The following is a 72089-nucleotide window of genomic DNA, read 5'->3' as shown; positions in this document are numbered from 1 at the left end:
CCCTATCGGTTCCAGGTGTGCAGCAGGATGATTCGACATTTGTATACGTCGCAAAGTGATCACGTCTGTCCCCACACAGAGTTACATTTTTTTCTTACCATAGGAGCTATTAAGATCCACTCTAGAGAAACGATTTGATAGGCCAGTGAAGCCTGACTCAGTAAGATGTGAGCTTTTGCTATGAGTTGTAGGAAAAGGGTATGGAAAGCACAGGGGCAGGAGCTAACAGGGAGCAGAGGAGGCCAGAGGTGGCAAGAGACAACCAGAACCAGAGACCCGCTGCCTGCCCCAGAGCCTGTCGCAGAGCCTGTCGCGGGGCGGGAGGATGGGGAGGGAAGGGGCCAAGAGGAGAGAGGGCAGGATTCCACGGGAAGGCCCAATGTTCATTTCTGCTCAGCTGCTGAACCCAGAAGGCAGGCCGGTGAGGTTTTGTCTCTTCATCCTGCAAGCAAGGAGCTGAAGGAGACTCGTTCTACCTGCCAGTTAGGGCCCCTGCTTAGTCCTCGTGGCTTCCTGGGCCAGGATGCGCAGCTGATCTGACCCCCCCACCTGCCCCCGCCAGCGATACCACCTCCCACGGGTATCTTGTGACCGTGACTTCTGCACACCTGAGCGCCCTAATGCACAAAGTGCAGGCCCTGATGCAGCCTGGTCTGCAGCCTGCTGTCTGCCCCTCGGTGGCTCACACAGGCAGGGCTCGGGGTCCACATCTTGTCCAGTGTGTCCGGTAGCAAAGAGCAGATGGTGCCTGAGATAAGCCCGAAGCGCAGGGGCATTTTCTCAGGTCTTTACCCTGAGAGCCTGGACGTAAGTGTCCTAGAGTGTCCCCAGCCTAAGAGAGCCGCACAGGAAGGCGACTCTAGACACCAGCTGCGGAAACACCAGGGACAGCAGCAAGACGCCAGCGGATCCACAGGGGCTCAACCCCAAATTGGGATTCAGGCTCCCTGTCACCTCTTCTCTCCTCCCTGGAGGGGAGGGAAGGGAGTGAGCAGACACTTGCTGTTGTCTCCTACGGGTGCGTCCAGTCTCCACGTTAGCCCTGTGAGCCAAAGCCAAGCTCCATTTCATCCTTTCTCCCAGGATGGGGGCCCGTGTGCCCCAGTGGGAAGACCTCAGGGCAGCAGACATGAGCTCCAAGTGTAATCTGGCCACTCACCACTGTGTCTCTCCAAAATCTCCTCAAATCTGTAAATTTGGAGTGAAAAAGCAAACCGTGCAAGGTTGTCTGGAGGATTAAGAGAAGCATTTGTCCCCCCAGCTATGGCTTCTGCTGGGGCCACGTCCTTCACAGTCAGCCGGCAAAGCAGCTCCTCACCCGGATTCCTGCTCAAGCTGCTGGACTCCGGGAATGCTTGCTTCTTCCCAGGCCCACAGTCCCCAAGGGGGAGCAGCTTCCTGCCTTTCCTCATCTTTGTTGCCTTAAATCTCTTCTTATGCATTCATTTAAGTCCTTTCAAATGAGTCCCATAGGGTCAGTTCTGTGTCCCAGTGAGATCCTGGCTGATAACCCGGGATTCAGCAGCACCAACGTGGGGGGTGAAGGACGACAGGGAAGTGCCTCCTCGAGCACTTCCCTGGGTGTGTTCTGAGCAAGCAGGGATGGTGCCTCCCAGGATCTGTGGGATCATGCCTTGTCCTGAGCATGGCCTCCTCACCACTCTGCTCGCTTCTGTCCTGCCTCACCTGTGGCCTGTTTTCAACACAGCGCAGTGGCAGAGTGATCCTGAGAAAACACAGACCCCGTGTCTCCTTGGCTCAGAGTCCCCCAACGCCTCCCACCTCACTCAGAAGAAAAGCTCAAGTCCTCAGTCCAGACCTTTGTTGATCTGTCCCCAGGCAGGGCAGCCGGCTGGCCTGGTCCTCCCCGCCCCGGCCCCCAGCTCCCTGCCCCAGACCCGCTGCCTCCTCACAAACACGCTCACCCGGCCAGCTTTGGTCTTTCCATTGCCTCTGCCCAAAGAACTGCGGTGAGCTCCAGGGATCTGTATTATCAGGTTCCCCAAAATTGCTTCATTCCACTCATGGATGCCCAACATGATCAGTCAGAAGAATAATAGTACTCATGTTTTAAGTTAGATGAAATTGTGTTCACCTCAATTCCTTCGGGAAAAAATCCCTTCATTAACCATTTTGAATACAGAATGAGAGCCCCAGGGGGTACTCAGGGAACACAAGGTTGTTATTCAATTGCTGGCCTAAAATGGGGTATTCTAAACTCAAAATTCCTGTGGGGGATGTAGGAAGAGTCAGAATAAACCCGTGAAGCCCTGTACTGTATGAAATAGTGAGGGGATCAAAACCAAACCAAATAGTACAAACCAAAAAAAAATCTCCGATAGTGGTAATAATGGCCCAGCCGTGAGGGAACGGACTATTACAAAATATTCAGTCCTGATTTTATTTCGCCTTGTTAATGTTCCTCTCGGCTCTTCCACTGACCCAGTCTCTGGCATCCAGTGTCTATTGTCATCTGTTGGCTGCATTGGGAATGACCGGGTTGGCTCAATCCCATCCAGAGACATTTCCAGCCCCGGAGATCATGAGCTATTCCAATGTCTCCCTCGACCTATTTCCCTGGTGTGTGTTCAGATGCCCAGCTCCCGGTGTGAGGAGGCTCTGGGTCTGGGTCAGGCTGTTTCCTGCCTCTCCACGGAGATGGAAGGAAGCCAGGTGTTGGTGGTGCCACCTGGACTCATCCTGGAGCCTTCCCCAACCCTCGACTGCGGCAAGGTCCACTTTCCCATAAGACGGAAACCAGGACCAGGCAATGTCTCTGGCGTCCTATCCACAACCCGGATCATGCAGAACAGGGGATCGGGTGAGATACTCATCTCGGTCTCTCCTTCTACCTTAATCCATGGCCTCCTCCATCTGGCAGGTGCTCAGACTTTCCAGAATGTGAAGGTGAAGAAGAGAGGAGACTAGAGCACATATCAACTAGACCGAGTTCAAAGGATTGCTTTCACCTTACCCACGGAGGAGGATGAGGTGAGATGAGGGCACAAAAAGCGCTCTTTGAAATTAAAGCAGGACGTGCTCCCTTTCAGCACCATTAACACCCATCTTGAGATTCAACTTCGTGCTCAGTTTTTTATCTGCAATCTCAACGATCCTTACGAACATCTTTCTGTAGAATAGTATCTCCTTTTAGCAGACGAGACATCAGAGGGATGCTTTATCCGCTAAGCCCTCAGGTAATATGGGACAGAACGGGGTCCACCCAGATCTAGTACACACCGCACAACCGTGGGTCCGCCTCCCTGAGAGCCTCCTGGAGCCTCCCCAAGACGGGCTTAGGCCTGAATTCCAGGCACATTTCCTTGCCCACTATCCCCTCTTGTGGCTCGATTAAGTAGGTCAAGTCGATGTTCAGAAAATGAGGCAGGTTGGGCCCTTGGGGGCTCAGAAGTTGAGGGTCTGCCTTCAGCTCAGGTCCTGACCCCGGGTCTGGGAACACTGGGCTCCCCGCAGGGAGCCTGCTCCTCCCTCTGCTTGTGCCTCTGCCTCTCTCTCTGGGTCTCTCACGAATAAATTAATACAATCTTTAAAAAAAAAGAAGAAGAAGAAGAAAAAAAATAAAAATAATAAAAAAGAAACAAAATGAGGCAGGTTATTGAGAAAGAGAGTTGGGGAAATTGGTTATAAATCCATTACCTTCACAGTACAAGTCACTTTCTTTCTCGGGGTCACACTTTTCTCCTATTTCAGTGTAGGGAGGTCTCCGATTCCCTTCTAGCTCTGATGTTTATATTCCTATGTTCATATGTTTGTATATAAGGTGCATATTGTTTTCTCAAGTAAAGCCCCCTCCAGCACCTTCATATTATAAGAAGTGTGTGTGTGTGTGTGTGTGTTTGGATTTAATTTAAGCGACTCCTCAGTGAGCATCTCCATGTTTCTCTTATATTGGTTTATTCAAGTATTTTATAATTCAAATAATGTCTTTTTTTTTGCCTTCATTTCTCAAAACTTGGGTGTTAAAAGCTGTCATGAATATTGTGTTTTTGTTCATTGTTCATATCTCTAGACAAATCTTTCAATTATTTTTTATTATTTGTATATTATGTGACTTGGTCACAAGAACCTTTTGTTCTTGTTAGACAACAACAAGTCGTCTAATAGTAGTATGGCATCCCTTGGTCTCCAATTTTGCATTCTTTGACCGATATTTGTTCCTCGTTACCCTTGCAAACACCACTGCACTAAGGGCCTCTGGAAGTGCACATGATTTTGTCGGCACACTGCTGACGTCCTGCAGCTGCTTACGACTCTGGGACAAGCCCTCCGGGAGGCATTCAATGCTCTGGGCATCCAGGACCTTGCCTCCCCCAGTCTGGTGTCTCACCTCTCACTGTGCGATGGAATCACAGCACATTGCTTCCTGCTCCAGGGCCCTGGCCTTTGCCTGCACTGATCTGTCCGCCTAGAATCCATACGGCCACAAGCACCTGCTTTTCTTAGAAAGTGCCACCTACACACCTACACGGCACCTGGAAAGGCCTCTCTCCTCCTTGCTTGACTGGCTGCTCCCAGCTGTGTGCGCCCACAGCGCTCTCCACAGTGTTTCAGGGCAAGGACAAGATCTGATGCGTCCTAGTCTCCCGCGCAGCGGGCACACGGCGGAACCCCACAAACACAGGCTGAGTAGGTAAGTGACTGAATGGCGGTTGGCGGTGCACAGTGACCCAGGAGAGCTGCAGCACCGTGGGGCCAACGTGAAGGATTCCGCTCACGCGCACCGTCACTGGCACTGAGGACGCCTTCAAGTCATATTTGCGGGAAGGATGTGGACTCGGGGGACAACGGCGTGACCGTCTGTCAAATGCCAAGCATCCAACCTGCGTGAAGCATGGAAGAGCTGTGACAAATCTGTTTTCCAGCACATCTTCACTCATGGAACAAAATGCCGTCATAGTAAGACAGTAGTGAAGCGACAGGGAAGATGATGTGAATTTGGAGCAAAAGCGAAGTACGACAAGGCAGCCGCTGTAGGCAGTGCTCACATGGCATCAGTGCGAGGCATCCTCTTGCGTTTCTTGGGCACAAAAGCAAATGAATAAATAAAAATCAAATGTGACAGCCCTTCATGGGCTCCTCAGCTCAGTATCCGTGTTCCACAGCCTAGAACACTTACCAGCTGAAGTCCCCGTAGGGGAAGCAAAAATTCCTGGTGGGAGGGGACCCCATTTTTTCTTGGTTGTCCTGGAGAAGGAAAACTTTACCATTTCTCTCCAGCTCCTTTTCTCATGTCTTTCCTCAAGAACAGCTTGGTTTCCTCTCCTCATTGTCTACGCTTCATGTCTAGGGTCCAGAGCAAAGGAATAGGAAAGCGATCTACCCAAATTACAATCTGAATTGGAGAGACGGGGTCTTTGTGACAGTAAGCAAATAATTTTTGTGTTTCTAAAAGCAACATAGGGAAACTGCATTATTTATCATATAAAAAAGCTTCATACACCTATTTAAGGAAGAATATTTAATTAGATTAAAATATGCTGGATTCAACGGAATACAGGAACTCCCATTTTTCAAAAGTTTACATTACGCCACTTCGCTCTTATGAAGGAACTACATGAGTGCCTGTTTTCACTAACCAAAAGAAGATCAAAGAGGGCTTTTGCTTTTCCAGAGGGTTTTGTAGCCCCCCCCACCCCCGTTTTCCTTGTACCACAGGCCAATCACCGAAAGAAGCAAGAAAGCGATGTATTGCATGACAGATCGCACCCTAGACATTTAGATTTTATACCAAGGATTCTTTTAAAACAAAACAGAAAAACCCAACCCACTATTTTTTCGGCCTGAAGCTTCAGAAGGAGACTGCTGAGAGTCCCCGTGATTGGCCCATGCTGACCTGGTCCGCTGTGCTGACCACAGCCTGGAACCCGAGCCCCTGGGGAGGGGGGGGGCGGTTCCTCAAACCACAGGGATCCCCACCAAGCTGTCACCCGCCTTGAGAAGCCCAAAGGCGAACGTGGTTCTGAGGAGACAAGCGTGTTGCCCCATTTTCATCCTGCTGCATTTTCTGATTTCACTAACTCTCACCCAGAGATGCTTCCTTCAGATTCTGTACAGCTTTGGAGATTTTTTAAGCAGCATTCCAACTTTCCTCAGCTCCAAATTTACAAAGTTTAGGGGAAAAAAGCGCAAAACAAACCATTTGGACAGTTATCCCATGAAGAGCTATGTTTCTGAACCCCGTAGGTAACCTCGACCTTTGACCCAGCACCGAAGTCATGGCTCAGAAGGAGCTGAAGGAGGGAGGGTGGACGGAGGAAAGGAAACCTGGACTTTGTCCTCAAGGATGCCAGTCAATCCCAGTCTTCCAGAAATGATAATGGCTGAGTTTACAATGACTTAACATGGAATTTGGGCACCTTTTAGTGCTGTCTGTGGGGTACGGGGTGCACTGCTTTGTCTTTCGGAGGGTGGGCTTTGAGGTTCCCTATTAGAGTTCTCTAGAGAGACAGACACCACAGGATGGGAGGGAGGGGGGGGGCGGGAAGGGCAGGGAGGGGGCGGGGGGGGGGGCAAGGAGGAGAGCAGAGGCGCTGGGGCTCTGGCTCCTGCCTTAGGGAGGCGCAGAGTCCGAGGGCTGGCGGCCTGCAGGCTGGGAACCGGGAAGCTCGTAGCCGACTCAGCCTGAATCCGGGGCCTGAGAATCGGGGCCTGAATCCGGGGCCGGAGATTTCACGTCAAGGAACTGAGAGTAGCTGAAGGACGAGTCTCAGGAACACACCCGAGCTTCAAGCTTCGAGCTTCATCTCCCGCAGGTACGGCCGCGCTTCCCTCCCCGTCCTCACCTCACACGAGGCACCGGGAGGGTCCTGGCCAACCAGGAGGCCCAGGCGGTTCTCGCCCGGTGGCTGGGAGGTGACCCTCCAGGGTGACGGCGGGGCAGGCAGCAGGGCACGGCTGAGGCTGGCTTGGAGACTTGCTTTTATTTTCAAAGGCAGAAGCCCAGGAAACTACCCCCCTCACGCCCTTGCAGGAAACACCAACGGCCCGTAGGCCTTTGCCTCTGCAGGAGCCACAGCGACAGAGGCTGCCGGTGGGGCAAGGCCTGTCCCCGGGCCACGGCCACCGGCCGGGTGCTGCCACCGTCCCTTGGCTCAAGACCTGCCCCAGGCCTCACTGGGGCCCAGGGCGGCTCGGGAGACGCACAAGCATGTCTAGCCCCGCAGATCACATCCCTCCCTCCAGGGGCCTCTTGCTTCCTCAAACAAAAAATAGGATCTTGAGTGGGTTCCTCCACTCCTCAGAGCCTTGCTCTCCGCGGAACAGGGAGAGGGAATCATGGGAGCCAAGCTCCCCACCCACAGGGTCGATGAGCCGGCGCCTGGCAAGCCCGGCCCGGCCCTTCCTGGCTGGTGATCATGGGTTTCCTCCTCCTCCTCTTTGTTGCTTTGCCTGCTTTGCCTTCAGTGAAGACAAGGCCACCCAGCAGAGCCTGGCTCCTTCCTTCTCGGGGGAGCCTCACCTCCTCCTGCCCACCTCCCACCACACTTATCCGACGCCCACCCAGGCGGCTTTCCCGTGCCTTTCCTGCTGGCCCAAAGGAAAAAAGAGGAGCCATGTGTGGTGGAAAATTTGCATCCAACTCTTTACAGATTAGCCGGTGCTGAGTGCTCCATCTGCTTTCTGAACTTGCATGTGCACACGTGCACACGTACCCGTGCACGGAACCACCACGTGAGCACGCAGGGGGAGCGCAGAACTAAGAGGCTCTTCACTCTTGCAACCATCACAGACTTGCCTGCTTTCTAAGCTTCCCAGCAGATGGCAGCAGTGTCTGCAAAGGCTGGAGGCTGAGTCCTCCATCCCCATCCGGGTGTTACCAGGCCTCACACAGGCCACCTGAGGCCCAGACACTGCAGGGAGGAGCAGTGGGACGGGTCTGCCCCAGGAATAGGCCACGTTTACATTAGAATTTTGATCAATGAAAGATTTTTCCCCCCAGAGAGTATTTCATTATCAATAGTGTTTAGAAAGCTTGCACTCAGACGACATAAGGCAGATGGCAGTTTTGTTATAATTTAAAAATTTCCTACACACAATGCTCCCTCGATTGTGCGCCTTTGGAGGGACCACACCCATCACCACCCCCACCCTCACCCCTTCTTGATTTGCCAATGAGTTAATAATTACCCCCAAATGCCATTCTTCCATGCAGAAATCGCAAAAGAAAAAGTAAAAAATGGTTTTCTCAAGCAGCCTATAAAATAAATTTAAATACAAAGTTGGAACTCAGAGAATTTCTTTATTTTTTTTAAGATTTTATTTATTTATTCATGAGAGACACACAGAGAGAGGCAGAGACACAGGCAGAGGGAGAAGCAGGCTCCATGCAGGGAGCTCAATGTGGGACTTGATCCCAGGACCCCAGGGTCACACCCTGGGCTGAAGGTGGCGCTAAACCACTCAGCCACCCAGGGATCCCCAAGAACTCAGAGAATTTCATTACCCACAGATTATCTCTTGAAAACTTTACTGAGAATTTCACTGGAAGAAAACTGTTGAGGTTCTGTGGGTTTTCCCGCCTTCCCACTGTAGAAGAAAGGAGGACTTTTCCCTCCTTCTAGGCTCAGAAATAGAGGCTGTAATGGGACCATATGGGGAACTTCATGTGGAGACTCATAATTTGGGGAAGAAGGTAGACGTGAGGCTAACACTTGAGAACCAAGAGAGGCTGAGGCTTGGTCTCGACTCTAGTGGCCACATCGTACTTGTCTATCACTGCATACCAAGTGCCACGACCTTATAGCTCTAAAGCAGCACCGCTTCATCATCTCACGCTCCTACAGGTCAGGACTGGGCACGGTTTAACTGGGTTCTTTGCTTCAGGGTCTCATAGGGCACAGGCAAGGGGTCGGCAGGTTTTGGTCTCAACCGAGGCTTGTCTGGGGAAGGATTCACTTTCCAGCGTCCATGATGATGACAGAATCCAATTCCTTGAGCTTTAGGACAAAGGGCCCCCCCCCCCCTTTCTTTTTGCTGGGTGTTGCCTCGAAGTGTTTGTAGGCTCTTTGTTAGAGTCTATTAAGTTCCTGACAGTGCCTGGCCACGTGGGGCTCCCCCACACGCTGCCTGCTGCCCCAAAACCAGCAAGGAAAAGAAAGAGACTGCAGTAAAACAGTGCTACAATCTCCTGCGGCGTGGCCATGTCGTCACGTGCACTTAGTCACGCACATCGTCACCTTGCTGTATTCTGTTTATTCACAGCAAGTCGGAGGTCTCACCTCTGCTCGAGGGGGAGCAGCCACAAAGGGCATGCAGGCCAGGAGGCAGGGAGCCTAGGAGTCAGAGAGTCTGTCTGCCACAGCGAAGCAGGGCAGGTTGCATTGAGGTGGCCTGTCGTCCCACGTGTAAGCCATGTGACAGAAACCCCACCTGACTGGTCTTAGACTTTGCTCCAGAAGGACATCAGGAGAAGCAAGGTGACCTTGAAGAGAATGGGGCTGGCGAGTTTCAATGGCCACTCAGGGGTGGGACATAGGAGGAGTCATGACTGGCTGAGTAAGTGCGTTAGAGTGCTGGGAGGGCCAAGCCAAAGACTCCCAGTGATGGAGCCCCTGTGCCCTCACCCCTTCCAACCTGACATCAGGGTGGGGAAGTGCCAACCAATGTTTTCTGCCCCTCAGCTCTCCTCACTCCCACCCCTGGCTCTGCAGGGAACAGAAATCCCCAGTAGCAAGCTGGGGAAGGACTGTCAGGGAGGAAAAGAGAGCACTCTCTCCTTTCCACAGTAAGCTTCCCTGTCTGAAGCAGACCCAAACTGAGAGAGGGAAGCTTTCATAGTAAATGACAGTTGGAATGTAATTCTTATGTAAAACAGAACATTTTAAATCCTCAAGGGGCTAGAGCTCTCTAGTCCCTGGAAGCAACATGTCTTAAATAAGAATCTGGGGATATCTAGTCTTACTGAGGATGCTTGGATAGGACAGTTGCAGGGAAAGAATGGGGTTGTTTTCTTTGAATTCTGTGAGTCCTGCTTATTCAAGTACAAGTTACAAAGACTGAAAAGTCAAAGAGAAAAAGTGCTATATAATTTTTGTGTTTTCCATAGTGCATACACTCATGCTTGAGAAATTGAGCTATTAAATTCCTTAACACCATGGGATGTTCCTTAGAGAAGAATTAGGATTTTTAAAGTGCACATCTTGGGGATCCCTGGGGGGCTCAGCGGTTTAGTGCCTGCCTTTGGCCCAGGGCGTGACCCCGGGGTCCCAGGATCGAGTCCCACGTCGGGAGCCTGCTTTTCCCTCCTCCTGTGTCTCTGACTCTCTCTCTCTCTCTGTGTCTATCATAAATAAATAAATAAATAAATAAATAAATAAATAAATAAATAATAAATCTTAAAAAAAATAAAAAATATAAATAAAGTGCACATCTTAGGAAAAGTGCTCTATGCCCAAATTCTATGATTAAAGAACCATGAGCATAAACCAGTTGTAATTTAGCTATTTTAACTAATCATTTTTTCTACTTAATAAATGTACTAAAAAACTAAATGTCATCACTGTACATTTTTATGTGGTATTATTTGTTACAATAAAAACAACCACAAATAAATGTGATTTTATATGAAAATCACTGCATATTAAACAAATAACAAATATCAGTAGCAATAAATCTTGTTGACTAATGCAAGAATTAGTGTGATTATAACTGGTTAAGTGGTGAAGGGATTTTGTCTGAATACCACTTACTTAAATTGAAAGTGACATTTCATATCAATAAGGTAGCTTTATGAAAATTTAACCAATATTAGGAATCTCAAATCACATGTGTATGGAACCAGAAGGTTCATAAAGATTTTATCAGATAAGATTTGACACGTGTCAAAGAGTAAAATAAACATCATCAGAGCTACCAAACAGAAAGAAAAAAAGGGAAGAAAGAAGAAAGAGAAAGAAAGAAGAAGAAAGAAAGAAAGAAAGAAAGAAAGAAAGAAAGAAAGAAAGAAAGAAAGAAACTAAGTTTATGTGTTTTTACCTGTGCCCAGTAAGGAAGCAACCTGGAAAGGAAGTTCATTAAGAAATCACTGAGTGGGGGATCCCTGGGTGGCGCAGCGGTTTGGCGTCTACCTTTGGCCCAGGGCGCGATCGTGGAGACCCGGGATCGAATCCCACGTCGGGCTCCCGGTGCATGGAGCCTGCTTCTCCCTCTGCCTGTGTCTCTGGCTCTGTCTCTGCCTGTGTCTCTGGCTCTGTCTCTCCTTCTATCTCTCAAGAATAAATAAATAAAATCTTTAAAAAAAAAAAGAAATCACTGAGTGAGGAAAGTCAAGATTTTCCAACTGTAAGAAGGACGTTTCATATTGGGAGGTGTTATGCTGAGTCAAGTCAGTCATAGAAAGACAATCATCATGGTTTCACTCACACATGGAATATAAGAAATAGCGAAAGGGACCTTAAAGGAAGGGGGGACCTTGAGTGGGGAACAATTAAAGAAGAAGACAAACCATGAGAGACACCTAACTCTGGGAAAAGAACAAAGGGCTGCAGAAGGGGAGGGGGTGGGGGTGACTGGGTGACGGGCACTGAAGAGGGCACTTGATGGGATGAGCATTGGGTGTTAGACTATAAGCTGGCAAATTGAATTTAAATATTTTTTTTAAAAGAAGGATGTTTCATGATGGTTATGTAAATTAAAGACTGAAAACTAGCACTCCGGCTGGGGAAAATGAGTTGTTCAGAACAAGTCCTGCCTTTCAAAGTTTATAATCATTTATCAGCTTCAGTTGGTTGAATCAGTTGTTAGGAGACACAATATTCAGTTTTGATTTATTTCCTAGAAATATTTACCTTTCACACTCAAAGTTAATTGCTAGCCAAAACTATAGGAAAAAAAAAACTGGTGAAGAAATTTTGGTCTTCAAAATGCCATTAAAATTTGATATAATATAGGTGTGGGTGTGTGTTTAAAAATGAAATATAAAATTCTTCCAAATGCATTTTAATGATATCTGCAACGTGATGGTAAAATGATTTCATACCCTTACACTGCTACCGTCTGGCTTAAGAAAATAGGAAGAGATCTTCTCAAGATGTGTCATTTCACAGTTTTTCAGGTATATCTTATACACCTTATATATTTTATATACCTTATATACCTTATATATTTTCAGCTATATCTTCAAATGAGTTCATAACCAGCTTATGTGAACTATGGACAGAATCCAGCTCACCAAGATGAATGCACACACTTCAACAGAAATGAGCTCACAATTCAACACTAATTGTAGTAAGATAATTTGCTTCTTCATTGTAGGGCCTCCCTATCTTTCTCACAAAATCATGGTGATTTCATTCAGGAATGGTGCCATATAAAGCTAAAAAACAGTATTTTCTAGCCCCTCTTGTGAATGGAAACGGCAATGCGACATGGTTCTGGCCAATGAGACTTAAGAAGAATTTTGCTGAAGATTCTTGGAAATGGGTCAATTTCCTGTTTAGGTGATAACCTTCCTCTGTGTTATCTTCCTTTTGCCTCCTGATGGGGGAGCACCCAACTTGCTACTACCATGCAGCTTCCATGAGGATGAAATTCTACATTGATTATGGATATCTGAGCAGAAAGAGGGAAAGGAGGAGCTCGAATGTCAAAGAATACAATGAACTATGCTCTCCTGAATAGTCTGCATCTCCTGTTTCTGGAGAAAAGAAATCTCAGTCATCTCTGTTCCAGATTATAGATCTGAGATATACTTCATGTAATAACTTCAGGGTCAGTCTGGGACAAGGAGGGTGGGAAATTGGAAAATCGCTAGACTTTCACCCTTGAAGCAAACTTAGCGCCGTGAATCATTTGCCATCTACAGCACCAGGACTCTGAGAAGGGCCGAGGAAATTCTAATCAATACACAGGAGCAGGAATATAGAGTAAATGTAGAAAAACTACACATAGAGAACAGAGATCAATCTAGACGTGAAATGCACTTTTCTGTAAAGGGGGTTGAAGAAGGTGTTGGGAAAAGAACACAGATTTTTCTGAATTCTAATATACGTCAGACTTATGCTGGGCACGTTATATAGACTTACATATATGACTTAACATATGACTAAGTCCTCACAAAAATTCTGAAAACATTTTTATCATCATTTTATATATGAGAAAATGGGTTTTCCCACAAATTCCTTCTCAGACTCAGAAGAGGTGTAAGAGAAAGCCCAGCAACCAACATCCTTCTTTGACAATTTGTTCAAAGCAGGTCACAGACCCAGAGGAAGGTCTGGACCATGAAAGTTCTCCTCAATGATGATGATGATGTTGGCCATGGGGATGAAGATGATGACAAAATGACAGACTGTGGCCCCTATGCACACCTGGACCCAGCTGCCACCAGGACTTGGATTCTAGTCCTACTTCTTCTGCTGACGTGATGAGTGATCTGTGTTAGACTCTTTCAGTACTGTCACCTCATTTGGAGAATAGACTATTGGACTAAAATTCTCTCCAAGCATTTTATGAGTTTCTTAAACACCCCCGGCTTAGATTTGCTCCTTTCTCAGGGAAGCATCTTCAGGAAATTGATAAAGTATGGAGCATATTATGCTGCCAGCTATTGCTATAGGCCATACTTCCCTGAGCCACCTGAGCAGAGGCTGTTCTCCAAGCAGTTTTAAAGGTGTGTTAAGGTGGCAACAATGTCTCCTCAACACGCTGTACTTCCCACCATGCGAGCTGTCATGCAGCCCAGATGGCTCTGCTTCAGACCCTCTTTCATTGCATCCTTCCCCAAATGTGCCTGGACTTCCCTGAGCACAGAGTCCTTAGGAAGATATGAGGCCAGAGAAGAAGAAGAGGCCAAGAGAAGAAAGAGCTACCCAAAGCAGTGACAGTTGGGCAGCAAGTCCACATAGGTTGCTTTCAGTTTGCCAAGAGCCTGGGAAATGGAAAAATAAATAAATTTTCCCAAATCCAAAATGAACATTATTGCTATCCCTAGTTACTGAGCGCCTGTTCTTTGTAAGCTCTTTGCTTCCTTGCTCTTTAGTTGTCCCAACAGCCAACAGTGGGAGCATTATTACTCATCCCTCTTAGTAGACAGAAAATTCGGGCTAAGCTTAACCAGTTGACTTGCCTAGAGGAATGGGGGAAATGAATTGCACCTGGGATCATGCAAGTCACTAGTCTCCACAAGCTCCTTATTCTTGTGCATTACTTGTATTCTGTGTCAGTTTCCAGACCTTGAAACTTAGAAAGAGGAAGCAGAGGTACTTCCCCCGCGTAGATGTAAGTGCAGCGAAGCTCATGTCTTGTGTGATCACAACTACTTCTCTGAGAAAGGGGCAGGAAGGCTCTGGGGGAAATGAATTCTAACGAGGATCATGTAAGTCACTGGTCTTCACAAGCTCTTTATTCTTGTGCATTACTTGCATTCTGTGCCAGCTTCCAGAACTTGAAATTTAGAAAGGGGAAGCCAAGATCAATTCATGCATGGATGTAAGCACAGCAGAGCTCATGTCTTGTGTAATCATGACTACTGACCTGAGAAAGGGGCGGGAAGTCTCAGAGGCTGGAGAGCAGAGGAGCAAGGTCATTCTGGCAGGAAGGGCCAGTAGGAAGTTCTGGCTGAGAGTTCCCCAACAGAGAGCTGGCCGACCCGCTACCACTCACAGGACTGGGCTGCAAAACAGGTAGGCGTCTTGGTTGGGAAGCTGAATTTTGGGGGGAGATGACTGTTCTTGGAATAGCCAGCCAGGAATCAGATTCTTATTCTATCTTTCTTCTGAGCACCTGCCTGGCCAATGAGGCAATTCCCTGCTCTGTTCATGGTGTACCCACTGTTAAAACAAGAGAACTGAGTGAAACAATCCTTAGGTTTCCTCTAAGATTTGAGGTGATGATTTTCTACAATTCTCTGCACAGAATGTGCTCTCAGAAAATACTGTGCGATTAGACTGGATCCTGCATTAGGACCCATTGTTCCATTCGACTTCTGTCATATAAAAAATTGCTGCATGCAGAGCAATTGTCCTCTAAGCTATGATTTGTCCCCAAAGTGGAGGTTTTAGAACTGTCTGGAAAAGTTGTGGGCCATCCTAAGTTTGCCTCTGCTTGATGGATGTGGAGGGACCAAGCATCCCTCTCAGACTGTGGAGTCTGGGCATGATGGCATCAGCCTGGAGTCTTCCAGTGGAACCATAAAGAACGCTGGCCCTGCAGGATTCCTTCTAAAAAGTAGCACTATGTATGTCGTAGCCTTAAACTGCATAAATCCACTTCTAAATGTTACTCTACGGAGAACTGAATAGTACATCCTCATCCTGGGCAACCATCCCCACAATTGAACTCCAGAACTTTTCCTTCCACAGACGACTGAAGCTCCACGCCCATTAAGCACTAACTCCACACTTTCCTCTCCTCCTGGTAGCCATCGTTCTTTCTGTCCTGATGAAATTTTGAGCTCTCCAGGTGCCTTCCAGAGTGCAAACATACAGTATTTGGCCTTTTGTGACTGGTTTTTGTGACTGGTCCAGAACTGTGATGCCTTCAGCTTTGTCTTCTTTTTTAAATATTACTTTGGCTATTTGGGGTCTTTTGTGGCTCCAAAAATATTAGAATCATTTGTTACAGGTAGCTCTGTGAAAAATGCTGTTAGAATTTTGATAGAGATTGGATTAAATGTGGAAATTGCTTTGGGTAACATAGACATTTTAATAGTATTTTTTTCTTCCAATCCATGAGCATGGGATGCATTTCCATTTTTTTGTGTGTGTTATCTTCAATGTCTTTCACTAGTGTGGTATAGTTTTCAGAGTACAGATTTTTTACTCCTTTTTTTGGTTAGGTTTATTCTTAGGTATCTTACAGGTTTTGGTGCAGTGGTAAAGGGGATCAATTCCTTGATTTCTCTTTCTGCTGTTTCATTATTAGTATATAGAAATCCAACAGATTTCTGTATGTTGATTTTGTATCCTGCTACTTTACTGAATTTGTGTATCAGTTCTAGGAAATTTTTGGCGGACTTTCAGACTTTTATATAGAGTATCGTGTCATCTGCAAATAGTAAAAGTTAGACTTCTTCCTTGTTGATTTGGATGCCTTTTATTTCTTTTTATTGTCTGATGGTTGTGGCAGAGACTTTCAGTCCTATGTTAAATAACAATGGTGATAGTGGACAGCCCTGTTGTGTTCCTAACCACAGAGGAAAATCTAAGCCTCACTTTCCTATCTATAGATTTCAAGTAAAAATAGCACCTTTTTTTGAGAGTCCCTGTGTAGACTAAACGAGATTCTACACAAAACTCTTACTTGAGTGCCAGACTCACAGTGGGAGCTGAGTAAATGTTAGCAATTATTGTCATTTTACTGTTTGATTTTGAAACTCAGAATCTCTCCAAACCTGACGCTTTTGTGCTAGAATGCTGATTGATGGCCTTTTGCCCCTGCTCTACTTCAAAGGATGCAGTGTCAACACTATTCCCCTCCTTGTTCATGTTACTGTAACTATTCTTATGTTCAGATTCTAAAATCCTCCCAATGAAAATGAACTCCTTAGACAAGGAAACTATATTTTTAATAAATTTTCAAATAAGGTACTTGATGCCCAGAGGGCATGAGAAATGACCAGGGCATGGATCTAGGAGTGGGGTACAGGTCACCAACGTTTTATTGAGTATTATGGAACACCTGATAAAGATCACATGGACACAGCAAAAGACACTCATCTAGACACAGCAAAAGACACTCATCTAAATCACCTCATTCAAATCCTCACAAGAGTCCTTCATGACAACATTATTATCCCTTTTTTATGCATAATGAAACTGAGGATAAATGAAGGGAAATAACATGCCTGTGGCCAACTAATACATATCTGAGCTGGAATTCCAATGAACTTTAGATATAACCAATATTTATTGAGAGTATATCATACCTCCCGCTCTATGTTGAACCCATTATATGCATCATCTCATCACTTCCTTACCATGAACTTATGAAGTGGCTAAAACAACTTGCTTACGGTGAGTTTAGTAATAGCTGGTGAGTATAGAATATGAGCACAGGACTGGACATATGTTCAGACGTGTAACTTGATGCTGAGGCATTGGACTTCTAGATCAATGTCCCATCTTCCTCACCAGTAATGAGATTGTGGATGCCAGGTCTAATCTTTATATGTTTATACTCCATCCAAGAGAGCTTGGACATTGAGGGGAAGGATCAGGGAACAGAACTGAGGCACCATCAGATTATCACAGACCTTTATACAAACTATGGCCTTCAAGAGGGAAAATGTTGTGCTGACAACAGATCTAAGGAGAATCCTAGTGGCTGGACTCTGCTGCTCACACCACAAAGGCTCAGCAACACTGTTGAGATGGTGAGCAGCAGATGATGGGCCCCTTGAGTCTACATTGGAACTCCCAATGTTAGGAAAGAAGAAGGAAAGATGAGATAATTACCGTGGTATTGAGACAACTCTCACAAGCTTCTGAGCCAGATGGATTTGGTCAGACAGTTTTGCAAATACCAGATAATAATAATTATATTTGCTACCATGTATTAAACACTTTCAATGTACCAGGCTAAGCACTTGTGTATTTCATATAATGAAAATCACTTGAACTTATAGTCCTGAGTTTCTAATGAAAAAATGGAGTTAATAACACCTAAGTTGTTATAAATATTGGAGCTACTATGGCCCTAGTGCCTGGAATTTAGCAGGATTTATTTATTTATTTATTTATTTATTTATTTATTTATTTATCTATAAAGAATTTATCCATTCATGAGAGACACAGAGAGAGAGAGAGAGGCAGGGACACAGGCAGAGGGAGAAGCAGGCTCCATGCAGGGAGCCCGACACAGGACTCCATCCTGGGTCTCCAGGATCACACTCGGGCTGAAAGCCGCGTTAAACCACTGAGCCACCCAGGCTGTCCTAGCAGGATTTAAATAAATGTTCATATAACAATTATTGAGCTAACATAGGCAAGGGGGTCATTCTTTGTGGGATGAGAGCAATACAAGAAAGAGATGTGAACTGGGATTAATCACCATCTTAATGGAAAGAAAACAAGACTATGATGGAAGACTGAGCAATATAGTTACAGCATAAAAGTACAATATTGGGACCTGTGGTACAGGGATGCACCGCAAGTGGAGCAGAGGTACACAGGTACACAAGGGAGGCTGGAAGCAGGGATTGTTGGAAGGACAGTGACATGGATACTCTCAAGGCTGCAAGGCAAGTTCTATGTGAATTGTTCACCTCTCCATTGTGGGACTCCTCAAAATGTTTACAGTTTTCTCCCAGTGACATGCTTTCTGCCCACAGTGAATGGACCCAAGCATGCTGGCCTTCCAATGTGTCCACTGCTTCCCACATTCACCTTTGTTCCTAAAGGACAGGTCACCCCTTAGACAATGGAGAAAACCTTAAATGGCTTCACATCTTCAAGTCGAACTTCGGGTCCTAACTGAGTTCACTGCCTCTTCCAGCATCGTCAGCACCATGCTATCACAGCTGAAGACCAAGGGAATCTGTGACTCTTCTACTCCAAATGGAATTATTGTCCTCAAAAGAGAGAAACCTAGACACGGCTATGAAAAAGAAGGTAATCCACAGAACAATCTGCGGAAAGAAGCTACAGTCCTTGGAGTAAGTGACTGTCATTATAAGGTGGACACTGGGGAAAATACTAGGAATGTCCTCAGACTACAGATCTGCAGTGGATCTGGGAAAGTTCTTTCTTTCTTTCTTTCTTTCTTTCTTTCTTTCTTTCTTTCTTCCTTCCTTCCTTCCTTCCTTCCTTCCTTCCTTCCTTTCTTTCTTTCTTTCTTCTTTCTTTCTTTCTTTCTTTCTTTCTTTCTTTCTTTCTTTCTTTCTTTCTTTCTTCTTTCTTTCTTTCTTTCTTTCTTTCTTTCTTTCTTTCTTTCTTTCTTTCTTTCCTTCTTTTTTTCCCTTCTATCTGACTCCAGCCTCTTTGGGACATGAAATGGGGCTTTAAGGGAAGACTCTACCCTCCTCAGGCTTTTCTGTAAACTAAAACCACTAGGTGTCCACTTAAATCTACACAAGGAAGTCTCCTGTAATTTGTTTTTAATATAATAGATTTTAGATATAACCACGTGATTTTACTCAATAGGATTAAATTAGATCTTTCTATTTTGAGCTCATTTCTTAACCATTTTGAGATGAGACAATCTGGACTAACTTCATTGAACATTTTCTCCTTCTTTGCCTAACTGCAATGCATCAAAGCATTCACAGTCATAATCCTTCATATCTAGGACTTTAATTCCCACATGGCTCTGACTATCCCCTTTTAAGACCTAACTCCTATTCCTTTCCAACTTTGGAAACCTGTCTAGTTGTGGTCTCTGGAATTCAGGGCCAGTGAACAGTATGATCCTCTTTATTTCCCAATTTGTTTCTCAAAGGTCTCTTTATTGGTTGTGCAGACAGAAACCCAGCTCCCAGGGGCACTTTGTCCACTGTGCCCCTCACTTCTGGGCAAGGAAGTGAAAGTAGTGTCTCCTTTGTTTCTCGTGGACACTTCCAAATCAATCTCCTCCTCTCAATCTCTAAAAGGTCCTACTTCAGAATCTCATGTCACCCAACTAAGTAATTCACTCCGATTTTTTTTTAAAAAATGTATTTGAAAAATTCTTGAGTACTGGAAAAATTATTACCTCAAGTAATTTAAACAGTCATGAACTTCAAAAGGTTCTGTTAGATAATTCTAATATTAGGAATAATTGAGAATTGATAGGAGAATTAAAATGTCAGAAGACCGTTTAATTTAAAAATCTAAAAATGATCCATGTTTTAGAAAACAGCATTAAATGATGTACTGGCAAATTTTGAAAAGTGATCATTCTTAGAAAAATCATTTGATGAATATGTTGCTTGAAAATAAAACCAATTAATGTTTCTCATCCTCCTGTCATTTACCAATACTCACTCCTTAATTTACTTCTTCCAACAGTAGGTTCCGTACAGACTTGCCCTGCTCCCTACAACCTAGCCTAGGTGTGGCCTAGAATCACAAACACATTTCACTGTGTGCTTCGGCAACCAATAAGGGATTCTGTGAATACACTCATTCATTCATACATTCAGCTGTCATTTTTGAGCACTTTCAGTGTGCCAGCTACTATTTTACACACTTGGGATAATAGGTCAATGATAAGGTTAAAAGAAAAAAAAAAGAAACAGAGCTCTATTCTCCAAGTCCTCTTGCTATACAGAGGAACTCTGGGTCATTGCCACTTTTATTACTCCCCTGAAACTCCCAATGCTTCTTCCTTCTCCATTAATTTCCTTGCTTCCTAAAATACTGAGAAAATTGAGGCAATCTGGAGAGAATGTCCACAAGCTGCTACACGTCTGCAATTACATCTGTGCCATATATTTTCCTTTTCCTCCCCATTACCAACAAGATGGCCATCTTCTAATTGAAGATTATAACCTTCCCTTTTGTGCAGTAGATCCCATTCCTTATTACTTGTTCCATTAACTCGCTATTCTCCCTGCACATTATTTTTATCAGTTCCATGAGCAGAGAATCTTATTGTGACTTCTCCCGTCTTGAGAACTAAAGAGTAGAAACAAATTATTATGACTTCACGTGCCCTTCAGCTACTGCCTCACTGGCTACTTGCCTTTCCAGCAACACTCCTTTAAGGGACAGGAAGTCAATGTTTCCAGTTTCTCTTGAATAATACTCTCTCTTGAATCACATCCAATGGCATTTGTCCCCTTTGCTCCACATTAGTAGCCCAATTTCTGAATCTCTGTTGTTTATGGTCTTGAACTAATAGAAGTGTTTAATGCAGCTGACTACTCTCTCCTACTTGAAACATTTTAATCACTTGGATTTGTGGACTCTACATCCTTCTGGTTGTCCCCCTTCTCTCCTGGCTGCTCCTCTTATACTCTTTTGTTTTTTCTATGTATTTCCCAGATCCTATATTTGGAGTGTTCGACAGCTTAGTCATTGATCCTATTTTGCTTCTGCTGCAATGGTGATCCCATCCAGTCATATAGTTTTAAATATTATCTTCCCTAATGACTTGGAGGGAAAAAAAAGACTATACCCCTTACCTGGCTCTCCTCTTATATATCCAACAGCCTATGTACATTTCCACTTGGTTGTCTTCTACATATTTCTCCCCTAATCTGCCCCAGACTGAAATCCTCATCTTTGTCCCCAAACCTACCCCTCATACAACATTTCCCAGCTCAGATCAATGTCAATTCCATCATTTCAGATGCTCAAACCAAAACCTTTGGACACAACCTTCATTCCTATGTTTTATAATCCACATTTAAAGTGTTAGCAAATCCTACATGTTTAATCTTCATTGTGCATCTAGAACCCAACTACTACTTACTATCTCCACTGTCAACATGTTCTTTCAAGTCAACACCATCTCACTTGTGAATTACTGCAACACCCTTTTTATTGGTCTCCCTGCTATGTTTCCTTATAATCTTATCATCTATTCTCAATGCAGCAGTAGAATGATCTCTTAAAAATACAAATTGCATCATGTAATCTCTTTGCTCAAAATTATCCACTTTGCTTCCTTTTTCACTCAGAATGAAAGGTAACATGGAATGCCTGGGTGGCTCAGCGGTTTGGTGCCTGCCTTCAGCCCAGGGCGTGACCCCGGGGTCCCGGGATGGAGTCCCACATCAGGCTCCCTGCAGGAAACCTAATTCTCCCTCTGCCTGTGTCTCTGCCTCTCTCTCTCTTTCTGTGCCTCTCATAAATAAATAAATAAAATCTTAAAAAAAAAATGAATGAAAGGCAACATTGGTAAAATAGCCTACAAAGCCTTACAATGGTTTGTACCACACCCTCAGTACTTCTCGGATCACATTTCCTACTACTTTGCTCTTAACTCATTCCATACTTTCCAAGGAACATATCTTTAAAGGACATAATAATGACTAGTGGCAGTGACTTTCACTTGCTTCATTTCCCTGGTGCTAGCCCACAATAGCTATTTAATAAGTATCAGTTGTATGAATGGCTGAATTCTCTTGGCTTTAGGTTATTTCTCCCATGTTTCTATCATCTTTGAATTGCATGTGCATTAAACAGCAGATTTGAGTGTGGGTTCTAGATCAAAGCAACAGGGCTAAATCCTAGATTTTCCACTTATTATTTATGTGGGTTTGTACAAACTATTTTAACTCTTGGTGCCCCATATTTCTTATCCATAAAAGATGAGTTGAATAATCAGAGTTTAGAAAGTGTTCAACAAATATAGAGTATTATTATTATCACTGGTGATCATGAAAATAGTAATTATTATTAAAATCCAATTATGATGAACATAAGATGAACTATGGCACTAGAGACTTTCTACTCTATTTTATTTCAACTGAAATTGAGTCCTTTTATTAACTCTCTTGATAAGTTTGCTTTCTACATCCATCCAACTGGGCTACTGTCCAGAAAAATTTTCCTCCATTTGCTTTTCCTAGAACAACAAAAACAAAAAATTGTTCACTATATTTTTCAAAATAAAGTCAAAATGCACATATCATCGCTCCCTGACTTCTTAGTTTAATAATCCTATCAGAAAAGGAGCGGTTAGTTATTCATGACTTTCTCTTAAAGAATGCCTTCTGGCTCCTTCTAACACATTTTATTTTCCTTTTAATTTGATTTAATTAATTTATTTTTTATTAGAGATAGATTGATTACAAAAAAGTGTAGCAGGGGAAGCAGGAGAGGGAGAGAGAGAATCTAAGCAGGCTCCACACCCAGCATGGGGCTTGATCTTACAACTTTGAGATCATGACCTGAGTTGAAATCAAGAGTCAGATGCTTAACTGACTGAGCCACGCAGGCACCCGTTTTTTTTCCTTTTTAATATGATAAATTATAACATATTTTATACTCTATAAACACAATGTACATTCAAACAATCACTTTCATCTGTTCAAAGAATGTTCCTAGAATTTTCTTTCTTGTCTCTTGTAGATTATCCAGATCCTGTGTTGCCTGTTGATTTCAAGTTTGGGGGCCATTTTGGTTTCTGGTCCCTACTCTTCCCACGTCAAGCCAACAATTTCCACCATTTTGATGTCTGGGTACCCATTTGTAGGAGCTCTATGTGTGAGTAGAGTGGGTTCTCCAAGAAAGAACATGCTTTTTAACACTAAGTAGGTGCTAAATGACTCCCAAGAGGTAGGGAGAGAGGAGAAGGCAGCCAAGCCTCTGACTTTCCCTCTGTCATTAAGTTCCTATGTCACAGTTCTTCAACTCAAGAAGAGCACCAGAGGGGCCTAATCCCTCCTCCTGTGTCACCATCCCAGGGAGTGGCTGGTTGGGGCAGGCGGCAAGAGGGTAATACAGAGGGCATACTAGTACAGCATTTCTTCCCTGGCCTCACAGCCTACCACTGGAAAAATGGAAGAGTTTTCACTTTTTTTCTGCCTTTGATAAGGCCATTGGATTTCCTCCAGTTTAAGAACAATCAAGTAGAGAGTGAAAAGGTCATTTTTAAAATAGAATGAGCACCACTGGTAGATGCCATAGGTTTGCAGAGAATTAAACTGGCAATGGTATAACTCGTGGGAAGCAAGGACACTAATGTGTTTAGAGGAATCTTGAGAACTTAGAAAACTTTTTGCTGCTTTTTATCTAAATACTCATGGAGAAGCGCCTAGTAGATCATTTTCTTTGGAGATAGCCAGGGCCTAGTCATGCCTCTCACTGAGGGCCACTTATTTGTCCAAGTAGTATCCTGTAGAAAGGAGAAAGAGGTGCATGTTCTGGGCAGATGGATTCTACCGAAGCACCACGTCTACATGCACAAAGCCTTTGTGCAAACACAAACTGCGGTGACGTAAGGAAGCCCTGTCTCCAGAGCATAACTTGTCCTCCTATCTCTACCTGGTCAGTAACTGTGGTTCCCACATTCCCTTGTGAAAGGAAGAAATGGCCACTCTGGACCTCCCCTTGTGACTACCCAACCCCCAAAGGCACAAGCTTAGCCAATGCTTTAGCATCTCAGAACATTCTCCCTCCACAAGCTGGATCCTTAACAGCACTGGACTCAACTACTGACTTCTGGGGCTTCAGGATGAAGGGATCTTCACATCTGTCCCTGTACTTCCTACCTTCCTCAGCAGCCAGTCTAACTCAGGCCCCTACAGCAATGCTTGAAGCTCACATTTCTGTAGCTTGTGCCATCAGAGCCCCTTTCCTAAGTGCCTCTGTTGGCCGCTCCCATCATCCTACCGCTTCAAGTCCTTGGTCTTTCTCTTCCCACCTTGTAACTGAGCCCTGCTCTCCATTCATGTGCACCTCCTCTCCAGGCCGCCTCAGCTCATGGTGATTTTTGCTAACATAAATCCAGATCCACTGTGTATCGGCCCAGACTTCAGAGTCAACATAAGCATCCAGAGAGTGGAACTCAGGCCTCTCTACCAGTATGGACCCACGCCATTCCTAGGCTATCTCTCTAAAAGTTTTACATTATTTCTTGATTGATGGATAATAATATGGTGGCCACATTTCCACAAGACAACTGAACTGATTATTTCTCTCTTTTCTGAGCAGTTTGCCATTACGGGATCCCTCTCCATTATTTCTGGGAAAAAGTCAACTAAACCCTTTGTAAGTATGAGAGTTATCAAATCTCAGCTCATTGGGAAAAAAAGGAACTTCAGAGTTAGCCTCGTTCAAAGTTTCCATTTGACAACTTAAGGAAATAGGGCTCCAAGCTGGGGAGAGAGCCCAAGTTCTCACTGCTGGTCTACTGGCAGAATGGGATGTAAACATCAAATTATCTGCCTTCTAGACCAGTGCTCTTCTCCTACACAATGTACTCCTGGGTCATATTCCAAGCTTAGAGCAGATTTACCTTAGTTGCTTAAACAGTAGAAATTTTTAAAATATACCATGGAGTCTTTATAGTTTGTTATCTTGGTCCTAAATATAGTAAACAACCATCTCAGATAGAACCTAGAGATCTTTTTCTGGAAAAACCTGTCTCATAATGAGTCAATTTCCCTAAATGGCAAGGGCAGAGGCACAGGGATGTAGGCTTAGATTCTGTAGATCTAAGGAATTATCAGACTGTGGCCAATTTCCTGACAAAAGTCACAAATATGTGGTTGGGGCCTTTGATCCTCTCCATAAAAACACTCTCCTTTCCCCTGTCACAAGCTCACAAAGATGACTTAGGGAAAAGCCACATCCTGACTCAGGAAGGTCCAGGGTCTAGTTAGCTATGGATGAGGGTACTTAATATGGGACACGTTCCTGATACTTGAAGTTAGAATATAAACCTAAGAACCAGTGGACAGAATTTTGAAGAGTTCATCCCACTGGATGGAGTCAGAATTCTGGACTTGGAACCAGGAAACCTACACTCTTGTCCAAGCTCTATCACTGACCAATTTGTGTGCTTAAAAAATTCCTTCCTTCTCTCAGCTTCAGCTTTCTCATTTATAAAATGTGGAAGAGGAACATGTGGATCTCACAGGTGGTTTCCCAAGTGTCCTGAGTACCCTAAAAAGGAAAACAATACTTGGGGTGACCTGGCACAATGTGGGCTCTACACATAGGACACAAGAAAATACGTGGGCTCCACGGCTCACATGGCAGCCCTGGGCAATGGCACTGCCCAATCTTTCTGCTCTTCCTTCAGTAACTCAGCACTTGAAGCCACAGAGCTACCAAGCCCAGGGAGAAGGGGGCAGAGCAACCATCCTCCCAACACATGGCATCCTACAGTGATATTCAAATAGGAAAGAGTATGTGTGGAGAACCTGTCACAGAGTCTAGGACATCAGCGTCTTTACATAGGAAACATATTCTGTGAGAACCCTTTACCCCAAAATGTAGAATGTGACCCAGCATGCGGCACATTGGCACATGTGGTTCTCAGGCTTGATCCACCTATAGATAGATGTTCCAGCTCCTCCAGTTTTCTCTCTTAAGGAAAGAAAAGCCATAGATTGGTCTAGGCCCTCTGAGAAGGTCTTAAAGTGAAAGAATTATTCTAGGGCTGTGGAGGAAGTCAAGGAATATGCTGGTAGTGGCTTGAGCAGTGCCACGTCTGTCTTCAGTGCTGCCAAGAGTCAAGGATCTAGAAGCCCTATGCTGAAGAAGGAATTGTTTGTGCATTCTCTCACTCAACAGACATTTATGAATTATATCAGGTGACTAGATAGTGAAGTGGGATACAGAGGTGAATAAAGCAGTCTGTGCTACCGGAGTATGCGGATTAGAGGGCAAACAGGCTCAAGGAAGCACCATTGCGGTGCGATGGATGGAGGGATAGCAGCACCACTTGCTGCTTCTGCCATGAGATCCCCATGCAGAACTTCTTTTTCAGGCCATGAGCAGCCTGATCTCAAACGTGGTGAGTTCTCTCGCCGCTGGAGCAGGCCTCTTCCTCCTTGCTGATGGCCTGGTAGCCCTGGGGACTGTCTCTCAACGCTGTGACTCAGAAAGGGAATATCTATCCTCTCTGCCTTATTCGATGTACTATTATGCAATATATGAATTCAAGGAATGTCTCCTGGCTAGCGTCAGTCTGACGGTAAGTAGTTTCAAACTCAATATCCTGTCATATGAAATCTCAGCTTCTCTTATTTGCATAATCTCTGGTTTTTCAGCAGTTTGTACTTTCTTGATCTGAATCCTGGAAGCAGACATAAAAAAAAAAAAAAAATGTGGTTGAATGAGTCCTGTCAGCAGATTGCAAAATACAGGGGATGAATTGTGCCAAGTCAAAATAGGAAATCAAGAAGGGCTGTGGGTTCTAGATATTTCTCCTCTGGTAAGAGAAATAAGCAAAAATAAACTACTTGGACTACATCCAAAATAAAAAGCTTCTGCACAGCAAAGAAAACATTAATAAAGAGAAAAAGCAATATACTAAATCCGATAAGATATTTGCAAATGACGTATCCTATAAGGGTTAATATCCAAAATATATAAGAACTTATACAACTCAACACTGAAAAAACAAATAACCCAATTAAAAATGGGCAGAAGACATTAACAGTTATTTTTCCAAAGAAGACATACAGATGGCTGACAGACATGTGAATAGATGTTCAACATCTCTTATCATCACGGAAATGAAATTCAAAACCACAATGAGGTATCACCTCATACCTGTCAGGATGGCTAGTATCAAAAACACAAGAAACAACAAATGTTGGTAAGGATGTGGGGTAAAGAGGACAACATGCACTATTGGTAGGAATGTAAATTGGTGCATTTCCAGTCATTATGGAAAACAGTATGAGGGCTCCTCAGAAAATTAAAAATAGAAATACCATATGATCCAATAATTCCACTACTGGGTATTGACTCAAAGAAGACAAAAACACTCGTTTGAAAAGAAATACGCACCCTTGTGCTTATTGCAGCATTATTTACAATAGCCAAGCTATGGAAGCAACTGAGGAGTCCATTCACAGATGAATGGATAAAGAGGAGGTGGTCAGCAGTCTTTCTTACATTAAAAAAATTCCATTTTCAATTGGTTTAGCTCTCAGGGCGCCCCCCTTTGTTGAGCAAGCATTTTCCTCCTCACAGGCATAAATATCCCTCCTTATTTGAATTTGATTTGGGATTGATGTAGCCACATTAAGTTAGCTATAGAACTTGGACTTTAAGCCCAAACACATAATTATTGCACTTTGGCCGAACAGGTCTGGCAGAGGGAGAAGGGGATGGGAGACTGCCCAATAGATTCCACTCCTAGCATAAATGCCAGCATCTCTGGGTAGCATTTTCTTGCTACTTCCCCCCCACCACCACCACCACCCACATGGATGGTCATCACTTGTTCATGATAAAAATCCTGACTTAGTCAATCCTCTCTATACAGTCTCTTAATTTTAAAACCACAAACTGGGGATCCCTGGGTGGCGCAGTGGTTTAGCGCCTGCCTTTGGCCCAGGGCGTGATCCTGGAGACCTGGGATCGAATCCCACGTCGGGCTCCCTGTATATGGAGCCTGCTTCTCCATCTGCCTGTGTCTCTGCCTCTCTCTCTCTCTCTCTCTCTCTCTCTCTCTCTGTGACTATCATAAATAAATAAAAATTAAAAAAATAAAAAAATAAAAAAAATAAAACCACAAACTTTGGCCTTTTAAGAAGAAAAATAATTCTTCCCTTGTGACTCCTCCAACAGGAGCCAGGGAGACAAATATAATATCTCTTATTCCCTTCTCACGGATCCCAGAAAATGCGTGCAAGTTTCCAGACTCACAGCCTCCTGTGAGTCTGCCTATGTGACCCAGAGTTTGTCAAAAGCAATCCCTTTGATCTTGGAGCTCATGGAAGTGGAAGGGAACAGAATGTTAGAAACTCTGTGTCAGGAAGCCCAGGAGCTAGCATAACCCTAGTGCAGGGCAGACATCAGGCAAAACCATGAGGGTGAAGGAAACAGCCTCCCTGTTGGGACACTGAGGGTTTAACTCCATGAAAACTACTATCAATACATTAAACTGCCTCTTGCTTTCAGACAACCAGAGAACTTCCTGCAAAATCAGATAAATCACATAGGACTGACCCCAAAAGCCCACTCTTTCTTTATCAATACAAAGATAACTTAAGTAAAGTAACACATAAAAACATTTTAAATATCTATCTGAAGTTGAAGAAGGAAGGATGGGAGGATGGAAACAAGGAAAAACTCAAGGAAGAAAGGCGTCTTATGTTCCAGGAGCTAAGAAGGATCCTTCAGCCAGGTAACCAAACAAGAGCTAAGACCAGAAAACCAGAGAAATCTGGATGGGAACACAGGTGTTTCAAGCTGGGTTATGACATTTTAATGCCCATGACAAATCTGAAGTTTTTTAGCCCCCCATTGAGCGCCCTGCAAAAACATTAGAAGCAGAGATTGAATGTTTATCCTATTAATGAAAACAAGACAAGGAAAACTCTGCCCAACATCTCACGAAGCTTTAAGAAACTCCACCCTAAAAGTTTCTGGGATGAATTCATCTCACCAAACCATGTGCACATATAGACAGTATCCAATTCTGAAATTACATATAAAATATAGGAATCTCAAAATACAAGGATTAATTTAAAATTTGTTCTTGGGTCTGTGGAACCCCTGAGATTCTATCAGAATCAAACCTAAAAAAAAAAAAAAAAAAAGAATCAAACCTAAAATTTCCATCTAAGGAGTCATCCATAAACCCAATCCATGTTAAAAAATTCTCTCCTCCCCCCCCACCATGTACTGACATCATCTGAGAATAAAGGTATTTTGAAAAACATTAAGAAAAAATGGAGAACAGCAGCAAACAGAACAAATATGAAAGTTAGTTGCTCAAGAAATGGAGGTTATATACTAATCTCGAAGACTATAATAAAAATATTTTTAAATGATATAAAAAAGGAATTAAAACCAAAATGAAAGAACATGACAGTAAGAAAAAAGAACAAGTAGATTTGAGAAAGAACTATACAGTATGACTAGAAATGCAAAGCATAATCTTTGAAATTAAAAGTTTAGCAGATCAGTTAAATAGCAGATTCAACATATCCAAAGAAATAGTGAGATGAAACTTACGTCTGTTTAATCATCCAGAGCACAACACATTACAATAGAAATCTGAAAATCTTAGTGACAGGTTAACAGACAGGGAGGGCGCAGTGAACATGTAATGTGAGCTCTGAGAGAATGGCCAGGGCAGGGGGAAGCATGCGAAGAGAAATAACTGGCAAAATTTCAGAATTTAAAAAAATTCATGAGATTTCAGATTGAAGGCATGAATGGAGACTGTTTCCGGATAAATAAGAACTCCACGCTAGAAACATCATAACAGTAAAAATGACTGGAGATGAAGGCAGGGTTACTCCCCGGCTCTAAGACAGAGCTCTTGCTGCTTATTCCCTCTTCTGTCCACTGCCAGGACTCAGCCTTCGCCTCCCAGTCTCCTCTCTCCAGTCAGGCCCCAACCATCCCTGGCTTGATTCACAGGGGCTGCTGGTGGTGATGCTCATCTTCACTGTGCTGGAGCTCCTGATGGCTGCATATGCTTCTACTCTTTGGTGGAAAGAGGTGCACTCCAACAACCCTGGGGTGAGTACTCTGACATGTCACCTGGCATCTGCTGGGTCCCAACTTTGAGCTATAATGATCCCGGTGTCAGATAGAGGACTCAACTATGGGTCAAGAGGTTCATGTAGAAGGTGACTTTCGTAGTGATGAGAGAGTTCTAGGAATGGGTTTCTTCATGGTGACACTGGCATCCGGGTACCTTCTGGCCAGCAGGCCAGTTAGAGAATTGCTTAATATGGAGTTGAAATGGCTTTAGAAATCCTGCCCCAGGACTGGGTGTTTAAAGTTTAGTGGCTTAGTTGGCTTAGTGGCTTAGTTGGTTTAGTGTTTGCCTTTGACTCAGGTCATGATCTCAGAGTCTTGGGATCAAGCCCCAAGTCAGGCTCCCTGCTGAGCAGGGAGTCTGCTCCTCCAACCCTCCACTTGTGCTTCTCTCAAATCAATAAATAAAATCTTAAAAAAAAAAAAAAAAGAGATCACTTCCCCCAATCCCTTATAAAAGAACCAAGGCTTGCATAAAGTCACATGGAGAATGAATGACGCAAACAGGCTGAGAATGAAAGCTTGCATCTCCTCCCTCTTCTCACAGATGCAGCCACCTGCCTCCCTGGAGTCTCCATGGCCCCATTCCCTTGCTAATGTGATAAGATCTTACTGGGGCATCTCTGATATGTTTGTTTTTCTGCTTTCTTCCTTACCTCCTCTTAGGGCATGACTTTACAATTTAAAGATCCTTGCCTTTCTTCTAAAAGCCGTAATTTATTTTTTGAAGGAAGTAAATGATTGAATAAATTATGATTCAGTTATGGTCTTAGTAAATGGTAGCATGATCAGCAGATTAAAGAATGAAATTTGTTTGAACTATTGATGCAATCATACATTTTGGTAAAGGCTACTACTGTACCACATATGGGGGGAATGCAATCTAAAATATGGGTCAAAGAAAGCCTCCCAAATCAGACTTTAATAACTACTAATACACTTTCTTTTTTCTAGAGTGCATTTTCCTTGCCTCTGTCACTAGGTCATATCCAACAGGCCAAAAAGCTCTTCCAGGTCATGGATAGGAGTAACACCTTAGAAGAAAAAGGAGGAGAAATCCAGAGCTTCTGGCAAAGCGTGATTAGACTTTCCTGAAATTCCAACGACTTAGACATCAAAATAAACTTTTAGAAAACAGCTTTTGTTTTGCACTTGCTCAGTGTAATTTCATTGCTCTTGAAAATAATCTCTCAAAATCCTGAGTGGGTAAACTGAACAGAAAGTGATTCATCTACTCCATTACTAAAGAGAGAAAATGTGCACTCCTGTGTGTGTGTGAAGAGGCCGAGTCATGTGGCTATGCAGGCTCCACTCCTGTATTATTTTCACACTCATAGTGCTAAACATTAGATATTAGGGACTGCAAGAACTTTTAAATTAAAAGTACTTTAAAAATATATGGTTCCAGGACAGCCTCGGTGGCTCAGCCGTTTAGCACCACCTTGGGCCCAGGGGGTGAACCCGGAGACCTGGGATCCAGTCCCACATCGGGCTCCCTGCATGGAGTCTGCTTCTTCCTCTGCCTGCGTCTCCGCCTCTCTCCCTCTCTCTTTCTCTCTCTCTCTGTTTCTCATGAATAAATAAATAAAATCTTAAAAAAATACATGGCTCCATTTCTGCCAATTGAAGTCAATTTCTGTCAAATGAATGTGGCTCTATATTGTCTCATTTAATGACTTTATTCTGAAATATCTGGCTTTAAAGATTATAATTTAGAACAATGCTCTTCTCCATCTGAGTCCTAGACCAAATAAGAAATCATCCATATGGAAAGAATATCCACTTTATTACTGTACTGAGGTAAACAACACGACCTACCCAATAAAGAGGGTCTCAATATTGTCCCCTGGGTCTAAATTTTGGGTCCTGCCCCAAGGGGAGGATGCTACAAAATGCACACATATGTTTTCCAAATGACATATACGGAAATGGTCATAGAAGTAATATACATAGTTGCCTCCAAAAGGAAACTATCCAAATGACTATAAACAATAAAAGAGAGAAATAAAAATAGTGGTGCGTTCACACAATGGAGTTCTAACCAGTAATACAGTCTGAGTGGACAGACCATAATTACATGCAGCCATATAGATAAATCCCACAAATACAATGTTTGTGGGGAAAAGGCCATGTACAAAAGAGTACATATGATATGATTTTATGTGTATAAAGTTTAAACACAAGCTAAACCAAGAGAGTTTAGAAGCAGGATAGCGGTTACCATTGGGGAGGAGGGTGTTACTGGAAGGGAATCCACACAGTCTATGGGCTTGATCTGGATGCTGGTGTTGTACATATATGACTTGTGTTCTCTTGTTTTTATGCTATAATTGAATAAAAACTTTTTTAAAAAGTTACTTTTGACCCCTTGGCCCGTCTAGTTATTAAGCCATCCTTCACTTCTCCATAGTCCAATCCCTTTGAAATATCATCTTCCAAAAACCATGGAGTCTCTTTGGTGCTTCTATTTTTTTCACACACCCCATCCAGTCTATCATTAAAACCTACTAGTTCTAACTTCAAAAAATATTCAGTCTGATTATTTGTCATCATCTCACAAGTACTCTGGCTCATAATCTCCCATTGGCATTACTGCAGTGGGCAATCAACTGGGCACCCCCACCACTTGGTCTATTTTCCATTTGGCAGACGTAGATTTTTTTTCCCCCATCCAAAATCAGACCATGTCATTCCTCTGCTTCAACCCATTTTCTTTCATTCCTAATAAAGGCCGTAGTCCCTAAATGTCCTTATGGGGACCTGAACTCTCATTTCTGTGCTCGCTTCGGCAGCACATATGCTAAAACTGGAACTCGCATTTCTGCTCTGACCTTCTGACTACTCGTCCTCGTTCCCTCTACCCCAGTCCGACAGGCCTTTTGCTATTACTTGACATATACTTTCTTTAGAAATTGTACACTGGCAGTCCCTCCACCTTGAACACTCTTCCTGTAATTTTTTTCTATTGTTTCTTCTTTTACTTCTTTTGGGTCTTTCTTCAAATCTTTTAATTGCAATAAAATTTCCCCCACCAGTCTACATAAAATTATGGGCCTCTCTCCTGTTCACTTGTTATTTTTTTTCCCCAAAGCACTTACTACCTTCTGATACACTATGTATTTTATTTGTTCATTAATTGTATGTCTACCCTTACTAGTCTGTAAGCTAGGGCACTCACTCACGGCTCTCTGCTGAGGTTTTCAGCTCTCCTTGTATGTTTTCAAATGCTATTTATGTGTATGTATTAATATTTTACACTGAGGGGTGCAGAGCCTTAGAGAGTCCTTCCTATTCTGTAAACCAAGCAATGCAATAAAATAATCCAGATCTATTTTTTTATTTGTTTGTTTCTCTGTTAATAGGAAGGCTCTTCAGAATATTTGGAGAGTTGTATTTAGAATTATCTGGAATAATATTCCAAACTGATAGTAGACGCCAGTAAGGACAATGCATATTTCATTTGCAACTCCCCTCTGTTCCCCCTAACCTGGTTGTCTTTCATAAATGATATGACCAGCCACTCAGTTTTTAAAGTCAGAAATTTGGGAGTCATTTTTGACTCCTTCTTTTGCCTTCATATATTCACTTTGGGACTCCAATTAGGCAAGAACCACTAGCAGTAAGGTCAAATACATTCACAGGAAGAAGAGTGAATGGTTCCAACCAAGTCCAAGCAGACCTTGCAGATGTTGAACATACGTACTAGAATTCTGGGTTCTATCAGCGTTTTAGAAATAATTGCAGCTTCCCTAAAAGGAAACTCAAAATGGCCGAGCCACACACACTCAAATCCTTATCACAAACTCTCCATCCTTCCTTCCATCTTAACCAACAGGGGTGAAAGATTCTCTCCGGTGGCCTGATGTAAGCAGTCATATTGAGAAAGCAAGGAACTGAGGGCATTGAGCTGGAGAACCCCAGGGCTGAGTCATACAACCACAAGGAAATAAATTCTGTCAATAACCTGACTGTGCTTGGAAGTGGGTTTTCCCCACTTGAGTCTCTAGATGGAAATACAGGCTGTCTAATACCTCGATTGTAGTCCTCCACGTGAGACCCTGAACAGAGGCAACCGACTAGGCCATGACTCAACTCCAAAAATTGTAAGACAATAAAGGTGTGTTATTTGGAGCCATTAAATTTATGGTAGTTCATAGCAATAAAACTAACAACTCACTAACTAGTATGGTTGCCTTGAAAATGGAAGAGGGAAGCCAAGCTCAAATTTTGGCTTTCACCCTTACCAGCAGTAATGTTGGGCCCCAGTTTCCTCTTCTTTAAAATGAATATGATAATAAAGCCTACCTGCCAAGATTGTTGGGAGAGTGACACAGTAGCACATGCAGAAGGATGAATTTAATGAGGGAGTAATAAATATCGCACTTTATGAAAAGCGGTATTGGCACATGCTAAGTGTTACCGTCAAATGCTAAGAGTGGTCTTCTGCAGGTGAAAAGCAAGGAGAATGCCACTTCCACCCAAAGGATACCACCCTGCCCGTAACTGTCATTTCACTTCTCCAAGGAACAGCCTCATTCCTACTTTCTGGTGTGAGTCTGGGGGTTAAATTAGAGCACCCACAGGTTCTGCATGTAAGTCAGAAACAGGAGGTAGGGCTGAGGCTGACAACTATAACCTAGTTGAAATAATAAGATGAGATGTGTTTATGAAATAACCAAGGTGGGGCAGCCCGGGTGGCCCAGCGGTTTAGCGCCACCTTCAGCCCAGGGCCTGACCCTGGAAACCTGGGATCGAGTCCCACGTCAGGCTCCCTGCATGGAGCCTGCTTCTCCCTCTGCCTGTGTCTCTGCCTCTCTCTCTGTGTGTGTGTGTGTGTGTGTGTGTCTCTCATGAATAAATAAATACAATCTTTAAAAAAAAACAAGGCAGATAAAATTTTAAGTGTCTCCTACTTAATATTAGTTTTCCTTCCTAAAAATCAGGTGTTCTGCATGAAGACAGTTCTTTTCCATCATTTTAAAAGAAAAAAAATCATATGGTATTAGTCGATCCACACTCCTGTCCAATTTCCCAAAATGTAAGTAAAATAACCATGTGTGAATAGTAAATTAACAGGTTATAAAAACGCTTAAACTACTGTAATTCCTTGATTGCCAAATCATCACAATGGTTAGTAACAAATAGATGCCTTTTTTTTTTTTTTCAGTGCATGGGTGCAGGCTGAGTCAGCACCATCCTGGGTGCACTTCCTCTTTGTTGAGACGGTACGCTTCTCAGAATTTCTCCACATGATTCTGATGATCTATCAATTCTGCTTACAATTTAAATACAGACTTGTCCCACACTTTTCATTGTTTAAAATGTTGCCTTGCACTTTGGGTACATAAATTAAAATTTACTTGAATAAATGTTGGTAGAAAAATGTTGTATTGAGAAATATGTATCCTCTCTGAAGTTTGGATGTGAAACACAGAGTCATTCTTTCAGAAAAAATAAAATTAGCAGAGAACACAGTCTGCAATTATTTCTTTATATCAGTGGTTCTCAACCTGAAATGATTTTGCCCCTTACTCCCACAGGACATTTGGCAATGTATGGAGGCAATTTTGCTTGTCACAACTGGGAACATGTACTAGCATCTAATGAGAAGAGGCCAGAGACACCGCTAAATATCCTACAATGCACAGAACAACTCCTTCCAGCAAAGAATTAGCAGAACCCAAATGCCAGCAGGGCTGAGGTTGAGAAACCTCACTATCCATGGTTGCCACAAACTAGGAAAAACTCAAGATAACATTTTTTTTAATCTGTGAAATCATTTACCTTTGTGGTTTAAATAGTTAAAATACTAATAAATACAGGAATATAAAGGATTAAATGTAAGAAGCAAAGTTCCAAAAGGCACTTTCTGTTCTTTTCATTGTACTTGTATAGTTTAAATCAGGGAGGCTTTGAGCAGGGTTAGCTTTACGCAGCTTTCTGAAAGCTAAAATATGCTCTATTAAAGCGTCAGCTACATCTAGTCCTGTACCTTCTTAAATATGGATTTTTACACTCCTAAGGAATAAGATTGAACATCAAGTGAGACAATTTATCAACTGTAAGTGGGAATCTCCTTTTGAAAGAGAGTGGAAGAAGCACGAATTTGAGAGACAGACAGGTGGAGTTTGGCTCCTTTCCTTAACCCTTAGTGTGTTACCTTGGGTAACATAGTCTCTCTGTGCCTCGGTTTGGGCACTATATAATTGTAAAAGGATAAAGATTAATAGATAATAAAACAAGCACTGTCTACAGGACCTAGAACATAATGATATTCCATAAGTTTTAGTTCCTTTATATCTCGTGAGCCTAGGTATTGGGATTTGTTTTCATCTACATCGTCTATTTGTTTTGTGTTTGCAAACTGTTTATAATCAAACTGACAAGAAAGTATGTCTTCTGGAAAATTGGATGGATCTTCCACCAGGATTCAGGGGGCTGGATGTGCTCTAGAATTCTTAGACTCTATGACTCAATGACTGTGGTTCCGTGGTTCTAGGAGCGAGGAGAGCAACCACGAAGGTTCATTGCTCCATGTAAGACTGATGGAAGACCATGGTTTTGGCTGCAGCGATCACTCACTCACTCACTCACTCTTAATAGAGCTCTGCCAATGAATCATGGAGTCATCATCTGAAGTCAAAAGATCCGCCCATGTCATCACTATACAACCAAATGATACAATACTGACTGCATTTCCCTATGGACCTCAGAGCTCTCTGCTGGATTTCCTGAAGGGAGAGCCAAAAGTCTTGGGGGTAAGTCCTCTCCCATCTGCGGGTTTTCCTGGAAAGGAGAAAAGAAGCTGTTTTTTTCCAGGTGTGTCTGCCTGGAGGCTTTTTCAGGAAGGGACTTGATTCCCCTTCTTTTTTTTTTCTTTTTTTTTTTTTTTTTTGTCGCTTTTCATCTTAATGTTTCCTTCTTGACTAATCATAAAAACTTCTAAGTCACTTGCTTGTACAAATAACCTTGATCTTCAGTAGAAGAACCAATATATAGCAAATATTACCATTTCCCTGGTTTTTGATAAATAAGAGAAATAAAAGTTCTGCTTAGAAACGCACAGTTTGCCTTGTAAATATCTTATTTATAAGCATGTCTTAGAAATGCTTCTGGAGGTTTATTTAATGCTGGAAAAAAAAACAGTATTTATTTATTTATTTATTTATTTATTTATTTATTTATCATCTTTATTTTTGTTGTTTAAATTTAATTAGCCAACATATATAGTAAATTATTTTCAGATGAAGAGTTCAGTTAATCGTAAGTTGCATATCACACCCAGTGTTCATCACATCACGTGCCCTCCTTAATGCTCATCACCCAGTGGGCCCGTCCCCCGCCCCCCAGTAACCCTCAGTTTGTTCCCTATAGTTAAGAGTCTCTCATGGTTTGTCTTCCTGTCTGATTTCATCTTGTTTTATTTCCCCCCTTCTCCTGTGCTCCTCTGTTTTGTTTCTTAAATCCACATATGAGTGAAACCATATAATTGCCTTTCTCTGATTCACTTATTTTGCTTTGCTCTAGTTCCATGCATATCATTACAAATGTCAAGATGTCATTCTTTTTCGCTGGGTAGTATTCCATTGTGTATTTATCACATCTTCTCTACCCATTCATCTGTTGAGGGGCATCTGGGCTCTTTCCACAGTTTGACTATAACTTCCTAACACTGAGGAAATCCTAGGGCTGTTTCATGAGGAGTTAGTACTGCTCTTTGAATTCTATCAGAGAGGATGAAGGAAACTGGTATAATTTTTCCAAATATTTTATTGATGAGGTGACCTCAGGACATGGTGGCGCCTCCCTTGGAGCTAAAAGCCATTCAAGGAGAGATTAAACTTTCCCTTTGTGCTGTCACAGGCATTGGGAGTTGTTTGAAAACTATATTCAAAGCTCATAGTAAGCCATAAACTAGACAAAACATTTTCAGTCATACATGCACCTAGAGGAGGGCTGTGTACACAGCCTCCACCCTTTGTAAAAGAAGAAAATCACTACTTGTGGTCAATGCATGGGGAAAAATCCAGAATGCTTGAAGAGAAGCTCTGTTCCAAGAAGAGCTGCCCTCTCTGCAAGAGCACCACGGCACAGACTCCTAACAGCCTGCTAAGCCCAGTGGATTACTGTCACCTCTAGACAGGCTCCTGTCTGAGGAGCAGAAGAGAACTCACCCCAGCCTCTCCACTCTAGATCAGCACACTTCAAATTTTTAGAGAAGTGGGCTCCAACAGCATGCACTGGGTGCGGAAAATGTGTGTGTGCTGGGGACTGGGGACAGGAGGAGGATGCTGGAGCTATAGACGGGAAAACGTGCAAGGTGAAGAGTTTGCAGTCTCTGTCCTCAAGGAGCTTACAAGTAGGCCAGGCTTATATTTAAATCTGTCTGCTGCAAGGGAAATTGGTAACACGGGGGGGGGGGGGGGGCTTCAGTAAGTAGCGAAGGACGAGAGTGAGGCTCACGAACCTGAAGGACCAGGTGAGTGTGGTGAGGAAACAGACAACGGATAATCTGAGGGCAGCTGGCAGGTGGAAGGGAAAGGCATTCATGTGGAGGGAGGTGTGACGTAAGCAAGGTGGTATGCCCAGGGACCCGGAGGAGCCCAGTGAGCTGGGGCACTTCTGATCTCATGGACCCATTTCTTTCCTCACAGGCTCTCCAGATCCTGCTTGCATCGATCATTGTGGGCGTTGGAAGTATATTTGCATTTAATTACATCAATTTCTCCCAGAGGTTTCCCCTCGTTTTCCTCACAGGATATCCATTCTGGGGAGCACTTATTGTGAGTACTGTCAGCTAGGAGCTTTGGAGAAATTATGGTCAAGATTATGGTCAAGACTGGTTTGAACTGCCCCAGGTCCTGGCATAATGAATCCCATGAATATGGTCCCCAAGGAAACCAGATTGTCCCTTCTGTGGCCAGAGAAGTGACTCATTTAGTCATCGCACTACCATCACCACAGCGGTAACTTCTCCTAGGTGTACAGTGCTTAAAAGTTCCCAAAGCCCTGTGCGTAGAATAAGTCATTTGCTCCTTATCACCAACGGGAGATGAGACGGGCGAATGTCCTACTCTCTTCTTTGCAAATATGGAAATGGAATTTAAGAGTAGATAACAATTTTTATTTGAGTACAGATGACACACAATGTTACATTACTTTCAGGTGAACAACATACTGATTTCACAAGTTTATACATTATCCTGCGCTCACCACAAACGTAGCTACCACCTGTCGCCAGACATCTCTACTGCGGTATCAGCGACTGGATGCTTCACGCTGTGCCATTTATTCGCATGACTTATTCATTCCATAACTGGAGGCCTGTATGCCCCTCTCCCCTTCACCCTTTTTCTCCAGCCCCAACCCCCTCTCCTCTGGTAACAGTCAGTTAGTTCTCTGTATTTATAGGTCTGAATCTGTTTGTTCATTTTTTGTGAGATTCCACATGAGTGAAATCACATGGCATCTTTTCCAGTTTGACTTATTTCATTTAGCATAATACCTTCTAGTTCCATCCATGTTGTCTCAAATGGCACAATTTCATCCTTTCTATAGCTGTGTAATATTCCCCTGTATGTACCACATCTTCCTTATCTGTCTATCAATGGACGCTTAGGTTGCTTCTGTATCACGACTATTGTAAATAATGCTGCAATAAACATAGGGGTGCATATAACTTTTCCAATTAGTGGGTTCTTTTGTTTTCTTTAAGTAAATAATAAGTAGTGGAATTAATAGATCATATGGTCTTTCTATTTTTAATTTTTTGAAGAAATTCCGTACTATTTTCCACAGTGGCAATACTAATTTACGTTCCTACCAACACTGCGTGAGAGTTCCTTTTTCTCCATATCCTCATCAACACTTCTTATTTCTCTTTGATCTATAAATGTAAGGAGACGCCAATTGTGGTTTTGATTTGCATTTTCTTGGTGATCATAACGTTGAGCATCTTATCATGTGTCTGTTGGCAATGTGAATGTCCTTTTGGGAAAACATCTATTCAGGTCCTCTGTCCATTTTTAATCAGATTGTTTTTTTTTGTTTTGCTTTGTTTTTTGGTGTTGAATTGTGTAAGTTCTTTATATATTTGAGAGATTAACCCCTTATTTGACATATCATTTGCTAATATCTTCTCCCATCCATTAGGTAGTCTTTTAAAATTTTGTTGATGTTTTCCTTCACTGTGCAAAAGCTTTTATTCTGAGGTAGTCCCAGTAATTTATTTTTACTTTTGTTTCCCCTGTCTTAGAAGACATATCCTGAAAAATGTTTCTATGGCCAGAAAAAAATTACTTCCCTTGTTCCTTTCTAAGATTTTTATTGTTTCAGGCTTAGGTGTGATTAATCTTGAATTTATTTTTATGTATGGTGTCAGAGAAAGTGGTTCAGTTTCATTCTTTTTTACATGTAGCTGTCTAGCTTTCCCAGCTTCATTCATTGAAGAGGCTGCCTTTCCCCATTGTATATTCTTATCTTCTTTGTCACAGATTAATTGAACATATTATTATGGGTTTATTTATGGGCTCTCTATTCTAATCTAATGATCTATGTGTATATTTTTGTGCCACTACCATACTGTTTTAATTACTGCAACTTTGTAGTATATCCTGAAATCTGGAACTGTGACACCTCCAGCTCGTTTTTCTTTCTCAAGATTGATTTGGCTACTCAGAGTTTTTGTAGTTCCATACAAATTTAGTACTCCTGTACTACTTGCTCTAGGTCTGTGAAAAATTCTGATGACATTTTGATAGAGATTGCATTGAATCTATAGATTGCTTTGGGCAGTATTAACATTTTAGCAATATTAATTCTTCCAATCCATGAACATGGGAATTATATTTCCATTTATTGTGTCATCTTAAATTTCCTTCAGCTATGTTTCATAGTTTTCAGAGTACACGTCTTTCACCTCCCTGCTTAAGTTTATTTCTAGGTATTTGATTCATTTTAGTACAACTGTAAATGGAGTTGTCTCCTTTTCTTTCTGCTACTTTGGTATTTGTGTATAGAAACACTACTGATTTCTTGGTATTAATTTTGTATCCTGCAACTTTACTGAATTCATTTATTATATCTAGTAGTGTTTTGTTAGAGTCTTTAGGATTTTTCTATGCATAATATCATGTCATCTGCAAATGGTGACTTCTTTAGCAATAGTGTTGCCTCTTATTTCTTTTTCTTGTCTGATTGCTGTGGCTAGGACTTCCAGTAATATGTTGAATAAAAGTGGTGAGAGTGGACATCCTTGTCTTGTTCCTGATCTTAGCAGAGAAGTTCTCAGTTTTTCACCATTAAGTATGATGTTAGTTATGGATTTTTCATACATGGCCTTTATTATATTCTGGCTTGTCCTTCTAAACCCACTTTGTTGAATGTTTTTATCATGAATGGATATTGAATTTTATCAAATGCTTTTTCTGCATTTATCAAATTGATCATATAATTTTTATCATTCTTTTTGTTGATGTGGTGTATCATGTTGATTTGCAAATATTGAACCACCCTTGCAATAAATCTCACTTGATCATGGTGAATTATCTTTCTAATGTTATTGTTGAATGTAGCTTTCTAATGTTTTGTTGAGGATTTTTGAGTATATTCATCAGGGATATTGGCCTGTAGTCTTCCTTTTTTGTGGTGTCTTTGTCTGGTTTTGGTGTCAGGATAATTCTGGCCTTATAGAATATCTTTAGAAGCTTTATTTCCTCTTCTATTCTTTGGAATATTTTGAGAAAAAGAGATGTTAACCTATTTAAATGTTTGGTAGATTTCACCTGTGAATCCATCTGGTCCTGGACTTTCACTTTTTGAATAGATTTTTTTGTTTTTGTTTTTGTTTTTGTTTTAGACAGAGGTCAAGCACATGTGGGGAGGGGCAGAGGGAGAGAGAGAATTTTAAGCAGGCTCCACACACAGTGCAGAGCCTAATCTGGGGCTCAATCTCACCTGAGATCATGACCTGAGCCAAAATCAAGAGTCAGGTGCTTAACTAACTGAGCCACTCAGGCACCGCAGTAGAATATTTTTTATTACTGATTCAATTTCGTTACTGGTAAGCAGATTGTTCAGATTTTCTATTTCTTCCTAATTCTGTTTTGTAAGATTGGATGTTTTTAGGAATTTATTCATTTCTTATACGTAGTCCAATTATTTGGCATAAAATTTTCATGATATTCTCTTATAATCCTTTGTATTTCTGTGGTGTTGGTTGTTACTTCCCCTCTCTCATTTCTGATTTTATTTATTTGGGTCCTTTTCCTTTTTTTTTTTTTTCTTGATAAATCTGGCTAAGAGTTTATCAGTTTTGTTTATCTGTACAAAGAACCAGTTCTTGGTTTTACTGATTTTTTTTCTATTTTTTAAAGTCTCTATGCTATTTATTTGTACTATGCTTTTTATTATTTCCTTCCTCTACTCACCTTGGGCTTTGTTTGTTCTTTCTTTTTCTAGTTCCTTTATATGTAAGGTTAAATTATTTGAGTTTTTTCTTCTTGAAGTAGGACTGTATCACTATATTATTTCCCTCTTAGAACTGCTTTCACTGCATCCCAAAGATTTTGGACCAACGTGTTTTCATTTTCATTTGTCTACATGTTTTTTTTAATATCTTCTTTGATTGCCTCATTGACTCATTGGTTGTTTAGTATCATGTAGTTTAATCTCAAGAATAGATAATAACTTATGAATATCTAGCTAACATTCATAGAATCATAGACTCTCATAACTTAAGAAGAATTCTAAAGATGATTATTATGGTTTCATCCCCTTATGATTCCCAGAGACAATTTTATGAATGCCACTCATCGAGTTAATTATGGAGCCATACATATAATTCTTAGTAGAGTGTTATTTGTATCCAATCCCCACAGCTTTGGTTCCTAATCTTCTGCCACAATATTTAAGGGGAGACTCATTACACCTTCCCCCACCAGAACATACCCTCTCAGGATGGTAAGAATACTATCTGTTTTAATTGTTTAGAAGCTAGAATCATGCCTGTTGCATAGTAGATATAAATGAATTCATCACTCAATGAATAAATGAGTGAAATAATAACTAAATGAGGCTATTGTCTCTATTAAAAACCCAGATCTCTTTTGATAAATATAAATATGCCATACCTTTTCTATGATCTGCATTTCAAAATCAACTAGCAGTGTTTTCATTTTCCAAATATAAATAATATAATGACTATAATTTTCATACTACACATCCTGCACTGTAGAGAATCAAAAAGACAAAGCCCCACTTCCCCATTTCACAACAGAATTTCCCCAGTGTGACTGTGTGTGATCTACTTGCATGAATTCTAGTGAGATTCTCACATACCACTCTTTAAAACTCCACTCTCCACTAAAATGATATTTGCTAGGCCCGTACTCTATCTTTGGTAGAGCTGCAGGTACCGAGCATAGTGGCAAACAAGGCTCTTTGAGGGAAGTAATGAATTGCTCTTCTTAGAAATAGATAGGGTTTGTCATATAATAGGGAGGCTAGAGTGGAAAAGTAAAAAACAAAAGAAAACAAAAAAACCCTCCACAGATATGTTATTTCACTTGCACTCGATAAGAGAGAAGTTCCAGATGCCCTGTGAGTATTTAAGGAAGAATTCACCTGGCTTGGAGATCAGGGAAGTGCTTTGCACATAGGTGTTCACTGGGTGGAGTGGAAGGAAAGGATGCCCTGACAAAAGCAAAGCATAAGTGAAAGGCTTGATGTGGGAAAGAGCAACAGAAAGAAGACCAATGAATCTATGGTAGTGGTACAAAATGAAACCAAAAATGTAGACTGCAAACAGGTCATGCCCTTTGTAATCATATTAACAATATGGAATTTTATTTAATTTTTATTTTTTTAAGATTTTATTTATTTATTCGAGAGAGGAGAGAGAGAGAAAGAGAAGCAGACACACAGGCAGAGGGAGAAGAAGGGTCTCTGCAGGAGCCCGATAAAGGACTCGACCCCAGGACCCAGGGATCACACCCTGAGTCAAATGCAGATGCTCAACCCCTGAGCCACTCAGGTGTCCCAAGAATATGGAATTTTAATATGAGATTAAAGGAAACCTGCTGATAATCTTTAAAGAGGAGAGTGACATTTGAAAACTGTCATCTTTAAAACATCATTGGTTTTTCTGAGTGGTAACTGAATTCGAGTATGGTAGCAGCAAACCTGGGACAGCTGGTTGGGAGGAGGCTACAAGAATCCAGGCATGGAAATGACAGTGGAGATAGAAAGCTTTGAGAGTGATTTGGAGGTAGAATTGATCCAGTGGGGATCCATTGTGGGCAATGAAGTGAATGGAGGAATTAAAGGTAACTTTCTGATCTCTGCTTGTCACCTTGAGGTCCCTGAACACCAAGATCCAGATGTCCTCAAGGTCCAACACCAATTCCTACAAAAGAGGTTTCTATGCCCAGAATATTAAAAGTAAGGGGTTCCACTTTGGGTGACAGAGTTCTCATCTTCCCTGAGTTATATCCCAGATAAAGAAGTGGCTGAGATAATTATATTAGATGCAAGCCCTCTTATCAGCCTTTAGAGTGTTCTGCTTGAGAAAGTCTCCTTCCACACCTCCAACACCCTTCCCTTCCCTCCACCAGGCCCAGAGCCCAGAATTATCTTCCAATTTAGAGCCCAGTTGGGAGAAACATCTCAGTGGTACCTTTTGGACCGTAATGAGGGGCCTGCCTCTCTCAGCTGATCCTGTTGTTCAGTGCTAAGTATGCCTAGCACAATATTTCATTTTGCATCGGTGCCAGTGCCTACTCTTCTTCCTCCCTGATGCTCAGGTGGAAAGACTACATGGTCCAGGAGATTTGCAGACGTACAGATTACAATATAACCTCCAAAGGAAATTATATTGTAAGGGAGTCAAAAACACATCACCTGTTGACTTTTATCTCTTTTCTTCTTAACAGTATGTTATTACAGGATACCTCACAGGAATCAATGACAAGGCAAAATGTATGGTAAGTTACTTTTGTGACTTCTATGTAATTTAACATCATCTATTTACTTTACATCGTCTTTGTGTATGAAACCTTTAGTAGTAAAGGATCTCAGGAATATCCTTAAACATCAAGTTTTGCAGTTCCGGTCATTCCTATTTGCCAATGTCACCACTAACCTTTACCCTTCTACTAGTTCCCATTTCCCTAGTCAAATAATCTGAAAGAGTTTCTTCTTGGAAACCATTCTATATTCCTCTAACTCAATGGTTTTTAACTGGGAATAATTTTGCCTCTTCCCCCAGAAATATCTGACAGTATCTGAAGACTTTTTTAGGTGGGACAACTAGGTTGCAGGCTACTATTGTCATCTAGCAGGTAGAAGTGTTTCTAAACATTCTAAAATGCTTAGAAAAGTCTCCCATAACAAAAAATAATGATCTGAGGGTGTCTGGGTGGCTCAGTTGGTTAAGCGTCTGCGTTCAGCTCAGGTCATGATCCCAGGACCCTGGGATTGAGCCCTGCATCAGGGTCCCTGCTCAGTGGGGAGTCTGCTTCTCCCTCTCCCTCTGCCTGCTTGTGTGTATGCTCTCTCTTTTTCAAGTAAACACATAAAATCTTTAAAAAAGTGATCTAGCCCAAAATGTCTGTAGTGCCAAGTTTGAGAAACCCTGTTCTAACCAAAACCAATCTCAGAATCACTGTAATCTCCCTCCCCCTCACCCCTACATACAGAAGATTTCCTTTGGGACCTACCCAAAGTCTGAAGAAAAGAGTCTGGCATTGATGTCAGATCATTGTGGGCTGGAATCAAGGCTATCACTCATTGCTGTGTCAACTTGAAGGGAAAAGTACTTCAAAGGGTTATTCTGAAAATTTAGTAACATATTACATATAGGGGCATCAAGCGGCTCAGTTGGTTAAGCATCTGCCTAGAGTTCAGGTCATGATCCCAGGATCAAGCCCCAATCAGGGTCCCAGCATAGCAGGTGGTCAGCTCGCCCCTCTTCCTCTGCCCCTCATCCCCATTCACCCTCGTGCTCTCACTGTCACTCTCACTCTGCTCTCAAATAAACAAAGACAAACTTTTAAGAAAAATATTACATATAAAAGATACTTAAGGGATCCCTGGGTGGCGCAGCGGTTTGGCGCTTGCCTTTGGCCCAGGGCGCGATCCTGGAGACCCGGGATCGAATCCCACGTCGGGCTCCCGGTGCATGGAGCCTGCTTCTCCCTCTGCCTGTGTCTCTGCCTCTCTCTCTCTCTCTCTGTATGACTATCATAAATAAATAATAATAAAAAAAATATTAAAAAAAAAAATAAAAAAAAAATAAAAGATACTTAAAAGTTTGTACTTCTTTCTCACAATTTTTTTTTTTTCTCTCTGAAGATGTAAGGCTTCTCTTAAAGCCTTTTTAACCATGTTTTTATGGTCCTCTGCCATTTTCCTCTAGGGATAGCTACAGACCATAGGACAGCTCTGATGGGATAGAAGTCCCCATCTCTCTCTACGTGTAGAAATAAATACAAACAATGCAAATAAAGCCCCAAATGCTGTTCTTCTCTCCACATCAATTCCTTTCAGAGCGGAAGAATAAACGAAGGACCTACCCCTGACCCAGTGAGAGCTACACAGAGGCAGGCAGATCACTATGGAGGCACAAACACTGAATTGAGCATTGGAAGATCTGGCCTTCCCTCTCAGCTCTTCCACCAACTGCAGGGTTGTTTACAATCACTCCGTCCCTGAACCTTACTCAGCTGTACTGTGGGGATAAGAAGTGATCTGCCTACATCACAAAACCATAATGAGGGTCAGATGAGACAAAGACTGGGCATATTCTCTGTAAACCATAAGGCACAATACACATTGGGGGATTGCGGATCTAGAAATTTTAGTCCATTAAATGTCCTATGGGAGCCAGAACAGAGCCCAGAAGAGCAAAGGACTGAGGACTGGTAGAGATAGAATATCTGTCTATCCTGCGCATTTTCCACCAAAGTGCCTATTTATTGTAAAGGCCTGTGCTTGGGGTAACCCTTAAGTCATAGGAATACTTCTAAGTCCTGCTGCCCTAAGCCACAGCTGCTCCAGGATAGGACAGGCTGTGTGAATGCATCACTGCATGCCCTCACAACAGGCATACACAATCAAGATCTAGTAAATATCTACTGATTTGAAATATGAGGTTTTTCGTTGTTTTTCCTTTAAAAAAAATAGCAATAGCAGTGCTGGGAGAGGTATGAATAAGACAGTCCAGCATATGTATGTGTGTGTGTGTGTGTGTGTGTGTGTGTGTGTGTGTGTGTGTAGGGAGAGAGAGAAGGGAATTTGGTGGGGCAATCTGGACTTTTTCATATACCTTCCATGTTGGGACACTGCAATCAAAAAAGGAAATCATTAAAACCCAGTCTAAATTTGTTGCCATCAGTAAATATGTTGGTGATATGGTTGGCTACTGTTTGAATCCCTGGAGGAATGAATGTAAGTCACACGAAGGCAGGACCTGTGTCTCTCTTTGTGTCTCATGGGCCATATGCAGTCCTGGACACATAGTTGGGGCACACTAAAAATTTATTAGAGTAAATGAATAAATGGATACTACTCTAAAATTAGGTGACATTATTCTCTCTCTCTCTCTCTCTCTCTCTTTTTTTTTTTTTTTTTGAGGTAAAAATTTAAATTCGAAGAGATTAACTTATCTTACACAAGGTCCTAGTTCACTAGGACTCAAACTCGGGTCTAATTACAAGGTGAAGATATTTCCTAACATACCATTTTGCTTGCAGATTATGAAAGATGGTGCATTAGGATAAAATGAAAATTTTTTTAGCACTAACTATAGAGCACTCCTTCTTCTCTACTCATTCTCTTTCTTGGCTGACTGAAAACTAAAACTTAGTTTGTCTTCTGACTTCAATGACTCAGTATTTAACTTACCATGCCTTTCAAGCATACCCACCTGATGGAGTAATTCATCCCTGAGGGGTATCTGGAAATACAAAAGCACTACAAATTTCTTACATGGTTATTTTTGGTTTCATTTCATTTTTATTTATTTTAATATTGTTTTTAAAACTATTTTCTAGGGACAAGGTGTCACAGCCATGAATGTTATCAGCTCCTTGGTTGCAGTGGCTGGGATTATTCTAACCATTATCAGCTACAGATATCAGCACAAATACTGCCAGACGCCTTCCCTGGAAGGAATCTGTGTTATAGGTAGAGTTCTTTACAACGTAAGTGCTCCTACTCTGTACGGTGGGTCTATACCATCTGATTTGAACTAGGATCATGATGCATCAATTCATTAACTTTGATTCCAGTAAGGGAAGTTAGTTAGCATTTGAACTATTGAAAAGTGTACTGTGATGCAGGATCTGATCCTGATCTTGTAAGCTCTCCGAACCTGTTTTCTTTGTGTGGAAAATGAAGATGATAAGAATATGTCCTGCATTGGGTTGTCATGAGAGTTACTTAAATTAGAATAATACTGCCTGGCACAGTGTAAACAGTCAATAGGTTCTAGCTATTACTAGTAGTATTGACCTGGATTTGGATTGAATTTTACCTTTTCAGAATTAGTAAAGAACAAAACGGTCTGAAAAGTTTACCCAATTGGGGCACCTGGGTGGCCCAGTCAGTTAACTGGCTGCCTTGGGCTCAGGTCATGATCTCAGGGTTCTGGGATCAAGCCCTGAGACAGGCTCCCTGCTCAGTGGGGAGTCTGCTTCTCCCTCTCCTTCTGCCCCTTCCCCTGCTTGTGTGCATGCATTCTCCCTTTCTCAAATAAATAAATCTTTCTTTAAAAAGTTTACCCAATTAATACTAAAAATAAAATATAGTAGGAGAAGGTGTTTGAGCTACTTCCTAAAGTATTTTCATTATTTTATAACATAAGTCATTTTACATCAATATAGCAATTTCATTCATCACAGCAGATGAGCCAGGAAGCCCAACTGTAGGGGTAATTTTTAGTGTTTATCTAGTAAATATTCAGTGGCTGTCACTTTTATGCTGACATATCAATGCCTCCAAAAGGCCTTGCCCTTTACTTCCGCAAGTAAATCCTGGGCTTTCATTTTATTTCTGTCAGCCACATCTTGAAGGCTTTGGTCCTTGAACTTTAATGGGATTTGACCTGTTTGAATGGAAGTGAAAGAGAATCACAGGAAACTGTCTTTCCCAATAAAGAAGGAAAGAGAAAAGAGCTACCAGTTCCTGGACACAAGATTTTCTTTGATCCTGACAATGATCCATAAAAGCGAGCATAAGGACACTCTCATATGTTCTGAGATAAACTCCAGAATCAGTCTCAAAAAAAGTTACTAAGGAAAACCAGAAAAGCTATGAGAGGAACACAGTCCTGTCCTAATTGGGCCAAGACATACAACATCATAATCCTTCACTCTTTTTTTCTAGTGGACAGACCACCACTGCTGTACATGTTAGTACGTATCAGGAAGAAACTGTATACTGACAGGGTTAAATCTCCAGATTTTTGACTCTGTGTAGATGAGAACTGCAGGATTCATGTTTACATACAAAATCAGGGAGGATCTGTTCCGAGACCCCACGTGTATGACTCGTGATTCCTTGGTGAAATTCCAGTGTCACAAATAAGCTTTTTTTTTTTAAATTTTTTTTTTTTTTTTAAGCCAGAACAGTGGATTCTAGACATCTCCTGAATGGACCTCTGTCTCAAAGGCCAATCCACTGTCTACATTGTTGCCAGAGCCATCATTTAAGAATGCAGATCCAAGCACATTACACAATAGCTTCTTGTGGAACACAGAATTAAGACCCAAATCTTAAAAGGTTTACAAGACCCTGTAACAACTACCTGGTCTACCTTTCCAACATTGTTTCAGGTCTTTATCCTCCTCGCTCCACACTTCTGGCACCTTCTCAAATTCCTTAATGTGGTAAATACCCACTGCCCAGGGCCTTCAGACCAGCTGTCTCTTGCTTCAAACGGTTCCCGGTCTGGTGCCAACCCTTTCCACCTGCCCAATTACAACCCCTCCTTGTTCTTGAACCTTAGTTTAAACTTCACTTCATTGGGGAATCCTTCCTGATTGCACCTCTACCTTTCCCGGTGCTGGCCTGTCTGGATCTCCCATTACAGTAGTGCGTAGCTCCCAATACTTTCTCAAAGCACTTAATACAACTTAGCAAAGTAAATAATTGTCTACTTATTTGTCTCTGTTTGCTTCCTTATTATGATAGAAGTTTCACAATGACCAGGAGGCAACTTTATGGTAGACACATCATTTTGGTTTTATCAACAAATGGAATATCCAAGCTTCTGGATGTGTTGCAGGGAAACCAAGGTTCAGACAGACTCAGTTGCTTGACCAGGTTACGTGTGACCTGAGTGCACCCAGGTCTTCCCGTCTCCCCCGCCCAAGCTTTCTAGACATCGTGCTATTTCTTATATTGCTTTTTGATCTATTACGTTAAGGCTCAGTGGGCAAAACAGCAGTCTGTGGGCTATATCCAGCCTGCATTTTGTCCTATTTGGTTCCCACAAGTGAATGAATAGCCAGAAATGTTCACATTAAAAATATGCACATCCTGCTTCCTTAGGAAAGGAAAATACGGCACGGGACCCACGTTCCCACATGACAACTATGCTCAGAACTGAGTAATGGATGCATTCTGGGGATACCTTTATTCTCTATCATTTCCCCTCCTTACTGGTCCACTCATTTGGGATGGTTGCCTGGTCCCCATAAGCATTGATGTTTGTTATCTCTGCTTATAAAAAAGAGGTAAGATGAAAATTGTCCAATCACTGACGGCTATGGGAGCTTCTAAATGTGTTATTTCCCCTTGTTGGTGTTACAGTGTAAGAAGTCCTTGGCTTATATCTTTAAAATGATAGAGCTTTCATTTCAAACGCCATATATTTATCCTCATTATTTGCAGGGAATTTTGTCAGTCTTACTGATCATCAGCATAGCAGAGCTCAGCATCGCTGTGACTATCGTCTCCTTCAGAAGCAAGTGCTGGACCAACTCCAATGAGGTGCGTTCAATGTTGTTCTAAGAAAGGGTTCGCACTGGGACACTGCAAGGAGCCCTGTTAGTCGCCAGAGCAGTATTCTCAGATGCTGAACTGCAGCTTCTAAGGTGAGAGAGGTCAGGGAGAGAGAACTTTAACATGATGGTTCACTCCACCCTTTGAGATAACTACGCTTCTTTTTCCTGCCCCCTCTGCTATCCGGTCACCTCTGTTCAGACATAGCTCGTCCCCCTGCCAGTCTGCTCTGTATAACCACCCTCACTTGCACGTGCCAGCTGTATTAATACTTTTGCTCTTCTAGCGGGCATATAGTAGAATTTCATTGTAATTTTAATTTTCACCTCCTTGATGACAAATGATAATGAGATTTTTTTGCGTTTATTGTCCTTGATGTATCTTTTTTTGGGGGGGAGGGAGGTGTCTGTTACCGCCATTAGCCAACAGTTACTGCATTATTATGCAGTAATATTACAAGAACTTAAATGATTCTTTTTTTAAAAATGATTCTTAATATAAGTTCTTTTTTTAAAAGAGATGTGTATTGCTATTTTTTTCCAGCCTTTGTTTACCTTTCCATTTTCTTAACAGTTTCTTTCAAGTAAAAAACTTGTTGAAGTCCAATCTATGATTTATTTTCTTTTATGGTTAGTCTTTTTTGTATTCTAACAAAGCCTACACCAAAATTGCAAATATTTTCTTCTCTGCTTTCTTGTAGAGGTCTCACAGTTTTAGCTTTTGTGTTATGTCTGTAACAGATTTCAAGTTAACTTTTACATATTATATAGCTGTGAGGTAAGAAGTTCATGCACCCCCTGCTATGAAGATATCCAGCTATGCCAATGCTATTTGTTGAAAATGCAACGTTTTCCCCCTTGGCATCTTGGTTGAAAATCAATTGACCTCTTATTTATAGTTTTCTCTTGGACACTATTTTGTCTCATTGATCTGTAGGTCTGTTCTTCCACATATTTCACACTGTCTTAATTTCTGCAGCTTTAGCGTAGTAATCATTTTTTTTATCATGGTAAAATATTCATAACATACTACCTGTCATTTTAGCCATTTGTTCAGTATACAATCCAGTGGCATTAAATATATTCATAACGATGTGTAATCATCACCACTATCTATGCTTAAAACTTTTCATCATCCCCATACAAACTCTGTGCCATAAACGTAATTCCCCTTCCAGCCCTTGGTAACTTCTAGTTCCAGCCCTCTCCTCCTTCCAGCCCTTGGTAACTTCTAGTCTATTTTATGTCTCTACATCTACTTTCCATTATCTACTGATTTTCTAGATAATTCATAAAAGTAGAATCATATAATACTTTTTCTTCTGTATCTGTTTTACTTGGCTACACATAATGTTTTCCAGGTTCATTCATATTTATCAAAATTTCATTCTTTTTATAGATAAACAATAGTCCATTTTGTGTATATTCCACATTTTGCCTCATCATTCATCTGTTGATGGACACAGCCTTTTTTCACCCTTTGGCTATTGTGAATAATGCTGCTAGGAACACTGGTATAGACATATCTGTTCTAATCTCTGAGGGTGCCTGTGTAGTACAGTCAGTAGAGCATCCAGCTATTGATTTTGGCTCAGGTCATGATCTCAGGGTTGTGGAACTGAGCTCTGTGCTTGGGGCAGAGTCTGCTTGGAATTCTCTCTCCATCTCCCTTTGCCCCTTGCTCACTCTCTCTAAAATAAATAAATTTTAAAAAATCAATTGACCATACATATGAGGATTTATTTCTGGACCACATTAGTCTATTTACATTAGTTTATTTTGACTACATTAGTCCATATATCTGCCTTTATGTCAATACTATACTTTCTTAATTACTATAGTTTTTTATTAAATTTCAAAGTTGGGAAGTGTGATTCTTTCAACATCGTTCTTCTTTTTTTAAGATATATATTTTTTTTACCTTTTGGGCCCTCTGGAATTCCATATGAACTTGAGAAATGGTTTTGCCATTTTTGAGAAAAAGGCTGTTGGAATTTTAATAGGAATTGCATTTAAGCTGTAGATAGCTTTGGGTAGTATTAGCATCTTAACAATGTCAGATGTTCCTATGATGAACACAGGATGCCTTTCCATTTATTTAGACCTACTTTAATTATTTTCAGCAATATTTTACACCTTTTAGCACAGAAATCTTTCATCTCCTTGGTTATATTTATCCCTCAGTATTTAATTATTTTAGATGGTATTGTAAATAGAATTGTTTTCTGAATTTTCTTTTCTTTTTGGAATGCTGATGGCTGGTATACAGGAACACAACTGATTATCATGTGTTGGTCTTGTATGTTGTACTTTGCTGAATTTATTTGAGCTTTCTTGTCGTTTCTTTGTCATGTTCCCTATATAGGATTATGGCATCTATGAAAAGTGATAGCTTTACCTATTCATTTCCATTTTGGATGACTTTTACTTCTTTTTGTTTAGCAATAATATGTACAGCTTCCACTACCGTGTTGTGTAGCAATGGTGAAATCAGGCATTCTTGTCTGAATCTTGATTTTAGGGGGAAACATTTCAGTCATTCACCATTTAGTATTATGTTGGTTGTATATTTATCACATTGAGGAATTTTCTCTCTATTCTTAATTTTCTGAGAGTTTTCTTTTTTTTATCATTTATAGGTATTGGATTTTGTTAAATGCCTTTTCTTCTCCTAGTGAGATGATCATGTGGATTTCCCCCCTACATTATATTAATGTGACATTTATTGATTTTTTCATATTGAACCATCTTTGTACATGTGGCATAAGTCTCATTTGGTCATTATGAATAATCCTTTTGATATATTGCTACATTTGACTTACTGATGTTTTGCTGAAAATGTTTGACAAGAGATATTAATAATTTTCTTTTCTTTTTAAATATTTTATTTATTTATTCATGAGAGACACACAGAGAGAGAGGGGGGCAGAGACACAGGCAGAGGGAGAAGCAGGTCCCATGAAGTGAGCCTGATGTGGGACTCGATACCAGGACTCCAGGATCACTCCCTGTGCCGAAGACAGGCGCTAAACCACTGAGCCACCCAGGGATCCCAGATATTGATAATTTTCTATTCTTGCAATGTCTTTATCTAGCTTTAGTATCAGGGTAATGTCAGCTTCATAGAATGAATTGAAAAATTTTCCCTTCTCTTCAATTTTTTGGAGGAGTTAAGAGAATGAATGGTATTAATTCTTCATTAAATCTTTAATAGAATTCACCAGTTAATCTATCTGATCCAAGAGGGGTTTTTTTATGTTTCTTTTTGAGTCAGTGAAGATATTTTGTGTGCTTCAAGTAATTTATTCATTTCTTGTAGAATATCTAATTTATGGGCATACTATTGTTCTTAATATTTTTATATCCTTTTAATCTCTGTAATAATATAACAATGTCCTCACTTCCATTTTTTTCAGATTTTATTTTTATTTATTTGAGAGAGAGAGAGCAGGTGCAGAAGCAGGGCAGAGGGTAGGAAAATGGGCAAGAAGACCCCTTGTTGAGGAGGGAGCCCAGACATGGGACTCGATTCCAGGACCCTGAGATCATGACCTGAGGTGAAGGCAGATGCTTAACCAGCTGAGTGCCTCCTCATTTTCATCTCTTATTTTAGTTATTTGCTGTATCTTCTTTACTTTTTTTCTTTTTTCAATCCAGCCATAAGTTTGTTGATTTTGTTAATCTTCTCAAAGAACCAATATCTGGTTTCAATGATTCTCTCTATTGTTTTTCTATTCTCTATTTTATCACTAATATTTATTATTTTCTTCCTTCTTCTAGCTTTGGGTTAGTTTGTTTTACTTGTCCTGATTCCATATACAGTTAGGGTACTGACTTGAGATCTTCTTTTCAAATATAGACATTTACAGTTATATATTTCCCTCTTAACAAAGCCTTTGCTGCATGCCGTAAGTTTCAGTATGCTATTTTTGTTTTCTTCAATATCAAAGTATTTTCTAAATTCTTTTTTTATTTCTTTTTTGGCTTGCTGGTTGTTTAAGAACATGCTGTTTAATTTCCACATATTTGTCAATTTTTCAGCTTTCCTTGTATTATTAGTTTCTATTTTTATCCAGGTATGGCCAGAAAAGATATTTTGCATGGTATCTTTCAAATCTATTGAAACTTGTTTTGTGGCATAATATGTAGTCTCTCCTGAAGAACGTCCCGCATGCACTTAAGATGAATGAATGTGTTTTTTGCTTTTGTTGCTTGGAGTGTTCAGTGTATGTCTGTCAAGTCTAATTGGTTCACTGTGTTGGTTATCCCTCTGTTTCTTTACTTATCATCTGTGTGGTCATTCTACCCTTTTTGAAAGTAAGGTATTGAAGCCTCCAACTATTATTGTAGAACTATCTATTTTTCCACTATATCAATTTTGCTTCATATATTTTGAGGATCTGTTATCAGATGTGTGAATGTTTATAATTGTTATATCTTCATGTTCTATCAAAACTTTCATTAATATATAAAGTATTTCTTTGTCTCCTATAATCTTTTTTTGGTTTAAAGTTTATCTGATATAGCCCCCTCCCCAAGCATTCTCTTGGTAGTTTTTACATGGTATTATTTTTTCAATAATTTCACTTTCAATTTCTTTGTGTTTTTGAATCTACAGTCTCTTGTACACAGTACAAAACTGAACTATTTTTGTCTTGTTTTTATCCATCCAGCCAATCTCTGTCTCTTGATTGGAGAGCTTAAACCTTCTATATTTAAAGTAAATACTAATAAAGATGAACTTACTTCTACCATTTTTTATTTATTTTCTAAATGCCTTATTGTGGGTCACATATACTCTATTCACGTTTTTAAGTTATTTTTCTGTTCCTCAGACTCAATAATTTCAACTGTTCTATCTTTAGGTTTCTTGATTAGTTCTTCTGACTGCTCATATCTACTTTGGAACCCCTCTAGTGTATATTTAATTGTACTTTTCATCTCCAGAAATTCCTTTGGGTTCTGTTTTATAATTTATATCTCTTTACTGATATTCTCATTTTGTTCATACATCATTTTCTTATATTTGCTCATGATTTTCTTTAGCTCTTTTAGCATCCTTAATATAATTGATTTAAAGCCTTTGTAAACATGAAGTCTGAGCTTTCTTGGGTATGTTTGTGTTCCTTAATTTTCTTCCACTGAATAGGCCAAACTTTCCTGATTCTTTGTATACCTTGGTATCTCTTTTACTGAAAAGTCAACATTTGAACCTTATACTGTGTTAACTCTGGAAATTAGATTATCCATCTGCCTTAGGGTTTTTGGTGGTTTTTGTTTGTTTGTTTTTATTGGTGTAGAGCATCTCTATGCCAGAGATAAGCTTCAGGACTTCTCAGGTCTTTTCTGAGCCTGCATCTTTTCCTGGGCATGCATAGTGGGTTTCTACATTCTCCCATAAATACCATTGTTTCTAAATATCAAGAAAAATAAATAAATTTTAAAAATTCAAAAAGAAAATAGTGGAAGTTGAGTAATTTCCTATAGAGCTATTTCAGTTAGGATGTGTTGAAATAATGGAATCTAGCCTCTGCGCCTACACATCAGTGATTAGAAGCAGCAATCTGCAATTAAAACACAGAAACCTGATATTTGGAAGACATGATCCTAATTGCCCACCTTGGCCCCTGAAATATGGGTTGCCATCCCCCAGCTGCCTGTCAAAGGCTCGGAGTGGGAGATAAGTAGTCACTATGATGCTGAAGGCTTAAATTGACTTACATAATGCATGAATTTACCAGCCAAGTTTTCCCCTGGAAGTTGCAAGTGTTCACATAGATTCCAGAGTTGCAAAATAGTTATTTCAGAGTGTTTCTGCCAATACATTTGTTGTCTAGATGAATAGATTAATTCCAGGAGTTTCCTATTCTGCTTTCTTCCCTGAGGCTCCCCTAGAATAATAATCCTTAAAATCGGATAGTATAAATCTTGCAACTTTGTTGGTTTTCAACTACAATCTTTTCTAATTCCCAACCATAGATTGAAAAGGTTTATATTTTACCCTTAATTATGATATTACCTATAGGGTTTTCATAGACTAAATTTATCCTCATTTGTAAAGAAACTTTTTTATCATGAATGAATATCAATTTTTATAATTTTTCATCTCATGCTTACACTTTTATTATTTCATCTGAGCCCAGGTATTTGACATACTGTTCTTTTCTTGATACAACACAGAAGAGTATGAAACTCTTTACGAGCAATATTAAAATGAGTTACACTGAATAACTATTCAATTTAATTCCACAAAAAGGGTTTTTTAATGGCATAGTAATGTGCAAAGTATAACAGGGAATGCAAAGGTACCATGTAATATGCACCCTGATCTCAAGAAAAGGAAAGGGAAAGTGAACTCAATATTTACCGAGTAACTTCTCTGTGCCAACCACAATGCCCAAGGCATTATTTTATATAGTCTTCAGTCATAGCCACCCTGGAGTAAAGTGTAACTGAAGTGGTTATTATAAAGAAGCATGTATTAGAAATTAAATATATTAGATAGAGAGAAAAGCACAGGATCTAGAATTCAACTGCAATATATGACCCCAGCTTCACAAGTAATAGCTCTGTGACACTAACTGAAACCTCAGTTCTCTGAGTCATAAAACAAGGTTAATAACCTCATAAGGATATTATAACTATTATTTGAGATGACTTTGGAACCTTGTCTAGCATCTGGTAATCACTGATGAGTACACTTAAAGTTATACACTTAAAGTCTTAAATAAAGTTAAAGAAATTATAATTCATGCCTTCAAATCTTTCTTTTTACAAATGAAAAAAATACTATTCAAATGAAACGAATGTTTGAGGATGAGTAAAAATGCAGAAATATCCCCTAAAGTGCTATTAATCTTTGCATAAATAGTCTTTCAAAGGCAATAAAACATAGATGTGAAAACAAATTAGAAGGTGGAGAATGACAATGTGTAGTATAAGAGAACACGGAGACTCATTTTAGGCCAGCCATCAATCAAATAGGTAGTCACAATTAGGTTATTTAATCACCCAGAGTTCCAATCACTTCATTGAACAGAACAATTAGTCTCTTCTGACTCTATGGATGACCTAAGAAAGGACATAGGCTGACAAAACTAAGTAGATAGGTCTATAATGACAGCCTTTCTCAAAAACAAAACAAACAAACAAAAAATAAAAACAAAACTGAAGAACTGGAAGTATTGGCTAAAGGTGGTATCAGATGCTGTCATTTAGTTGCTTAAAAAACTTCCATAGATCTCACTTGTCTGTAGAGGAAAGCGCAAATTTCCTGCCCTAGTGTCCTGATATATTCATGCTGTTGTAACAAAAATACCATGGACTAAGTGGCTCAAGCAGCAAAAATTTCTCAGAGTTCTGGAGGCCGGAAGTGCAAGATCAGAGTGCTAGTAGATTCAGAGCCTGGTGGGCACCCACTTCTTGGTTCATAGATGCCATCTTCTCACTGTGTCTTCAGATGGAGGGAAGGGAACGGGTGCTATCTGGGTTTCTTTCTATAAAAGTATTAATTCCGTTCATAAAGGCTTCACCCTCATGATCTAATCACCTCCCAAAGACCCCCACCTCCAAATACCATCACACTGGGGATTAAGTTTTATGAATTTAGGGGGAACAAATTCAATCTATAATATTCCATCCATTCCTGCTCCCCAAATCCCTGTCCTTTTCATATGAAAAATATATTATTTACATCCCAATTGCCCCAAAAGTCTTATCTTGTTTTAGCATTAACTTTAAAGTCAAGTCCAAAATCTCATCTAAATATCATCTAAATCAGATACGGTGAGACTCAACGTATGATCCATTCTCCTTTAGTTGTGAACCTATGAAACCAAACATGTTATGACACCAAACTTCCAAAATGCTATGGTGTATTCTTCCAAAAGGGAGAAATAGGAGAAAAGAAAATTCAAGTCCCAAGTAAGTCTAATACCTAACAGAGTAAACAAACCTTAAGGCTCAGGAATAATTCTCTTTAGCTAGACGCTCTGACTTCCAAGCTCACTGTGGAGGTGATATCACCCTCATGGGTGAGCAGGAAGGCCCCACAGTCATTCTCCCCCTGAGCTCTGCCCCCTGCAGCAGCTCTCTGATTGGGCCCTATAGTCTTTGCAGGCTGGAATTCCAAGCCCACGGCTCTGTCAGGAAATCCCGTCTTTTGAAATCTCAGTGGATGTGGTCGCAATCCCATGGCTCAGCTGGTTGCAACCCATGCAGCAGTTCTCAACATTGGCACAGCTCTGCGCCCCCCGAGGTGAGGCATTCTGGCTCAGCTGGAAACCAGAGAGGTGGTCCTACCCTTAGAAACCATCCTTCTTCCAGGGCCCTTTACTCTGGGCCCATGGTAGGAGTGGCAGCCCTGATACACTCTGAATCACCTTCGGTGTCATTCTTCCATTGTTTTGGAGAATAGGTTCTGGCTTCTATTGAGACGGCTGATCTATACCAATTTCCTCATCAGGCAAAAATTAAGCTTCATAGTCTTAGTGTTCTCATTTTTTGCAATGTGGGTAGACTGGGAATCTTCCAAACAATCAAGTCCTGCTTCCTTTTTGCTAGAGAATTCCATTTTTAAGTAATTTCTCTCTTCTCACATTTTACTATTAGCTGCCTGAAGGAGCCAACCCTCACTTTCAACACTGTTTAGAAATAGCTTTGGCTAAATTTCATAAAATACTTATTGTTAATTATTAATAATATCATTTACTACATGAAATTTCATCATTTCATTCACTATTGCACGTTTTACCTTCCATTAACACCAGAACACAAATACAATTTGGCCAAGTTCTTTGGCACTTTATAGCCAAGATCACTTTTCTTCTAGCTTCCAATAACCTATTCCTCATTTCTGTCTGAGACCTCAGCAGAATCACCTTTATCTTTCATATTTCCACCAACATTTTGTTCAGGAGTACTTAGGTATTCTTTAAGAAGACCGAGACTTAGCCCTCGACACAAGGGTTTGAAAAAAAAAAATAAAAAAAAGAAGAAGACCGAGACTTTATACTTTATCTATGGCTTTTATCTTCCTGGACGCTCACCACGACAGCCCTTAATGGTCCATTCACAGCAAGATAAGCTTTTTCTAGCAAGCACCTCCAAGGTCGGCCAGGCTCCAAACATCACCCAGTTCTATATCTACTTCTACATTTTTAGGTATTTGTTACAGCAGCACTCCCACTTCTTGGTATTGATTTGTGTCTTAGTCTATTTGTACTGCTATACCACAGATAGAGTGGCTTAAACAACAAAGATTTATTACTCATAGTTCTGAAAGCTGGAAGTCCAATATTAAGGTCCTGGCAGATTCAGAGCCCTGGTTCATAGTTGTTAGTCTCACTGTGTCCTTGCTTGGAGTAAGGGGCAAGTGAGCTCTTTGAAGTCCCTTTATAAAAGCACGAATTCTATTTACAGGAGACCCAGCCCCATGATCTAATCTCCTTCCCAAAGAGCCTACCTCTAAATACCATCACATTGGAGATTAGGTTTCAACACAGAAATCTGGAGGGACACAAGCATTCAATTTATAGCGCCTAGCACACCATCTAGCAATGTCTAACTGCTTACCCTCTCGTCACATAATACTGCATTATAACCTTGTGTTTTGGTGCCCATTGTTTATTTATACCTGGATTTCAACTCCTATCTTACTTCATCTGACCTTTTTGGATAAGGAATTCCTACTCAACCATCAGCTATTACTCCTCAATGAAACATTTCATGGTCTTCAAAATCTGATAATCCTCTACATTCCCACAAAGAGCTTAATACCTATTCTATAAGAGCATTTGCTAAATTGTATTGCCATCTCTTTATATCGTGGTTACCTATCATTGTGAGCACCTTATAAGCAAAACCCACATCTAATATTTTTTTTATCTCCAGTATCTAGTTCATCTAGTAGGTCAACAGTAAATCATAAAACTGAATATATGGGGGCACCTGGGTGACATAGTCAGTTAAATAATGCACTCTTGCTTTCAGCTCAGGTGTGATCTCAGGGTTGTGAGATTGAGCACTGAGGCTCCACACTCAGAATGGAGTCTGACTGAGCCTCTCTCTCTCTCTCCTTCTGTTCCTCTCCCCTCCCCCTCTCTTCTGTACTCGCTCTCTCAGTGAAATAAATAAATAAATCTTTAAAAAACCTTGAATATATGAATACTGAGTGGATAATTTTAAATTTCTGAGAAGCTTTATAATATTAAGTATGGGAAGAATACTTCAGACAATCTTAATCAAATTCCCCTTTTCAATATTTGAGATAATAGTAGGTGATGACTTGTCCAAAATAAAACCAATGAGTTGATGGCAAAGCCAGTGCTAGTAGTTATATTTGTTTTCTGACTCCTTGTGTAGGTATTATGTTCTATCTACTATCTTAAGGCAGAGATGAAAAATCACTTGGGAATACAAGAAGAAAAGAATATCAAAAGTTGATTGTTACATTAATGTTTCCCCTACCCTTGGTTTTATAGATTGTATTTTTCTTGCCTTCGGATGTTACTCAAGATAGTTCACTATCTGCCCCTGAAGAAAATGCTGCAATACAATTTGAGTTTCACGAACAGTCTTCTACTAATGATTCAGTATCAAACACACAGCCTGTTTTCATTGGAGGCTATACTTTCTTCAAGTTAAGAATCTCAAAAAATCCTTTAACCTTTCGATATTCAAGGAGGAGGGGTAGCAATACTTATTATACATCTTCTGAGTCTGTGCTAGATGAACAACGGAAAAGTATCCCTCCACTTTCACAACTTTATGAGGAAGAAACTAAACTGAAACTTTTTCCTCCTGCATCAAAGAAAAAGCCCGCGGAAAATATTCTGCCTACTAAACAAATAGAAGATGAAGATCTAAAATCTGCTATCACACAACTCCCAAAAAAGCAAACCCAACTGCAGCAGTCCCAAGCTTTGCCATCCCAAGTTTCTCCATCCTATTCTGTAAAAAAGCCCCAACCGTTATCACCTAAAGACTTTCCATCCCAAGCTTTGCCAGCCCAAGTCCTAGTATCTGAAGCCCCAAAACCCCATTTCATGCAGCCTCATGGCCTAACATCAGAAGACATGCCATACCAAGACATATCATCCGAAGACCTACGATCCCTAGGAATTGCACATCAAAATTCTCCTTATCAAGACATATCATCCCAGAACATACCATCTCAAGACATGCTATCCCCACATCTACCACCCCAAGACATGCCTAACCAAAATCTGCTTTCCCAGATACAAACTCTGCCTACACAAGTCATGCTATTTGAAGCCCCAACATTCCATGCTGCACAGTCCTCTAATATACAACGCCTAAATCAGCAGTCCTTAGAGTTTCAACAACAAAACCAACAATATATGCAAGCAGCATATCAAGATATGCAATCAGAAGTCAAGTTACTGACCCAAGAATGGAAATCTAAGGAGGACTTCCATAGCAGGAAATCCTCAAAGTGGCAATCCCTAGACTGGCAAAACGAAAATTTGCAATCTCTAAAGTCACCTAATTTAGAGCAACAAAACAAAAGCTTGCAATCTCCAAAACAGAAAGCCCTAGACCAGCAAATTCAAGGCCAACAATCCCTTAAAAGGAAATCCCTAGACCAGCACATCAAGGACTGGCTATCTCCAAAGAGGCACTCTATAGATAAGCAAATCCAAGTTAAGCAAGACAGACAGCAACACCTAGATCAGCAAGCTGAGGTCCAGGTGGTCCAATGGGAACAATTACAAAGGCAAGGTGAAGATCAACAGGACAGAGAGAAGCAATCTCCAATGAGACAACACAAAGAAAGACAAGATAAAGCTCTACAGGTTTATAAGGGGCAAGCCATCAAGAAACAAAGCAAATACCAGCAAACTGAAGACCTGCAGGTCCAAGAGGAGAAATCTCTAAAGCAGCCACATCAAGATGGGCAACTCCAAATCCAGGAACACCAAGGCTGGCAATTTTCAGGCCAACAATCCCAAGATTGGAAAGCTCAAGGCTGGAGAAGCAAAGACTGGAAAGTGCAGGACATGCAATTAGAAATGCCGCATCCCCTAAAGTGGGAATCTCAAATCCAGCAAACCCAAGATCTATTTGAAAAAGAATCCCTAAAGCAGAAGGCTCTACACCAAGATGTCCAAGCTGTGCATACCATAACTCGACCTCAACAATTACAGAGCATTCCATTTCAAGACAGTCAGTATCAGGATAAGCACCAACAAGACCTTAAATACACAGATACCCAAAAAAAAGATATGCAAACAAACACCATGCAAACAGACAACAAATCAGAAGACATGAAAAGTGAGAGCCAAAACCTATACAACCTGCAGTTGGAAGACAAAAAGCCAGATTGTAATTGTTCCTCCTGCCAAAGCTCAGTGCAAGACACACATTTCACCTCTACGTCCGATATAAACTCAGAACAAGATGTTCAGAAAAACATTTCAATTTGCTCAACTACATACCAAGAAGATATAACTTTAACTACCACCTCATGTTACCCGAAAGACCAACAGCATTCTGAAGACTCTGACTAACGTGCATAATCTACCCAAATGCCATACTGCTCCCAATTATGAAAACAAAATAAGGAAAAACAATATAGTCTCCTCCAACCTATGTTCTCAAGCATAGCTGCTACCTTTTTCACTCAGCAGAAAACAAAGGCCATGCATAACACTCAAAGGATTTGTCCTTAATTAAAATAAAATGGTAGCTAATATTAATGCTGTATCAGAACTTTCTGAGTTTGAAGAAGTAGTTCATATTTAAACTTTGTTATCAGTGTTAGTGTTTCAATTTGTGATCACCAATTCATTTTACAGCTTAATTTTTTTGTTGAAGTATAGTTGACATACAACACTATTAGTTGTAGGTATACAACAGTGATCTGCAATTATATACATTATGAAATGCTCACCACGGTAAGTGTGATTACCATCGGTCACCATACAAAGTTATTGGCAGTATAATTGACTATACTCCCTATGATGCACTTTTCATCTCCACGACTTTATTGTAAAAGTAAAAGTCTGTACCTCTTAATCCCCTTCACCTACTTTGCCAACCCCTGCCAATGCCCAGTTCTCTATTGATGAGCCTATTTCTGTTGTACAGCTTAATATTTAATGGACCTACTTTTCTATGGTGCTAATCCTCCTTCCGTCCTCCTCTGTGTATTACAGGGGCTTAGTAAGTCAAACAGGAAGAAATCTATGTAGGTTCTTTAAGGGCTCAAGAACCAAGAGTCAGTGAGAAGTAAAAATCAATCCCACCTTCCCCTGCTTTGCTGTTTCCAATCATCCAATTTACTCCTCTCTCCACAAATCTGTGTTGAGGATATGTATAATCTGTTTGTCCAGTTATTAATGAGATATAATGTGGCAGTGAGCCCAGAATGTATATAGGAAGAGAATGAAACATACTTAGGGACAGGAAGGTAGGAGGCAGGAAATGGCAGAGATGAAAATGTCATAACAAAGTATGACAAATTGTGATATATTGAGTGAAGTTCTACTTCCATATGTCTGCACTCACTAATTTATCAACTCTATGACCTCAGTGGTCAAAGGAAATTGACCTTTAGTGGTAAGATCTGTGGTCAAAAGCCATGAGTTACCCTGCATCCTCCAAGGCTAGTAACTTTTTTCAATCCTCTTTCTCCTCAGTTTCTTAGATACATTTGGAGTTGTAAACCAGCCCTTCTCTCTGCAATCTTCACTCTTATTGGCTTCTGCAATTTTCTTCCCATTTCAAAAAGTCTAAAATAGGGATCCCTGGGTGGCGCAGCGGTTTGGCGCCTGCCTTTGGCCCAGGGCGCGATCCTGGAGAGCCGGCATCGAATCCCACATCGGGCTCCCGGTGCATGGAGCCTGCTTCTCCCTCTGCCTGTGTCTCTGCCTCTCTCTCTCTCTCTCTCTCTCTCTCTCTCTCTGTGACTATCATAAATAAATAAAATTAAAAAAAAACAAAAACAAAAAGTCTAAAATAAGTATTTCCAGGATTTTCTCCAACTTCTTCCTTTTTTGAAATCACATACACACATCACATAATTATCTCATATCCTTGTGAATAACCCCAGACAGTGTCATAGCTATGTCTTCAGCAGAATTCCATACAAAGGCTCACTTTGAATAAGCACTCAATCATTTTTAAAAGCATAATCTCTCCATCTACAGGTGAGGGAACTTATCTGTGGTAGAATAATGAGACATGGAGACAGAGAGACGAGCAATCCTTGTTGCCTTTGCCTCCGTAGTAAGGTCAGCTGCCTGAGCTTCCCAAGCTGGTTCAACCTTGGTAGGGTCCTTACCTGAGTTGGCCTTCAGCTCCTAAACTGTTGCTACTTTGTATTCAAATCACTCTGAATAATACTAATTCCCCCATTTGCTTCAGCGAGATTAGCATATATTATATGGTGCTTATATGAGGTGTTTAACTTTCAGCCCACAAATGCAGGTGTTCAGGAAATAGATATTTGCAACTCTTAATCATATTCTTTGAGAATCCAACCCATGCAGTCAGTTCTGCCCATTTTTCTCCATACCCATCCAACAGACTCACACATGAACACACTGATGCACCCATGCAGAGGGTCTTGTAGTCTTAAAACAGTGTAAGCCATTGGAGAGGTGATTCCTGTCATCATTGGCCAGTCCACACCAGAGAGCGCTGAGAAACTCAGTTCTATTAGACTCTAAGTGTCCTGTGAATTTGACGCTCCTGTACCACACTTGGAATACAGGATTTTCTTCCAAAATTGCAAAAAATACAGTTCCTAGGTGCTGGACTCACAATGTGAAAATGTAAAAAAGTTAAAAATCATCCTCTCTGAGTTTTTTCCATCCTACTGAGAATGCCATGGAGCAAGTCAGAAGCCCCTAATGTCCCCTGAGCCCACAGTCACCTTTACAACCTGCAGGAATTCCCCTTTTCTCTGCTTTTCCAAAGGCAATTCTCCCCCCTTACCTCCCCTTTTTGAGATACCTTGCACTGTCCCAACAATGAGTTTGGGTCTAGAGCTGATGAATCAAATGTATTTAGGAGCCAATAAATGAATGTAAATGAGGTAGCTGCTTATAAAACAAGGTGAAGGAGACTAGAGGGAGGGCGGCCTGGGTGGCTCAGGGGTTTAGTGCCACCTTCATCCCAGGGTGTGATCCTGGAGACCAGGGATCGAGTCCCATGTCGGGCTTCCTGCATGGAGCCTGCTTCTCCCTCTGCCTGTGTCCCTGCCCCTCTCTCTCCCTCTGTGTATTTCATGAATAAATAATTTTTTTAAAAAAATAGAGACTAGAGGGAGCCAGAGCATTTATGATTTATTTAAAGGCAACCTATTTTCTTTTAAACTTACTGCTAACTTAGGAGTAAAACTGGGAAAAGTTGATTTTCAGATGCTACCTTATATATACTGTGGGGGGAAATGAGCTGACTGCTCACAAGTACACCTTCATTTGATATATTAAATCTCCAACTTAAGGATTACAGTAGGTGAGAAGGATCAGAGGGGCTAGAAAGTGACTACCAATGGGATATTGGTGAGGTGATGCTCACCATTTTTAGGCTTGGCCCCTTAAACTCCTGTATCTTTCTAATAATCTCTGTTCCTTCTGTACTGGCCAGATGCAGAGAATCTAGAGCCCAGAAGATGCTGAGATGTGTGGAGAACTGAGCCTTAGTAAATACAATAGATTAAATCCATTGCTGAACATTCAGTTGGATTGTGACCTAAGAGAGAAAATTTTTACGGTACTAGGCCAAGGAAAGCACGGAATTTTTGTATAGAAGTTAACCTACTCTGAGTAATAGAACCACTAAAGCAAAAAATCTTGTTTAAATGGTAAGAATCTTACCTTTATCCCTTTGTATTAGCTGTTGCTGTGTAATGAATTACCACAAATGTAGCTGCTTAAAACAGCACAGATTTATTCCCTCTCAGTTAAAATCAGAGTACTGGCGAGGTTGATGCTTCTGAGGCTTGGGATCCTCTTCCAAGATAATTTATTTTTGGAAGAACCAAGTTCCTTATAGTTGAGGTTAGAGAACCCTGTTTCCTTGCTGTAGGCTGCTCTCTGCTCCTAGAAGTCACCTCCATTTCTTCCCATGTGGCCTCCCGCTGCATCTCCCAACCCAATGATAATTTGCCAAATGCTTCTCAAACTTCTGCTTCTAGTTCTAAGGGATCCCATGATTACCCTGGGCCCACTCAAATAATCCAGGATGATCTCCCTACTTAGAAGTAATATTAGTAAAGTTTAAAGTAAACTCTTCATGAGTGTGTTACCATATTCACAGTCCTGGGAATTAGGGCATGAAATTTTCTTGGGTGCCGTAATTCCTCCGATCACATCTCTGATGTGCAATAAAGAAGAAAAGGTAATAAATTATTTTGATGTATTATTTTTCCTTTTGATATATTAGCTTGCTTTGTCACACGTGCAACCAATGTAATCTTTTTCTGGGATACCAATAATCAGTTACATATTCAGATGATTTCAAAAATAAACTAGTCATACAAAATTATCTTGAGTAACAAGAATATCCATTTGGAACTCTAAATATCTCTAATTCAGCCATGCACCAGACAAACATCATCTTTTTATGAATGCCTTTATGTGAAGAAAGTTGAGAAGCACTGATCTTCTCATTGTGAAGATCAAAATTTAACTTTCTTTCCTCTCTCCAACTCCCAACCATGATGACATACATAAATGTTCTCCATCCCCCCCTCATCTCTATAAAGCCCACAATTCAGACAGAGAGGCATGTGTTATCTCTTTATGACCACATATGCCATCAGAACAGAGTCACTTATTCTTTCTCCTGCATAATGTTTCCCATCCCCGCCCCCCGGAATGGTGTTCCTTTTATTCTTTCCTGTATGCTTTTTCTCTTTCTTTTTTTTTCCTTTTAAACCCCAAATCTCTCCAGTTTTCTAAATCTCTTAATACACTGATTCATATTATAAATAATATCAATGTTATCATTTTGAAGGAGTTTCTGCTGGTGAAACCCAGCCTACTCACCCTTCATTGCTGGTACATAGCTGTCATCCCCAATCTCCATCATTCATCTTTGGGATTTTTCCCATAGCCTCCCTTTTATTTTATATCTCCTTTATTTCTCTCTCTTGCTATCTTCCCTCATTATGAAAAAGAAGAAAAAAAAAAACAAGCAGGCACCTGAGTGGCCCAGTAGGTTAAGCATCTGCCTTCAGCTCAAGTCATGATTCTGGGATCTTGGGATTCAGCCCCACATCAGGTTGCCTGCTTAGCAAGGAGTCTGCTTCTCCTTCTGTCTCTACCCCCCACCTCCCACACTTGCTCTCTCTCTTTCTCTCATCCTCTTTCAAAAAAATAAAATATTAAAAAAAACAAAGCAAAACAAAATACTTCCATAGATTTCCCCCCTATTTCACCATATATGGATATAATACATTTATTGATTTTTAAAATTATTTTGAGTAGAGTTGATACACATTGTAATGTTAGTTTCATGCATGCAACATAGTGATTCAGCTTCTCTTTACATTATGCTTTGCTCACCACAAGCGTAGCTACCATCAGTTACCATACAACATTATTTTAAAATATCATTGACTATATTCCCTATGCAATGGCTTATACTTCCAAGACTTATTCATTCCATACTGGAAGTCTATATCTCTCACTCTCTTTCACTCATTTCCAGCCCCCCACCCCTTCCTTCTTGCAACCACCAGTTTATTCTCTGTATTTATAGGTCTGATTCAGCTTTGTGTGTTTATTCATTTTGTCTTTTAGATTCTACATTTGAGTGAAATCATTTGGTATTGGGCAGCCCGGGTGGCTCAGTGGTTTAGCGCCACCTTTAGTATAGGCCATGATCCTGGACACCTGGGATCGAGTCCCATGTTGGGTTCCCTGCATGGAGCCTGCTTCTCCCTCTGCCTATATCTCTGCCTCTCTCTCTCTCTCTCTCTCTCTCTCTCTCTCTCCCTCCCTCTCTCTCTCTGTGTGTCTCTCATGAATAAATAAATAAAATCTTAAAAAAAGAAATCTGGTATTTGTCTTTCTCACTCTTATTTCACTTAGTATAATATCGTCTAGGTCTATCCATGTTGTTGCAAATGGCAAGATTGCATCTCATTGTTTATGGCTTCATAATATTCCATTTTGTGTGTACACATACATATCATATCTTCTTTATCTACCCTCCTATCTACGGGTCATTAGGTTGCTTCCATGTCTCAGTTCAATGTAATAACCATCAAAATACTAACAGCATTTTTCATAGAAATAGAACAAATAGCCCTAAAATTTGTATGGAAACACATAGACCCTGAATAACCAAAAGGAAAAAAAAAAGTTAAAGTTCTTGACAAAGAAGAACAAAACTGGAGGTATAAAAATCCCAGACTTCAAGATACACTACAAAGCTATAGTAATCAAGACAGTATGGTCCTGGCACAAAAGCAGACATATAGATCAATTGAACAGAATACAGCCCAGAATGTCAATTTGGTTGACCAGTGACAAAGGAGGTAGTAATATACAAATGAGTAAAAGACAGTTTCTTCAATAAATGATGTTGGGAAGACTGGACAGCTACATGTAAAAAAAAAGAATGAAACTAGACCACTTTCTCTAATACCATACACAAAAATAAACTAAAAATGGATTAAACACTTAAGTCTATGAGAGCTGAAACCATAAAAATCCTAGAACATAGGCAGTAATTTCTCTGACATCAGCCATAGAAACCTTTTTCTAGGGACGACAGGGCGACTCAGTGATTAAGCATCTGCCTTTGGCTTGGGGCATGATCTTAGATCCAGGGATCAAGTCCCACATCGGGCTCCCTGCATGGAACCTGCTTTTCCCTCTGCCTGTGTCTCTGCCTCTCTCTTGGTGTTTCTTCTGAATAAATTAATAAAATCTTTTAAAAATATGTAAAAGAAACATTTTTCTAGGTATGTCTCCTAAGGCAAGGGAAAAAAAAGCAAAAATAAACTATTGGGACTCACTCAAAATAAAAAGATTTTGCATAGCAGAAGAAACCTTCAGCAAAACAAAGGGGCAACAGGTTGAATGGGAGAAGATATTTGTAATTGATACATCTGATAAGGTGTTAATATCTGAAACATATAAAGAATTTATACACGTCAACACCAAAAAAGCCCCAAACAATCTGATTTAAAAATGGGCCAAGCACCTGAATATATATTTTCCCTAAGAAGATGTACAGATGGCCAATATACACGTGAGAAAATGCTCAACATCACTAATTACCAGGAAAGTGAAAATCAGAAGCACAATGTGATATTACCTTACACCTGTCATAATAGCTAAAACAAAAAAGACAAGAAATAACAAATGTTGGCAAGAATGTGGAGAAAAAAGAACCCTTGTGCACTGTTGGTGGGAATGTAAATTGGTACAGCCACTGTGGAAAATACTGTGGAGGTCCCTCAAAAAAATAAAAATAGAACTACCATATGATCCAATAACTCAAGTACTGGTTATTTACCCAAAGAAAAAAATACACTAATTCGAAAAGACAGATGCTTCAACAAGCCTTATGCTTGCTGAAGAATTATTCATAATAGCTAAGATATGAAAGCACATTTGCTGATTTTTATGTTCATAAGAACTGTTTTCTGGATAATTTTCTAACATAAAAAAATTAATGGACACATATACTGTATTCTGCTGCATACTTCAGTGTTTTTGTTTTACTTTTCAAGCCCTATAAAGTTTTTTGTTTAACTTTACATTTTGAGGTATTTTTTAGAGTCCCTCAAAATTTTCTGAAGCTGCAAAATAAGTGTCTGATGTATCCTTCACCTAACTTCCTCCAATGGCTATATCTTCTATAACTGTAACAATGTTTTGATATCAAAACATTTTCCCTTCTTAACATCCCAACACTTCTACTAAGATTTTCTTTTGGGTTTACATAGTTCCTTATTTTTCCTCTTTATTTCTGTTTCTATATTTCATATTTCCTGACATAATAATTTTTGTTTGTCTATTCACATAATAGAGGTAAATATGAGAAAAGTTTTTTGGAAGGTTAGAACATTCAGTGTTTGCCATCTGTGAGCCTCTCTGCTAGATAAACTTTCTGCGTCATTGATTTAAGAAACCCTGCATTTCAATATCCTTCATATCTTTCTAATTAAAGGCTTTATTTTTAGGTTCTGATATATTGTGTTTTTACCTGTGTGATGTTCTGGGCAATGATTTTATTTGCCCTTTAGTCCATAGTTAAAATAATCCCCTTCCTTCATATCAAATTACCCATAACCCCTTCTTAAATATATCTGGGAAGTACACTAGGTTTTATCACCATTCATGGGATAAAATATTTATAACTTAAAAAGCAAGAGAAATTTAGAGGATCTGCAAACCCCTAAACAGGTGACATCTGATCAAACTGGTTGGCTTCTACTGTCTAGAATATGACTATGGATATTTAAAAGGGGGGATATTTTACAACAGATAGAAAGATAAAAAAATTTAAAAACAAAATTGAGCTTCAGCTGTAGGAAAAGAAGAGCTAGAGAAAGCACAGAGGGCCTTTCTTGGAACTTTCTAGCAAGAGAATTAGGGAAGTTGTGACAGTGAGAGTTCTGATCCCATTAACCATGAATCCAAGAACATCAATCACTTGGATCATTGTAACTTCCCTGGAATAGCCAGCAATATCAGGCTGAAGTAAAGCTTGATTTGGGAACACTGAGTAATACAGTAATATTGTACATTATTCCATAAACCACTTTAGAGTTAGAATAATTCTCAAGAGGGATCCCTGGGTGGCGCAGCGGTTTGGCGCCTGCCTTTGGCCCCGGGGCGCGATCCTGGAGACCCGGGATCGAATCCCACGTCGGGCTCCCGGTGCATGGAGCCTGCTTCTCCCTCTGCCTATGTCTCTGCTTCTCTCTCTCTCACTGTGTGCCTATCATAAATAAATAAAAATTAAAAAAAAAAAAAAAGAATAATTCTCAAGAAAAGAGTAGATTTTGGCAGATTGGAAAATAAAAAGAAAGCTC

At 40.8% G+C, this 72089-nt stretch overlaps 3 protein-coding genes across 3 annotated transcripts in view; 2 read left to right on the top strand and 1 right to left on the bottom strand.

The window, feature by feature from the left end:
* The window catches only part of LOC112935036 (membrane-spanning 4-domains subfamily A member 4A), a 24738-nt gene extending 23326 nt beyond the window's left edge, over positions 1–1412 (bottom strand). The window contains exon 1 of the mRNA XM_072745710.1: positions 1160–1412. Coding sequence (XP_072601811.1) covers positions 1160–1412 — 253 coding nt within the window. The remainder of the gene's footprint in view (positions 1–1159) is intronic.
* Positions 1413–14265: 12853 nt separating this feature from the next.
* On the top strand, positions 14266–31199 carry MS4A7 (membrane spanning 4-domains A7). Its single transcript, XM_026018610.2, is given in 8 exon segments — positions 14266–14642; positions 18454–18613; positions 22956–23090; positions 24540–24596; positions 26323–26529; positions 29940–30041; positions 31017–31066; positions 31068–31199. Coding segments are annotated over 8 exon segments (945 nt in total). The 5' UTR covers positions 14266–14442; the 3' UTR covers positions 31102–31199.
* Positions 31200–36591: 5392 nt separating this feature from the next.
* On the top strand, positions 36592–63661 carry LOC112935043 (uncharacterized). The gene is made up of 7 exons (XM_072745739.1): positions 36592–36820; positions 38717–38845; positions 44993–45043; positions 48113–48262; positions 50955–51053; positions 61546–62769; positions 62923–63661. The coding sequence occupies exons 1-7, from the start codon at positions 36683–36685 to the stop codon at positions 63592–63594; spliced, it is 2463 nt and encodes an 820-aa protein (XP_072601840.1). The 5' UTR covers positions 36592–36682; the 3' UTR covers positions 63595–63661.
* The last annotated feature ends 8428 nt before the right edge of the window (positions 63662–72089 follow it).

The sequence above is a fragment of the Vulpes vulpes genome, unplaced genomic scaffold (assembly GCF_048418805.1).
Source record: "Vulpes vulpes isolate BD-2025 unplaced genomic scaffold, VulVul3 u000000659, whole genome shotgun sequence".
Classification (NCBI taxonomy): Eukaryota; Metazoa; Chordata; class Mammalia; order Carnivora; family Canidae; genus Vulpes; species Vulpes vulpes.
This window is presented reverse-complemented; position numbering and strand designations above follow the sequence as displayed.

Coding starts and splice junctions, on each gene's coding strand:
- LOC112935043 (XM_072745739.1), top strand. CDS start 36,683: ATGGAGTCATCATCTGAAGTCAAAAGATCCGCCCATGTCATCACTATA. Junction 36,821..38,716: donor GAGAGCCAAAAGTCTTGGGG/GTAAGTCCTCTC, acceptor CTTTCCTCACAG/GCTCTCCAGATCCTGCTTGC. Junction 48,263..50,954: donor TAGGTAGAGTTCTTTACAAC/GTAAGTGCTCCT, acceptor CATTATTTGCAG/GGAATTTTGTCAGTCTTACT.